Here is a 72,089-nt window from a genome sequence, read left to right as displayed (position 1 = left end):
TTAGAAATGAAAACGAAATAAAAAAAGTCATCGGAGAAGCACCTGGAATAAACCGGGAACTACACAAAACCTCCAGTGGAGCATGACATAACCTCCTGACCACTTTAGGCGACCATTTCGTGATGCTCCAGGGACGTCCTAACGATAAATTGTTGTTTGCAAGGAACCAATCCAAACATCTAACAGCAGAATATAATTTTTCACACCAATTCTGAATACTGTATAAAACCAGAATGGTTCTAAACAGGAGCGTTGGGGAACACAATATTTAATTGGTGAATTATAAAGATCAGATACCTAATATTACATAAAACATTCTCAGTGACAATACATGATGAACTTTATGCAATTTTTTAACTTTATGCCATCTTTGGGCTACAGAGAAATTATGCCAAAATGCCACATATTTGTATTGTCAATTATTCCAACTTAAAAAACACAAAACACATAATTCAATTTTACAAAAATAAACAATCATGTTATGTTTTAGGGTTAAAGCCTAGTTCCCTTTTACAAGCCTGCCTGGTTTTAATGATCCTAAAGCCATACATAATAGGATTGAAAAGTGGTGGACATATTAGAAAATAAACAAATAAAAAGTGTGAGGTATAGGTGGACGATGTGCAGTATCATGTCTACCTTGTAGAATCACAAATAAACAGCCAAAGGAGAAGTTCAGCAAAGAGGCTATATGTGGTGTACAGGTGTTAAACACATTCTGTTTCATCTCTTTTGAAGACTTTAAACATATTTCTAGAATTCTTACATATGAGTATATGTTAGGAAATATAGTACAAGCCAAAGAAAGCACAATTACAACAAGACCCCATGTAATATTTTCATATAATATTTGAACAGAAAAGCTTGACTACCAAGTAGTTGTCACAATACACTCTATAACATTACCACAAAATTGCAGTCGCAAACTCAGGGAGATAAGGATGACATCCATGAAAAATGAATACAACCAGGACATCAGAATTAAGCCACAAATTATTTTAGGTTTCATAATATTGTTATACAGAAGAGCGGTGGTTCCCCAACCTTTTCACCCGGGCCTCCCTTCATCATTGGGGAACATGTCTTATGAGTGACTCAAACATCCTCTCTACATTTTCTTCATCTGTTTCTGCTGCTAAGGCCACTTTCTACCACTCTAAATTCCAAGCATCTGCCTCTAACCCTAGGAAGCTCTTTGCCACATTCTCCTCACTGCTGAATCCTCCCCCCCCTCCTCCCTCTCTGTAGATGACTTCGTCAACCACTTTGAAAAGAAGGTTGACGACATCCAATCCTCGTTTGTTAAGTCTAATGACACTGCTGGTCCTGCTCACACTGCCCTACCCTATGCTTTGACTTCTTTCTCCCCTCTCTCTCCAGATAAAATCTTGCGACTAGTGACTGCAGGCCGCCCAACAACCTGCCCGCTTGACCCCATCCCCTCCTCTCTTCTCCAGACCATCTCCGGTGACCTTCTCCCCTACCTCACCTCGCTGATCAACTCATCCTTGACCGCTGGCTATGTCCCTTCCGTCTTCAAGAGAGCGAGAGTTGCACCCCTTCTCAAAAAACCAACACTCGATCCCACTGATGTCAACAACTACAGACCAGTATCCCATCTTTCTTTTCTTTCCAAAACTATTGAGCGTGCCGTCTTTAGCCAACTCTCTTGCTATCTCTCTCAGAATGACCTTCTTGATCCAAACCAGTCAGGTTTCAGGACTGGTCATTCAACTGAGACTGCTCTTCTCTGTGTCACGGAGGCTCTCCGCACTGCTAAAGCTAACTCTCTCTCCTCTGCTCTTGTCCTTCTAGACCTGTCTGCTGCCTTTGATACTGTGAACCATCAGATCCTCCTCTCCACCCTCTCCGAGCTGGGCATCTCCGGCGCGGCTCACTCCTGGATTGCGTCCTACCTGACCGGTCGCTCCTACCAAGTGGCGTGGCGAGAAGCTGTCTCCGCACCACGTGCTCTCACCACTGGTGTCCCCCAGGGCTCAGTTCTAGGCCCTCTCCTTTTCTCCCTATACACCAAGTCACTTGGCTCTGTCATATCCTCACATGGCCTCTCCTATCATTGCTACGCTGACGATACACAACTAATCTTCTCCTTTCCCCCTTCTGATAACCAGGTGGCGAATCGCATCTCTGCATGTCTGGCAGACATATCAGTATGGATGACGGATCACCACCTCAAGCTGAACCCTGGCAAGACGGAGCTGCTCTTCCTCCCGGGGAAGGACTGCCCGTTCCATGATCTCGCCATCACGGTTGACAACTCCGTTGTGTCCTCCTCCCAGAGTGCGAAGAGCCTTGGCGTGACCCTGGACAACACCCTGTCGTTCTCCGCTAACATCAAGGCGGTGACCCGATCCTGCAGGTTCATGCTCTACAACATTCGGAGAGTACGACCCTGCCTTACACAGGAAGCGGCACAGGTCCTAATCCAGGCACTTATCATCTCCCGTCTGGATTACTGCAACTCGCTGTTGGCTGGGCTCCCTGCCTGTGCCATTAAACCCCTACAACTCATCCAGAATGCCGCAGCCCGTCTGGTGTTCAACCTTCCCAAGTTCTCTCACGTCACCACCCTCCTCCGCACACTCCACTGGCTTCCAGTTGAAGCTCGCATCCGTTACAAGACCATGGTGCTTGCCTATGGAGCAGTGAGGGGAACGGCACCTCCGTACCTTCAGGCTCTGATCAGTCCCTACACCCAAACGAGGGCATTGCGTTAATCCACCTCTGGCCTGCTGGCTCCCCTTCCTCTGCGGAAGCATAGTTCCCGCTCAGCCCAGTCAAAACTGTTCGCTGCTCTGGCACCCCAATGGTGGAACAAGCTCCCTCACGACGCCAGGACAGTGGAGTCACTCACCACCTTCCGGAGACGTTTGAAACCCCACCTCTTTAAGGAATACCTGGGATAGGATAAAGTAATCCTTCTACACCCCCCCCCCCCCCAATTTAAAAAAAAAAAAAATATTTTTGTAAAGTGGTTATCCCACTGGCTATAGGGTGAATGCACCAATTTGTAAGTCGCTCTGGATAAGAGCGTCTGCTAAATGACGTAAATGTGCCCTTGAGCAAGGCACTTAACCCTAATTGCTCCTGTAAGTCGCTCTGGATAAGAGCGTCTGCTAAATGACTAAAATGTAAATGTAATAACAAAATCAAAAAACCTAGCTCAAAAACGTTAGCTGGACATTTCTAAATCAAATCAAATCCCCCCAAATATTTCACATGTGCTGAATACGCCAGGTGTAGATCTTAGAGTGAAATGTTTACAAGCCCTTAAATAACAATGCAGTTTTAAGAAAAATAAGTGTAATGTAAAAAATAGATAAGTAAAAAAGAAAAATAAATAAAAAAGATTTAAAGAGCAGCAGTAAAATAACAGTAGCGAGGCTATATGCAGGGGATATCGGTACAGAGTCAATGTGCGGGGGCACCGGTTTGTCGAGGTAATTGAGGTAATATGTACATGTAGGTAGAGTTAAAGTGACTATGTGTTGATAATAAACAGAGAGTGGCAGCAGCGTAAAAGAGGGGGTGGGTGGGGAAGACAATGCAAATAGTCCAGGTAACTATTTGATTAGCTGTTCAGGATTCTTATGGCTTGGGGGTAGAAGCTGTTAAAAAGCCTTTTGGACCTAGACTTGGTGCTCCGGTATCGCTTGCCTTGCGGTAGCAGAGAGTACAGTCTATGACTAGGGTGTCTGCAGTCGTTGACAATTTTTAGGGCCTTCCTCTGACACCGCTTGGTTTAGAAGTCCTGAATGGCAGGAAGCTTGGCCCCAATGATGTACTGTGCTGTACGCACTACCCTCTGTAGTGCCTTGCGGTCGGAGGCCGAGCAGTTGCCATACCAGGCATTGATCCATCCTGTCAGGATACTCTCGATGGTGCAGCTGTAGTACTTTTTGACGACCCATGCAAAAACATTTCAGTCTCCTTAAGCTTTGTCGTGCCCTCTTCACAACTGTCTTGGTGTGTTTGGACCATGATAGTTTGTTGGTGATGTGGACACCAAGGAACTTGAAGCTCTCAACCTGCTCCTCTACAGCCCCATCGATGAGAATGGGGGCATGCTCGGTCCTCCTTTTCCTGTAGTCCACAATCATCTCCTTTGTCTTGATCACATTGAGGGAGAGGCTGTTATCCTGGCACCACACAGCCAGGTCTCTGACCTCCTCCCTATAGGCTGTCTCATCATTGTCAGTGATCAGGCCTACCACTGTTGTATCGTCGGCAAACTTAATGATGGTGTTGGAGTCATGCCTGGCCATATAGTCATTGGTGAACGAGGAGTACAGGAGGGGACTGAGCACGCACCCCTGAGGGACCCCCATGTTGAGGATCAGTGTGGCCTACCCTTACCACATGGTGGGCGGCCCGTCAGGAAGTCCAGGATCCACTTTCGGATGGAGGTGTTTAGTCCCAGGGTCCTTAGCTTAGTGATGAGGTTTGAGGGCACTATGGTGTTGAATGCTGAGCTGTAGTCAATGAATAGCATTCTCACGTAGGTGTTCCTTTTGTCCAGGTGGGAAAGGGCAGTGTGGAGTGCAATAGAGATTGCATCATCTGTGGATCTCTTGGGGCGGTATGCAAATTGGAGTGGGTCTAGGGTTTCTGGGATAATGGTGTTGATGTGAGCCATGACCAGCCTTTCAAAGCACTTCATGGCTACAGACGTGAGTGCTACGGGTCTGTAGTATTTTGGCAGGTTACCTTAGTGTTCTTGGGCACAGGGACTATGGTGGTCTGCTTGAAACATGTTGGTATTACAGACTAAGTCAGGGACAGGTTGAAAATGTCAGTGAAGACACTTGCCAGTGTCCCGTTGGTAGGATATCTGTGATTGTAGTTATTCTATTTTGTTATCCAATGATTGTACGTTGGCTAATAGGACTGATGGTAGAGGCAGATTACCCACTCGCCGTTGAATCCATACAAGGCACCCCGACTTACATCCCCGATGTCTCTGTTACTTTCTCATGCGAATGACGGGGATTTGGGTCGGGTGTCTGAAGAAAATCCTTCGCGTCCGACTCGTTAAAGAAAAAATCTTCATCCAGTAAGAGGTGAGTAATCGCTGTCCTGATATCCAGAAGCTCTTTTCGGTCATAAAAGATGGTGGCAGAAACATTATGTACAAAATAAGTTACAAATAACGCGAAAAAACACACTCAATAGCGCAATTGGTTAGGAGCCCTTAAAACGGCAGCCATCTGCTCCGGCGACATTTCTGACAAGTTACAGTATAAAAAGCTCTCTAAGGTCTGCGATGACTGCCAAGGAAAACTGCTGATGCACTAGCCAATTTCGAAATTGCACCTTGTGCATTCTACTATTAAAACTTTCAAGAGGAACCTGAAAGCCTGACTGAGTTCCTTAAAATATGACTTATTACATTCACAGGCAAAATTATAAATTGATTACATGTAAAGTACACTAAATCCAAAATGTAGACAGGCCATTTCGGTTGTCGATGTGTTCAGAGAGTCCCTGGTTAAAGCCCAGGTTTGTGCAAGGTGAGGGACAGATGCAACACTGTTACACATGGCCAGAGTGAGATTCCTAAATAAAAATAGTAGTTTGGTAGGATAGTACAGCACATCAGAGGATTACACATCCTTAATGTTATGTTATTGAACAGGCTGTGTTAGTGGCCTATGATCCTTTTAAAACAATGTATGTGTGGGGACCCTCTAGCCTTGCACTCTACACTGTAGAAGAAGTATGTGACAACACCAATGGGCTGGGCAGGCAACGCTATCAGATCTATCATTAACGTTTTGGCAGCAGTTTGTGTGCTATGTATATCACGTTTCAGGAGTAGACCCAGATGCAGACAGTGTCCTGGAAACAGGAGACAAAGGGCTGTGAGACAGGGGTTCGATACTAGATACATGAACAGTGGGATGTATATGGAGGGTACTGGGCAACAGAAGACGAACAGCAGAGGAGCTAATAATCATGGAGATGGGGAAAGGGCTGATAAACCGGAGGGAAAGTTTGCGGGACTCCACCCGGAGGGGCAGATCTCGAGTGGACAGCCATACCTTCTGCCCGAGACGATACCAGGGAGCCGGGGTCCGGTGGCGGTCAGCTTGTCGTCGATACCTGGAGGTGGTCTTGAGAAGATCCAACTGGGCGCTCCTCCAGGTACGACGACAGCGGTGGACAAACATCTGGGCCGAGGGTAAGCCGACCTCTTCGTCTTGCTCCGGGAAGAGCAGGGGCTGATAACCCAGAGAACACTCAAAGGGCGAAAGACCCGTGGCAGAGCAGGGATGGGTTTTGTGGGCGTGTTCGACCCACACTGGTTGCTGGCTCCAGGTGGTGGGGTTGGTGGAGACCAGGCAGCGCAGAGTCGTCTCCAGGTCTTGGTTGGCTCACTGTGACTGGTCGTTGGACTGAAGGTGGATCCGGAGGACAGGCTGGCCGACGACTCAATGAGTGTGCAGAACGCCTTCCAGAACCGGAACGAGAACTGAGGACCGTGGTCGGACACCATGTCCACTGGGAGTCCATGGATCCAGAAGACTTGCTGCACCATGAGCTGGGCTGTCTCTTTGGCGGAGGGTAGCTTGGGGAGAGGAATGAAGTGGGCGGCTTTGGAAAACCGGTCCACAATTGTCAGGATGGCAGTGCAATCAGACGGGGGAAGACCTTGACAAAGTCCAGGGATATGTGAGACCAGGGACGGTGAGGAACAGGCAGAGGTTGGAGGAGACCAGCCCAGGCTAGAGCCCTCCCGGACAACAGCGTGATGAGGTACGCTATCTTAGAGCGGTCTGAGGGGAAGGAGGAGGGCTGCAGCTCGATGATGAGTGAACACTGAGCGAGAAATGCCCGACAGGTTCTCGACTCTCCAGCGAAGCGTTCCGGGGGAGGTAAGCGGGGTTCTCGGGAAACCGGGTGGCCGGGAGGCCACGCTGCTAACACCTGGGTTACTGAGGGGCTGGGAGGTTACCGTCGCGGTAGGCTGCCTAACAGACAACCCGCGGAATTGCTCCAGCAATGTGTTAAACGCTCGGTCGTGGCGTTCGGCCAAGGTCTGGAACCCTTCCATGAGACCATGAAGCAACTCCTCGTGCCTTCCAATGGTGGCTCCATGGGAGGAGATGTCATTGCAGAGCTGGTCCGGGTCTGCTGGCTCAGTCATGGCCAGTTCGTACTATCACGTTTCAGGAGAAGACCAAGATGCAGACAGTGTCGAAGTAACAAAAGTTTAATTACAAAAACGGGGCAGGCAAACAACAGATCAGGGTGTGACAATGTATTGTGCACCATGTACATTAAATAAATGGTTCAGTGAAACCAATCCAAAGCCTCTGACAAAGGAACAGTTTCCTGGACCATATGACCTAACCAGGGTAAACAGAGAATAACTCTGGACCCTAAGTCCAAGCTATAGTCTAAAGCATAGGCCCAAAGCTATTCCTGCTCAGGTAAAAGTGAAGACCCTTATTGTCACTTTAGGATATCCTAGGCCTACAGTACACTTTCAGGTCCTACACTCCCAGAGGCGATGACAGAAGGTGTGCGTCCCAAATGGCACTCTATTCCCTAAATAGTGCACCGCCTTTGACCAGAGGGCTCTGGTCAATATAGGGAATAGGGTACCATTTGGTATGCAGTAAAGACCAGCCATGCCCCTCAGGTCTCTACAGGTTAATAGCTGCATGACTAAAATGTAAATATGGGTATCTGGTCATCCGATTTCTCAATTAAAACGAAATACAGTATATGCAGTATATTTGTTATTATCAAGGAATTATCTGGAATTTGTTAGGACAGAATAAAGTATCCAAAATAGGCAACAGGTTTCTCTTGTGTCCCAGGTAGTTGCCTTTCTGAGGAATACCAAAGCTAGTCATCTGACAGATAGCTGGCACACAGATATCATGTTACATAGAACAGTTTTTTTCTGCTAAGGGGACAGGACAACTTCACCGCATCAAAGGGACGATGTACCGTCAAATCTTGGGTGAGAACCTCCTTCCCTCAGCCAGGGCATTGAAAATGGGTCGTGGATGGGTATTCCAGCATGACAATGACCCAAAACACACGACCAAGGCAACAAAGGAGTGGCTCAAGAAGAAGCACATTAAGGTCCTGGAGTGGCCTTGCTAGTCTCCAGACCTTAATCCCATAGAAAATCTGTGGAGGGAGCTGAAGGTTGGAGTTGCCAAACGTCAGCCTCGAAACCTTAATGACTGAATCTGCAAAGAGGAGTGGGACAAAATCCCTCCTGAGATGTGTGCAAACCTGGTGGCCAACTACAAGAAACGTCTAACCTCTGTGAAGGGTTTTGCCACCAAGTACTAAGTCATGTCAAACACTTATCTCCCTCATTAAAATGCAAATCAATTTAAAACTTTTTTTACATGCGTTTTTCTGGATTTGTTATTGTTATTCTGTCTCTCACTGTTCAAATTAACCTACCATTACAATTATAGACTGATCATTTCTTTGTCAGTGGCAAACGTACAAAATCAGCAGGGGATCAAATACTTTTTTCCCTCACTGTATGTATTTGTTCCTCTGTAATCTGTGTATTAATGGTATCTATGGCGCTTCAGCTTTTTACCCAAAGATACTTTATGACCTTTTATTTTACTCTCATGTGATAACGTACATTGGGTGCATGACCTAGATATTTGTCATTTACTCCTATGCTTTCTGTGAATTCACCAGCTTGACAGTGATGGCATATGAAAAGTATGTTGCCATCTGCAAGCCGTTACAATACCACTCTATCATGACTACTCAAAAAGTGTGGACTGCCTCTTGTAACATGGCTTTTCTAATGGCTAGAAAGTAGCATTGGGATGGGACTAACAGCTAGGTTACCCCTCTGTGGCGTCGAAATCGATAATCTCTACTGCTCAAACTCAGCGGTCATGAAGCTCTCATGTGTGGATACCACTCTGACCAACCTCTGTGGCTTCATTGTCACGTTTTCTCATGTCTCTCAAACAATACTCATCCTGATTTCCTATGTGAACATCATCAAAGCGTCTTTGCGTTCCCGGGCAGAGAGGAGGAATTTCATGCAGACCTCATCTGATCACGCTGACTAACTTCACCATATCCATCACCTTCGATGTGATGTATGCTCACTACGGCAGCTACCCCAGCCTGCTGGCCCTGAGGAATATCATGGCGGTAGAGCCTCCTCTGGTGAACCCTATCATAGCTCCAAGATGGCGTAGGAGTGCGGTCGTGTTCTTCTATTTTTCATACATATTTCCCTATCACACTTTTCATCCTGCTACTAAATATACTCTCCTGAAACCCGCCTCACTCAATGTGGAACGGATTCTATTATTTACTCACCTTTACCTAGAATCTCCAGTTGAAACTAGCTAGCCAGCTAACTAGCTACTTGCTATTAGCCACCGTTAGCTGTTTTCACCCAGAACATTGGATTTTCTGCCAGAATAACTAAATCACTGGACCCTAACACCGGATCGCAACTAGCTATCTACAACCAAATGGACGTTGCTTTAGGCCAGGGTTCTTCAATTCCGGTCCTGGAGGGCCAAAACACCTCTGTTTTTCATCCTCTCCTTCTAATCAGGGGCTAATTCAGACCTGGGACACCAGGTGAGTGCAATTAACTACCAGGTAGAAATAAAAAACAGAAGTGTTTCGGCCCTCCAGGACTGGAATTGAAGAACCCTGCTGTAGGCTAATCACCACTGCCCCTGAAGCAAGCACCAGTTAGCCTTGAGCCAGGCCCATATCCCGGCTCTCTACCTCTTTGTCTACCGGACGGGAGTAGCCAGCTAACTAGCTACTTGCTATTAGCCACCGTTAGCGTTTTTTTACCATTGTCCGTGGCCTGCACTACCTACCAGCCAGCTCTAGCCTGGACTATTATCAGCCAGTCTGCACTGTCTGCACAGCGCGTTATCGACCCAGAACATAACGGATTTTCTGCCGGAATCACTAAATCACTGGACCTTTAACACCTGATCATCGCAACTAGCTAGCTGCAACCAAATGGATGTTGTTGTTGGCTAATCAGCCTTGAGCTAGCCTCGAGTCCGGCACATCTCCCGGCTGTCTACCGGACAGGCCCATCTAGAGTCGACACGGAGCCCCGCCGATCCATCACGACTGGTCTGCCGACGTAATCGTCTGTGGTTTCAACAGGCTTCCTGTTGCGACGACCACGAAGATCCATCTGCTAGCCCCGGCCCGCTAGCACACGGAAACAACAGCCGTACTTCCTGCTCGCTGTGCTTTAGCACCAATTCAAACTGCTCTAGGACTCACATATTGCTGTTCACTTGACCTTATGATCACTCAGCTGCACAGCTGATGCCTGCTGGACTGTTCCTTTACACGGTACCCTGTCCTGTTTATCTGTTTAGCCTCAGCCCAAACTTTCATCGTCATTACCAGTTGTTGTCTTAGCTCTCTTTAATAACACCTGTGATTGCTTTATGCCTCTCTCCCATGTCAATATGCCTTGCCTATTGCTGTTCCAGTTAGTTCTTATTATACAATTTGAATATAGAACCCCAAGTCATTCTCAAACTGTCTCAAATAGCTCCTTTGTTCCACCCCCCATACACGCTGAGACCAGCTCAATCGGTGCCTCCAGTGATGCTATCTCTTTCATTGTTACCCAACGCTTAGGTTTACCTCCACTATACTCATATCCTTCCATATCCTTGTCTGTACATAATGCCCTGAATCTATTCTACAACGCCCGGAAATCTGCCCCCTTTATTCTCTGTACCCAACGCACTAGAAGACCAGTTCTTAAAGCCTTTAGCCATATCCTTATTCTAGTCCTCCTCTGTTCCTCTGGTGATGTAGAGGCTAACCCAGGCCCTGCAGCCCCCAGTATCACTCTTACTCCCCAGGAGTTATCATTTGTTGACTTCTATAACCGTAAAAGCCTTGGTTTTCTGCACGTTAACATCAGAAGCCTCCTTCCTAAGTTTGTGTTATTCACTGCGTTAGCACACTCCGCCAACCCTGATATTCTAGCAGTGTCTGAATCCTGGCTTAGGCCACCAAAAATTCAGAAATTTCCATCCCCAACTACAACATTTTCCGTCTAGATAGAACTGCCAAAGGGGGTGGAGTTGCAATCTACTGTAGAGATAGCCTGCAGAGCTCTATCATACTATTCAGGTCTGTGCCCAAACAGTTTGAGCTCCTACTTCTAAAAATCCACCTTTCCAGAAATAAGTCTCTCACTGTTGCCGCTTGCTACAGACCCCCCTCAGACCCCAGCTATGCCCTGGACACCATATGTGAATTGATTGCCCCCCATCTATCCTCAGAGTTCGTACTGCTTTGTGACCTAAACTGGGATATGCTTAATACCCCGGCCATCCTACAATCCAAACTAGATGCCCTCAATCTCACACAAATTATCAATGAACCTACCAGGTTCAACCCTAAATCTGTAAACATGGGCACCCTCATAGATATCATCCTGACTAACTTACCCTCGAAATACACCTCCGCTGTCTTCAACCAGGATCTCAGCGATCACTGCCTTACTGCCTGTGTTCATAACGGGTCCGCGGTCAAACGACTACCCCTCATCACTGTCAAACGCTCCCTAAAACACTTTAGCGAGCAGGCCTTCCTAATTGACCTGGCTCAGGTATCCTGGATGGATATCGATCTCATTCCGTCAGTAGAGGATGCCTGGTTGTTCTTTAAAAGTGCCTTCCTCTCAATCTTAAATTAGCATGCCCCATTCAAAAAATTCAGAACTAAGAACAGATATAGCCCCTGGTTCTCCTCAGACTTGACTGCCCTTGACCAGCACAAAAACATCCTGTGGCGTACTGCATTAGCATCGAATAGTCCCCGCGATATGCAACTTTTCAGGGAAGTCAGAAACCAATATACACAAGCAGTTAGGATAGCAAAGGCTAGCTTTTTCAAACAGAAATTTGCATCCTGTAGCACTAACTCCAAAAAGTTTTGGGACACTGTAAAGTCCATGGAGAATAAGAGCACCTCCTCCCAGCTGCCCACTGCACTGAGGCTAGGAAACACTATCACCACCGATAAATCTACAATAACCGAGAATTTCAACAAGCATTTTGCTACGGCTGGCCATGCATTCCACCTGGCTACCACTACCCCGGCCACCAGCTCTGCACCCTCCGCTGCAACTTGCCCATGCCCCCCCCACTTCTCCTTCACACAAATTCAGACAGCTGATGTTCTGAAAGAACATTTGTAATACAAAAAAGTATTATATTTGTGGTAAAAGTTGATTGTGATATAATTAAGGTTAAAAAAAGATATGCTATGAGGGTGTGGTGCCTGGCCTTAGTTGCTACATCCATTTTTGGATTCATAGATTAATGATATAAACTCAATGATTCTTGAAGAATATAACTTATAAATGCCTCATGAGCTTAGTTCAACTGTCTTACCCCATCAGATGGGTATACTACAAAGCAAGATTAATGACAGCTAACTTTGATAAGCAATCAGAAACTATTTATTTTCTGGTTCATTAACAAAGCTAAACTTAGATATGTATTCTTGTTTGTTTAATATATTAGACCAAGCACATTTCAAGCGTATTTTTCACAAAAATTCAAAGTTATGAGAATATTTAGGCACGTTAGCTGGATAACGGCTTTGTAGTATAACCCTCTGAACCCAAAATGTATGCTTTTTTTACTCCAATGTTTGTAAACGACGTGAACATATAGACAACCGTCACCCACGAGGCATCGTTACCTGTCACTCCACAAAAGCCGCGGCCCTTGCAGAGGAAGGGAAACAACTACTTAGAGCGAGTGACATCACTAATTGTACGCTAGCGCACACCGCCAACTAGCTAGCCATTTCACATCCGCTAGACATGCCATGTTTAATGTACTATTTTCTATGAATGATTGTATTTCTATAGAATTTAAGCAAGGCTTTGAACACCCCAGATAGGCCTGTGTTTCAAAATGGTATCTGTTTTTCTCTATATGGTTTCCTTGACTCTGAGAATATCTTTAATTTCCCCCAGTGTAGCGATGGGATGGATGGAGATTAAATTAAATTGAAATTCAGAATGTAATATTTCTGTTCATTATTCTTGTTTATTCATTTTATATTACTCTAAATGTGTAGCCTACATTCAACCATACTTTCTAGTTACATGCATATTATGATTATTGCATTAATGAAATAATGAATTGCCTTCAAAAGCTGTCGTGATGATCCATTTATTTTGAGAAATACACAGAGGAAGAGGCCTGGTTAAGAACATAAATAGTGCGTTATCACAACTATAAATAAAAATGATTTTACAGCATTGTCCCCACAAGCATTATTGACATAATTTATTTTCGGAGAATATTAAGAATAAAGCACACTTGACAGAGTAGCTTTGCATATTGTTGTTCAAATAGCATATATGGTAGGTTACCCAGTGGCTCACCAGGAGGAGGATTGGCCATTCTTGTTATAACATTTGGAAGATGAACGAGATAAGTCACAGTGACACAAATGAGAGATCTCACACTGACCATTTTAGTCACCCTAGCAGAGCTGGTTAGACTTGTTTTCAAGTTATCTAGAGAGGTGAGTGACTATAACGCAGGTTAGCGTTTTTCATCATGAATCTTGATCTGGAGGCAGCCACAAAGCCACTAGCTGGCACAGCCACAAAGTCAAAATCTGATTTTAAACCTAACCTTAACCACACTGCTAACCCTAATGCCCAGTGGCAACCCATCATTCAGGGCAGGTGGGGCTGAACACCACATTTTTAGCTTGCCTGTTTTGCATGTTATTTTAGCATTAATATGTGTCACATATCAGTTTGCAAACAATATAAAAAAACGAAAACAATCATGAGTCAATAAAGCTGCATACAAACATGGTCTCTTTTTTGCTTTCTTGAGTAAGGCAGCTCCAAAATGCAGGTGTTTCAGCCTAGCTCAGTGCTTTCTGTGATGGTGGGGCAGCCAGCGGAAAATACGGAGCATAGGGGTTGGTAATGTTCTCTAGTTGCGCCATGATTGGCTCAGTGTTCTGTCACTCATGGGGACACTACGTCACCGCCAAGTCTAAGGGTAGAACTAGAAAATTCATGCCCCTTGGGTGCTGCTATACAGTTACATTAGAAGTGCCCTTCCAAGAAGGCTCAAGGTCATTGGTCATAGATAAAATGATGTCAAATCACGTTATATCTACAGTAGCTTTGATTGGACTGATCATGTCAACATCGTACTTTCTAAATCTTAGCTAGCAGTCATCATCATGAATCAAGTCGACAATCTACTGGCAAATCATTTTTAATCCTTGTCATATGAAGAGAAATTATGAAGAGAAATTATAGATAAAATGTATCAGTGCTCATCCGCCATTGGACATAAACATTACACAACAAGTTGGAAATCGCAAATTCATCAATGAGTGGTTTGGAAGGAATCAGTGGCTAACTTCAAGCATTGCAAAGCAATCACTAGCATCCTATTCAGTGGAGTGGCTGTGTGGTCCCAAGTCTGGGATTAAGGGAATCTTTTCCAAGCTTAAAATGATAAACATTCAACATTGGCCAGGCTGTCAATAAAGCATGATTTGTTCCGCTCTCAAAACAATTGTTATCTCGGAACTGCGAAATCTGACTTCAGTGAATTCAAGACAACTGGGAACTCGGGAAAAAACGAGCTCCGACTGGGAAAATAAGTTTTGAACGGTCATCCAACTCAGAATAGTAAATCTGGAACTCGGGCCTCTTTCTAGATCTATGACCTGAAGATCACTGATGTCATCATGATTCAACCCTGTTTTTTTCAGAGTTCCCAGTTGTCTTGAAAGCACCATAAATCCAGAGAATGCCAGACTTTGATGAGAAAGTTTGATGACAAAATGTGTTGGGACTCTACTGTTGGGACAGCTTTATGTAGGCCCTAACAGTTTGTCGGCACCGTTTGTCACCGTTATACTGCAATTCATGTATTGTTTAGTGTTGTGTTGTGTAGTGGCTTTGTGGCATGCATCCCACATTTTTGTTTTGTTTGCCCACCAATATTTACATGCTAAAATCACCACTGCTAATGCCTAACCCTAACCTTAAATGAAGACCAAAAAGCAAATGTTTGTTTTTTGTGAATTATCACAATAAAGCCAATTTTGACTTTGCAGCTGGCCTATCTAAGGGGAAATCGCTCAGTTCTGCCTCCAGGACGAGACTCAGACAATAAATGTCAACCTGCGACTATAACTGTGATACTGTTTTGCATGTAAAAACGCTTCCCACTTGCAAAGACATACAAGAAACACCCACATCAAAGCACGCCTCCAAGACCCAAATATCATTAGCTGTTAACAAATATGTTGTTTGACGTTCACAATGAACTTTGTGGTTGAACTTGGTGAACTTGCATGGCAGGTGAGCATTCTACAAATAGAATGAAGTCTTTGTTGGAGGATCTATCTGAGGGAAACAATTATTTGATCCCCTGCTGATTTTGTACGTTTGCCCACTGACAAAGAAATGATCAGTCTATAATTTTAATGGTAGGTTTATTTGAACAGTGAGAGATAGAATAACAACAAAAAAAGAAAAGCGCATGTAAAAAATGTTATAAATTGACTTGCATTTTAATGAGGGAATTAAGTATTTGACCCCCTCTCAATCAGAAAGATTTCTGGCTCCCAGGTGTCTTTTATATAGGTAACGAGCTGAGATTAGGAGCACACTCTTAAAGGGAGTGCTCCTAATTTCAGCTTGTTACCTGTATAAAAGACACCTGTCCAAAATCTCCACCATGGCCAAGACCAAAGAGCTCTCCAAGGATGTCAGGGACAAGATCGTAGACCTAAACAAGGCTGTAATGGGCTACAAGACCATCGCCAAGCAGCTTGGTGAGAAGGTGACAACAGTTGGTGCGATTATTCGCAAATGGAAGAAACACAAAATAACTGTCAATCTCCCTCGGCCTGGGGCTCCATGCAAGATCTCACCTCGTGGAGTTGCAATGATCATGAGAACGGTGAGGAATCAGCCCATAACTACATGGGAGGATCTTGTCAATGATCTCAAGGCAGCTGGGACCATAGTCACCAAGAAAACAATTGGTAACACACTACGCCATGAAGGACTGAAATCCTGCAGTGCCCGCAAGGTCCCCCTGTTCAAGAAAGCACATATACAGGCCCGTCTGAAGATTGCCAATGAACACCTGAATGATTCAGAGGAGAACTGGGTGAAAGTGTTGTGGTCAGATGAGACCAAAATCGAGCTCTTTGGCATCAACTCAACTGCCGTGTTTGGAGGAGGAAGAATGCTGCCTATGACCCCAAGAACACCATCCCCACCGTCAAACATGGAGGTGGAAACATTATGCTTTGGGGTTGTTTTTCTGCTAAGGGGACAGGACAACTTCACCGCATCAATGGGACAATGGACGGGGCGATGGACGGGGCCATGTACCATCAAATCTTGGGTGAGAACCTCTTTCCCTCAGCCAGGGCATTGAAAATGGGTCGTGGATGGGTATTCCAGCATGACAATGACCCAAAACACACGGCCATGGCAACAAAGGAGTGGCTCAAGAAGAAGCACATTAAGGTCCTGGAGTGGCCTAGCTAGTCTCCAGACCTTAATCCCATAGAAAACCTGTGGAGGAAGCTGAAGGTTCGAGTTGCCAAACGTCAGCCTCTAAACCTTAATGACTTGGAGAAGATCTGCAAAGAGGAGTGGGACAAAATCGCTCCTGAGATGTGTGCAAACCTGGTGGCCAACTACAAGAAACGTCTGACCTCTGTGATTGCCAACAAGGGTTTTGCCACCAAGTACTAAGTCATGTTTTGCAGAGGGGTCAAATACTTATTTCCCTCATTAAAATGCAAATAAATTTCTAACATTTTTGACATGCGTTTTATTTTTTTTATTTTTTTTTTATTCTGTAACTCACTGTTCAAATAAACCTACCATTAAAAGTATAGACTGATCATGTCTTTGTCAGTGGGCAAACGTACAAAATCAGCAGGGGACAAAATACTTTTTTTCCTCACTGTATGTGCTCTTCTATTGTTGCAAAACAAAAATAGCTCCCCCTGGCACTGAAATGTGTGGCTGTTACTGAAATGTGCACTTCAGTTGAATCAATCAATCAATCAATTTTATTTTATATAGCCCTTCGTACATCAGCTAATATCTCGAAGTGCTGTACAGAAACCCAGCCTAAAACCCCAAACAGCTAGTAATGCAGGTGTAGAAGCACGGTGGCTAGGAAAAACTCCCTAGAAAGGCCAAAACCTAGGAAGAAACCTAGAGAGGAACCAGGCTATGAGGGGTGGCCAGTCCTCTTCTGGCTGTGCCGGGTGGAGGTTATAACAGAACCATGCCAAGATGTTCAAAAATGTTCATAAGTGACAAGCATGGTCAAATAATAATCAGGAATAAATCTCAGTTGGCTTTTCATAGCCGATCATTAAGAGTTGAAAACAGCAGGTCTGGGACAGGTAGGGGTTCCATAACCGCAGGCAGAACAGTTGAAACTGGAATAGCAGCAAGGCCAGGCGGACTGGGGACAGCAAGGAGTCACCACGGCCGGTAGTCCCGACGTATGGTCCTAGGGCTCAGGTCTCTCAGTTGGCTTTTCATAGCCGATCATTAAGAGTTGAAAACAGCAGGTCTGGGACAGGTAGGGGTTTCGTAACCGCAGGCAGAACAGTTGAAACTGGAATAGCAGCAAGGCCAGGCGGACTGGGGACAGCAAGGTGTCAGCATGCCCGGTAGTCCTGACGTATGGTCCTAGGGCTCAGGTTCTCAGAGAGAAAGAGAGAACGAGAGAATTAGAGAGAGCATACTTAAATTCACACAGGACACTGGATAAGACAGGAGAAGTACTCCAGGTATAACCAACTAACCCCAGCCCCTCGACACATAAACTACTGCAGCATAAATACTGGAGGCTGAGACAGGAGCGGTCCGGAGACACTGTGGCCCCATCCGAAGAAACCCCCGGACAGGGCCAAACAGGAAGGATATAACCCCACCCACTCTGCCAAAGCACAGCCCCCGCACCACTAGAGGGATATCCTCAACCACCAACTTACAATCCTGAGACAAGGCCGAGTATAGCCCACAGAGGTCTCCACCACAGCACAAACCAAGGGGGGGCGCCAACCCAGACAGGAAGATCACGTCAGTAACTCAACCCACTCAAGTGACGCACCCCTCCTAGGGACGGCATGAAAGAGCACCAGCAAGCCAGTGACTCAGCCCCTGTAACAGGGTTAGAGGCAGAGAACCCCAGTGGAGAGAGGGGAACCGGCCTGGCAGAGACAGCAAGGGCTGTTCGTTGCTCCAGAGCCTTTCCGTTCACCATCACACTCCTGGGCCAGACTACACTCAATCCTACTGAAGAGATAAGTCTTCAGTAAAGACTTAAAGGTTGAGACCGAGTCTGCGTCTCTCACATGGGTAGGCAGACTGTTCCATAAAAATGGAGATCTATAGGAGAAAGCCCTGCCTCCCGCTGTTTGCTTAGAAATTCTAGGGACAATTAGGAGGCCTGCGTCTTGTGACCGTAGCGTACGTATTGGTATGTACGGCAGGACCAACTCGGAAAGATAGGTAGGAGCAAGCCCATGTAACGCTTTATAGGTTAACAGTAAAACCTTGAAATCAGCCCTTGCCTTAACAGGAAGCCAGTGTAGGGAAGCTAGCACTGGAGTAATATGATCAAATTTCTTGGTTCTAGTCAGGATTCTAGCAGCCGTATTTAGCACTAACTGAAGTTTATTTAGTGCTTTATCCGGGTAGCCGGAAAGTAGAGCATTGCAGTAATCTAACCTAGAAGTAACAAATGCATGGATTAATTTTTCTGCATCATTTTTGGACAGAAAATTTCTGATTTTTGCAATGTTACGTAGATGGAAAAAAGCTGTCCTTGAAACAGTCTTGATATGTTCGTCAAAAGAGAGATCAGGGTCAAGAGTAACGCCGAGGTCCTTCACAGTTTTATTTGAGACGACTTTACAACCATCAAGATGAATTGTCAGATTTAACAGAAGATCTCTTTGTTTCTTGGGACCTAGAACAAGCATCTCTGTTTTGTCCGAGTTTAAAAGTAGAAAGTTTTCAGCCATCTACTTCCTTATGTCTGAAACACAGGCTTCTAGCGAGGGCAATTTTGGGGCTTCACCATGTTTCATTGAAATGTACAGCTGTGTGTCATCCGCATAGCAGTGAAAGTTAACATTATGTTTTCGAATAACATCCCCAAGAGGTAAAATATATAGTGAAAACAATAGTGGTCCTAAAACGGAACCTTGAGGAACACCGAAATGTACAGTTGATTTGTCGGAGGACAGACCATTCACAGAGACAAACTGATATCTTTCCGACAGGTAAGATCTAAACCAGGCCAGAACTTGTCCGTGTAGACCAATTTGGGTTTCCAGTCTCTCCAAAAGAATGTGGTGATCGATGGTGTCAAAGGCAGCACTAAGGTCTAGTAGCACGAGGACAGATGCAGAGCCTCGGTCTGACGCCATTAAAAGGTCATTTACCACCTTCACAAGTGCAGTCTCAGTGCTATGATGGGGTCTAAAACCAGACTGAAGCATTTCGTATACATTGTTTGTCTTCAGAAAGGCAGTGAGTTGCTGCGCAACAGCTTTTTCAAAAATTTTTGAGAGGAATGGAAGATTCGATATAGGCCGATAGTTTTTTATATTTTCCGGGTCAAGGTTTGGCTTTTTCAAGAGAGGCTTTATCACTGCCACTTTTAGTGAGTTTGGTACACATCCGGTGGATAGAGAGCTGTTTATTATGTTCAACATAGGAGGGCCAAGCACAGGAAGCAGCTCCTTCAGCAGTTTAGTAGGAATAGGATCCAGTATGCAGCTTGAAGGTTTAGAGGCCATGATTATTTTCATCATTGTGTCAAGAGATATAGTACTAAAACACTTAAGTGTCTCTCCCGATCCCAGGCCCTCGCAGAGCTGTGCAGATCCAGGACAGCTAAGCCCTGGAGGAATACGCAGATTCAAAGAGGAGTCCGTAATTTGCTTTCTAATGGTCATGATCTTTTCCTCAAAGAAGTTCATGAATTTATTACTGCTGAAGTGAAAGCCATCCTCTCTTGGGGAATGCTGCTTTTTAGTTAGCTTTGCAACAGTATCAAAAAGAAATTTTGGATTGTTCTTATTTTCCTCGATTAAGTTGGAAAAGTAGGATGATCGAGCAGCAGTGAGGGCTCTTCGGTACTGCACGGTACTGTCTTTCCAAGCTAGTCGGAAGACTTCCAGTTTGGTGTGGCGCCATTTCCGTTCCAATTTCCTGGAAGCTTGCTTCAAAGCTCGGGTATTTTCTGTATACCAGGGAGCTAGTTTCTTATGATAAAATGTTTTTCGTTTTTAGGGGTGCAACTGCATCTAGGGTATTGCGCAAGGTTAAATTGAGTTCCTCAGTTAAGTGGTTAACTGATTTTTGTCCTCTGACGTCCTTGGGTAGGCAGAAGGAGTCTGGAAGGGCATCAAGGAATTTTTGTGTTGTCTGAGAATTTATAGCACGACTTTTGATGCTCCTTGGTTGGGGTCTGAGCAGATTATTTGTTGCGATTGCAAACGTAATAAAATGGTGGTCCGATAGTCCAGGATTTTGTGGAAAAACATTAAGATCTACAACATTTATTCCATGGGACAAAACTAGGTCCAGAGTATGACTGTGGCAGTGAGTAGGTCCAGAGACATGTTGGACAAAACCCACTGAGTCGATGATGGCTCCGAAAGACTTTTGGAGTGGGTCTGTGGACTTCTCCATGTGAATATTAAAATCACCAAAAATTAGAATATGATCTGCTATGACTACAAGGTCTGATAGGAATTCAGGAAACTCAGAGAGGAACGCTGTATATGGCCCAGGAGGCCTGTAAACAGTAGCTATAAAAAGTGATTGAGTAGGCTGCATAGATTTCATGACTAGAAGCTCAAAAGACGAAAACGCCATTTTTTTTTTTGTAAATTGAAATTTGCTATCGTAAATGTTAGCAACACCTCCGCCTTTGCGGGATGCACGGGGAATATGGTCACTAGTGTAACCAGGAGGTGAGGCCTCATTTACCACAGCAAATTCATCAGGCTTAAGCCATGTTTCAGTCAGGCCAATCACATCAAGATTATGATCAGTGATTAGTTCATTGACTATAAACTGCCTTTGAAGTGAGGGATCTAACATTAAGTAACCCTATTTTGAGATGTGAGGTATCACGATCTCTTTCAATAATGGCAGGAATGGAGGAGGTCTTTATCCTAATAAGATTGCTAAGGCGAACACCGCCATGTTTAGTTTTGCCCAACCTAGGTCGAGGCACAGACACAGTCTCAATGGGTATGGCTGAGCTGACTACACTGACTATGCTATTGGCAGACTCCACTAAGCTGGCAGGTTGGCTAACAGCCTGCTGCCTGGCCTGCACCCTATTTCACTGTGGGGCTAGAGGAGTTAGAGCCCTATCTATGTTGGTAGATAAGATGAGAGCACCCCTCCAGCTAGGATGGAGTCCGTCACTCCTCAGCAGGTCAGGCTTGGTCCTGTTTGTTGGTGAGTCCCAGAAAGAGGGCCAATTATCTACAAATTCTATCTTTTGGGAGGGGCAGAAAACAGTTTTCAACCAGCGATTGAGTGCTGAGACTCTGCTGTAGAGCTCGTCACTCCCCCTAACTGGGAGGGGGCCAGAGACAATTACTCGATGCCGACACATCTTTCTAGCTGATTTACACGCTGAAGCTATGTTGCACTTGGTGACCTCTGACTGTTTCATCCTAACATCGTTGGTGCCGACGTGGATAACAATATCTCTATACTCTCTACACTCGCCAGTTTTAGCTTTAGCCAGCACCATCTTTAGATTAGCCTTAACGTCGGTAGCCCTGCCCCCTGGTAAACAGTGTATGATCGCTGGGTGATTCGTTTTAAGTCTAATACTGCGGGTAATGGAGTCGCCAATGACTAGGGTTTTCAATTTGTCAGAGCTAATGGTGGGAGCCTTCGGCGTCTCAGACCCCGTAACGGGAGGAGTAGAGACAAGAGAAGACTCAGACTCAGACTCCGACTCGCTACATAATGGGGAAAACCGGTTGAAAGTTTCTGTCGGCTGAATGAGCGACACCGGTTGAGCATTCCGACAGTATTTCCCTCCAGAAGCCATGAGAAAGTTGTCCGGCTGCGGGGACTGTGCGGGGGGATTTATACTAACGTTACTATCTGTACTTACTGGTGGCACAGACGCTGTTTCTTCCTTTCCTACACTGAAATTACCCTTGCCTAACGATTGCGTCTGAAGCTGGGCTTGTAGCACAGCTATTCTCGCCGTAAGGCGATCGTTCTCCTGTATATTATGAGTACAGCGACTGCAATTAGAAGACATCATGTTAATGTTACTACTTAGCTTCGGCTGTTGAAGATGTTGACGAACCATGTCCAGATAAAGCGTCCGGAGTGAAAAAGTTGAATGAGGGAAAAAAGTTGCGATGGAAAAAAGAAAAATAAAGTAAAGTTGGCAGCAAAAACGCACAGGAAAATGACTCTTCTGTCTCGGGACATTCACTCCTTGAACCCGATACTGCAACAATATAGCTCTGTATAGTAGGCTATTTTCCATCCTGTTATGCTAATAGAAAAAATCATAACACTACCACTATATCAGAGAGGGAAGGGCCAACAAAGCTACAATCAATGGTTGGCTAGTCAGTATGTCAATCCAGCTCAAGATGCAAGGTTTGTCCAATGACAAGTGTAAATCATTTGATTTACTGCCTGAAGCTATACATACCCTACTTTGTGCCATTGCTAAAACAATCATTCATACCACCATAAGACAGTAAAAATACATAATTTATAAATGTGTAGCCTACATTCAACCATACTTTCTAGTTACATGCATATTATTTTTATTGCATCAATGAAACAATGAATTTTCTTCCAAAGTGGTCGTGAATATCCATTTATTTTGAGATACACTGAGGAGGCCTGGTTATAAGCACATAGTTGCTTTATCACAACTTAATAACCTAAAAAATATTTTTTTTTTGGGATTCGTGCATGAAATGGAACCAGAGGCCAAACGATTGAAGTCCGATATTGTGACGTTTTTTGACAGCGCAATGTGAGTTTTTATTAGAGTCAGTATAGCAATGTAACGATACTGATCTGTCAGTTTCCCTATATAATTCCCTACATTTCCCACTGACACGGTATAAACAGCTCTGCAGGCTTCACTGTCATGGTGCACAGTCAGTACACAACACTATGCTCATCATGTCTTAGCAGGATCAGATGGTGATGGGTGTAGCAAACACTGGACAAGCCAGAAGCTTCAAAGATTGAAACTACAGTGGGGGAAAAAAGTATTTAGTCAGCCACCAATTGTGCAAGTTCTCCCACTTAAAAAGATGAGAGAGGCCTGTAATTGTCATCATAGGTACACGTCAACTATGACAGACAAAATGAGAAAAAATAATCCAGAAAATCACATTGTAGGATTTTTAATGAATTTATGTGCAAATTATGGTGGAAAATAAGTATCTGGTCAATAACAAAAGTTTCTCAGTACTTTGTTATATACCCTTTGTTGGCAATGACACAGCTCAAACGTTTTCTGTAAGTCTTCACAAGGTTTTCACACACTTGCTGGTATTTTGGCCCATTCCTCCATGCAGATCTCCTCTAGAGCAGTGATGTTTTGGGGCTGTCGCTGGGCAAGACGGACTTTCAACTCCCTCCAAAGATTTTCTATGGGGTTGAGATCTGGAGACTGGCTAGGCCACTCCAGGACCTTGAAATGCTTCTTACGAAGCCACTCCTTCGTTGCCCGGGCGGTGTGTTTGGGATCATTGTCATGCTGAAAGACCCAGCCACGTTTCATCTTCAATGCCCTTGCTGATGGAAGGAGGTTTTCACTCAAAATCTCACGATACATGGCCCCATTCATTCTTTCCTTTGCAGAGCGTCTGCCTTACCGTTCTGGGACCCTGGGATGTAAGTGATCTTAAAAACGAACCGGGTCAGGAACATGTTCCACCTAGCCTGACGAGGGTTCAATCTCCTCGCTGCCCGGATGTACTCCAGGTTGCGATGGTCAGTCAGAATGAGAAAAGGGTGTTGAGCCCCCTCAAGCCAATGCCTCCACACCTTAAGGCTTGAACCACGGCTAACAGCTCCCTGTCCCCTACGTCATAATTACGCTCCGCCGGGCTGAGCTTCTTAGAATAAAACGCGCAGGGACGGAGCTTAGGAGGCGTGCCGGAGCGTTGCGATAGTACTGCCCCAATACCGGCCTCTGACGCGTCCACCTCTACCTGGAACGCTAAAGTGGGGTCCGGGTGCGCCAGCACCGGAGCCGAAGTGAACAGGTCCTTCAGTTTACGAAACGCCCTGTCCGCTTCAGCCGACCACTGCAAATGCTGCTGCACCTCTTTAACAGTGGTTGGGGTTTGCCAGTTACGCACGGCTGACACCCGGTCAATCTCCATCTTCAACCCTGACGCGGACAACCGATGACCCAAGAAGGAGATGGACTCCTGGAAAAACAGACATTTCTCTGCCTTGACATACAAGTCATGCTCCAACAGCCTACCCAACACTCAGCGCACCAGGGCTACATGCTCGGCTCGTGTAGCAGAGTACACTAGGATGTCGTCAATGTACACTACCACTCCCTGCCCATGCAGGTCCCGGAAGATCTCGTCCACAAATGATTGGAAGACTGAAGGAGCATTCATTAACCCGTATGGCATGACAAGATACTCATAATGACCTGAGGTGGTACTAAATGCCGTCTTCCATTCATCCCCCTCCCTAATGCGCACCAAGTTATAAGCGCTCCTGATTTGTGAAGAAACGCCCTCCGCGTAATGATTCAGTCATACTCGCAATCAGAGGTAGAGGTTAACTGTATTTCACAGTAATCTGATTGAGACTACGATAATCAATACACGGGCGCAAACCTCCGTCCTTCTTCTTCACAAAAAAGAAACTCGAGGACGCAGGGGAAGTGGAGGGCCGTATGTATCCTTGTCTCAGGGACTCCGCTATGTCTGTTTCCATAGCCGCCGTCTCCTCTTGAGACAGAGGATACACATGGCTCCGCGGAAGTGCCGCACCTGTCTGGAGGTTTATCGCACAATCTCCCTGTCTATGAGGTGGCAATCGCGTCGCCCTCGTCTTGCTGAACACGAGTGCCAAATCCTCATACTCAGGGGGAATGTGCATTGCGGACACTTGGTTCGGACTCTCCACCGTGGTCGCCCCAACGGAAACACCTAAACATCATCCAACACACTGGCCAGACCATTCCTTGAGAGCCCTCTGTTGCCACGAAATTGTGGGGTCATGGGTGATTAACCAAGGAAGCCCCAGCACCACGGGATACGCAGGAGAGTCAATGAGGTACAACTGAATAATCTCCTCATGACCCCCCTGCGTCTTCATCTTTAGTGGCGCTCTGACCTCCCTAATCAACCCAGATCCCAACGGGCGGCTATCTAGGGCATGGACAGGAAAGGGTGCATCAACGGGCAGGAGGGGAATCCCCAACTTAGAACAACATTTCCGATCAATAAAGTTCCCAGCTGCGCCTGAATCGACTAGCGCCTTATGCTGGGAATGAGATGCAACCTGAGGAAATACCACAGGTATACACAAGGGAACAACAGAGAGCTCTGGGTGAGTGGGGTGTCTACTCACCTGAAATGACTCCCCAGTGCGCAACCTGTTGCCTCGATTCCTCGGAGACCCTCCCCAGCACCTAGCCGCAGTGTGTCCTCCACGGCCACAGCTGGTGCAGGGGACGGCCCCCCTCGGGTTCTCTGTCCTACTCTCTCTTGCGCCAGCACCCCCGAGCTCTATCGGGCTCGGCTCGGAGGTGCTGGGGGATGGAATGGACGGCCCCATCTCGGGATGTCCGCGGGTGGCCAGCAGGGTATCCAGACGGATGGACATGTCCACTAGCTGGTCAAAGGACAGATTGGTGTCCCTGCAGGCCAGCTCTCGACGAACGTCCTCACGCAGGCTACACCGATAGTGATCGATGAGGGCCCTCTCATTCCACCCCGCATCTGCCGCTAGTGTCCGGAAATCCAGGGCGAACTCCTGTGCGCTCCTCTTCCCCTGTCGGAGGTGGAACAGACGCTCCCCCGCCGCTTTACCCTCAGGAGGGTGATCGAAAACTGCCCTGAAGCGGCGGGAGAACTCCGCGTAGCTGATGGTTGCGCCGTCTATTCCCCTCCATTTGGCGTTGGCCCACTCCAACGCCTTGCCGGAGAGACAGGAGATGAGGGCGGAAACGCTCTCGTATCACGAGGGCGCCGGGTGTATGGTGGCCAGGTAGAGTTCCACCTGAAGGAGGAACCCCTGACACCCGGCTGCGGTGCCATCATACGCCCTCGGGAGCGAGAGCCGAATCCCACTGGATTCCGGAGCTGATCTGGTGGGGCTGGCGATGGTGGTGGTAATGTAGGAGGAGGTGTGGGCACGCCTCACCTCTCCCATCGGCGCAGGGTGTTCATTACCTCCTGCATGGCGGAGCCGAGTTGCTGGATCATGGCGTCCTGGCAGCTGACCCGATCCTCCAGCGACTCGGTCGCCGCCGCTGCTCCTGCTGACTCCATGTATGGAGTGTCGTTCTGTCAAAAGGCTGATGTGGATGCGGTGTTGGAGTCAGGCGCAGGACACAGAAGCTTAGTCGATCCGACTTTAATAGTCACAGGAGCAAAATACAACTCCAACGGGCCTCATGAACAGGAGGCGAGCGAATAAGCAAAACAGTGCGTAAAGTGCGAACAGCACTAACAATAAGAAAACAAAATACCTACACCAACAGACAGGCGTACAACGACACACATCTACAAACAAAACCAAAGGAAACTTATAGGTGACATAATCAATAAGTGATATGGAACAGGTGCACTAATCAGACAAAACCAAACAAACATAGATAACATCAAACGGTGACAGCTAGTACTCCGGGGACGACGAACGCCGAAGCCTGCCAGAACAAGGAGGAGGAGCAGCCTCGGCAGAATTCGTGACAGGGACCAACACTTTACATGTTGCGTTTATATTTTTGTTCAGTGTATTTTGATGTCCATTAGGGAACATTATGAAAAGGTTCCTATTTGTGTCGGACGTTATCCATGAGACATTCAATGAAAGGAAATGTCTCTTGATGGTCAAAGGAATGTCACATGATGGTACTTTTTAGGATGTTCTCAGGACTTCAATTTACTAGTCTTCAGGACGTCACAAGATGGCCCCAAGGGAACGTTCTCTGGGGAACCTTTGTCTAGTTCCCTGTAAGTTACTAGGACGTCACGAGGACCATTACATTTACATTACACTAATTTAGCAGACACTCTTATCCAGAGCGACTTACAGGAGCAATTAGGGTTAAGTGCCTTGCTCAAGGACACATTGACAGATTTTTCACCTAGTCGGCTCGGGGATTAGAACCAGAGACCTTTCGGTTACTGGCACAACGCTCTTTACCACTAAGCTACCTGCCACCCCATGTCAAGACATTCTCAATACTTTTATTTTTCTAGTCATTAGGACATTACGGGAAGGTCCCAAGGAAATGTTTTCTGGGGAACCTTTGCCTAGTTCCCTGTAAGGACATCACCGAGGACCATGTCAGGACCTTTTTAGAACATTCTCAATACTTTTATTTTACTAGTCATTAGGACATTACAGGAAGGTCCCAAGGGAATGTTTTCTGGGGCACCTTTGCCTAGTTCCCTGTAAATTACTAGGACGTCACCGAGGACCATGTCAGGACCTTTTTAGGACGTTCTCAATATTTAGTTACCTTTTTTTTTTCTTTTTTTTTTGTCATGTAGCAGACACTCTTATCCAGAGCGACTTACAGGAGCAATTAGGGTTAAGTGCCTTGCTCAAGGACACATCGACACATTTTTCACCTAGTCAGCTCAGGGATTAGAACCAGCGACCTTTCGGTTACTGGCACAACGCTCTTAACCACTAAGCTAGCTACCTACCTGCCATCAAGTGACATCCCCGGGAAAGACCGGGAACTAGACAAAAGATCCAGGGGACTATGACACAATGTCCCAAAAATGTAAAAAAAACGCAGTGGCGAACCGTTACTATTGAACCTAGGCCTTCAGAAATCTTTTAATAGCTTATGTTGTATCAAACCAAAAAATCTAGAAAAATAACAGACAACATAGCATCACTTAATGCGCTGAAATCCGAAGGGGCTGGCCAGCAGAGATAGGTGGGATAGGATGAGGGAAACCGAGGGTTGGAATCTGGAACTGGAGATGAGTGAGAGTGAAGATGCTGAGTGAGGGGTAAAATGATGGTTAAAAAAATACAAAAACAATGACACTAAAAAGGAAGGTTGTTACATCCAATGCCTGGGCTTTTTGCTCCTGTAGGTCACTCTGGATGGGCGCATCTGCTAGATGACTAAAATGTAATGTAAATGTTGAGAAGCTTCACTCCAGGTGGATTGTACGTTTAAAAGTCAATAAAAACGATTGAAAAAATTATAATTGCAACATCATCCACCTTGAAGTTGATAACAATTGCTGCTGCAGTTGTCATCACCATCGTCACAGTATTAAAACACCTGCTAGCTACTATTGTGGGAAGATTACCGCTTGCTATTGCCACTTGTTTTTTTTGTTCTGTTTCCACCCATTGCAAGTCAAAATGTTGTTGGTTCAGTCCACTCTCACTCCACAATTCTGCTCTAATACAGTTGAATGGCAGGGAAAGGGGATACCTAGTCAGTTGCACAACTGAACGCATTCAACCAAATTGTGTCTTCCCATTTAACTCAACCCCTCTTAATCTACGTCATAAAAATTATTGAAAAGATTAATTAGAAATGAAAACGAAATAAAAAAAGTCATCGGAGAAGCACCCGGAATAAACCGGGAACTACACAAAACCTCCAGGGGAGCATGACACAACGTCCTGACCACTTTAGGCGACCATTTCGTGATGCTCCAGGGACGTCCTAACGATAAATTGTTGTTTGCAAGGAACCAATCCAAACATCTAACAGCAGAATATAATTTTTCACACCAATTCTGAATACTGTATAAAACCAGAATGGTTCTAAAACAGAGCGTTGGGGAACACCATATTTAATTGGTGAATTATAAAGATCAGATACCTAATATTACATAAAACATTCTCAGTGAGAATACATGATGAACTTTATGCAATTTTTTTTTATGATCTTTGGGCTACAGAGAAACTATGCCAAAATGCCACATATTTGTATTGTCAATTATTCCAACTTAAAAAACAAAACACATAATTATATTTTACAAAAATAAACAATCATGTTATGTTTTAGGGTCAAGGCCTAGTTCCCTTTTACAAGCCTGCCTGGTTTTAATGATCCTAAAGCCATACATAATAGGATTGAAAAGTGGTGGACATATTAGAAAATAAACAAATAAAAAGTGTGACGTATAGATGGACGATGTGCAGTATCATGTCTACCTTGTAGAATCGCAAATAAACAGCCAAAGGAGAAGTTCAGCAAAGAGGCTATATGTGGTGTACAGGTGTTAAACGCTTTCTGTTTCATCTCTTTTGAAGACTTTAAACATATTTCTAGAATTCTTACATATGAGTATATGTTAGGAAATATAGTACAAGTCAAAGAAAGCACAATTACAACGAAACCCCATGTAATATTTTCGTATAATATTTGAACAAAAAAGCTTGACTACCAAGTAGTTGTCACAATACACTCTGTCTATAACATTACCACAAAATTGCAGTCGCAAACTCAGGGATATAAGGATGACATCCATAAAAAAATAATACAACCAGGACATCAGAATGAAGCCACTAATTATTTTAGGTTTCATAATATTGTTATACAGTAGAGCGGTGCTTCCCCAACCTTTTCAACCAGGCCTCCCTTCATCATTGGGGAACATGTCTTATGAGTGACTCAAACATTACAACAAAATCAAAAAACCTAGCTCAAAAACGTTAGCTGGACATTTCCAAATCAAATCCCCCCAAATATTTCACGTGCCGAAATCACCAGGTGTAGATCTTAGAGTGAAATGTTTACAACCCCTGAAACAACAATGCAGTTTTAAGAAAAATAAGTGTAATGTAAAAAATAGATAAGTAAAAAATAAAAATAAATAAAAAAGATTTAAAGAGCAGCAGTAAAATAACAGTAGCGAGGCTATATGCAGGGGGTACCGGTACAGAGTCAATGTGCGGGGGCACCGGTTAGTCGAGGCAATTGAGGTAATATGTACATGTAGGTAGAGTTAAAGTGACTATGTGTTGATAATAAACAGAGAGTGGCAGCAGCGTAAAAGAGGGGGTGGGTGGGGAAGACAATGCAAACAGTCCAGGTAAGTATTTGATTAGCTGTTCAGGATTCTTATGGCTTGGGGGTAGAAGCTGTTAAAAAGCCTTTTGGACTTAGACTTGGCGCTCCGGTATCGCTTGCCTTGCGGTAGCGGAGAGAACAGTCTATGACTAGGGTGTCTGCAGTCGTTGACAATTTTTACGGCCTTCCTCTGACACCGCTTGGTTTAGAGGTCCTGGATGGCAGGAAGCTTGGCCCCAATGATGTACTGTGCTGTACACACTACCCTCTGTAGTGCCTTGCGGTCGGAGGCCGAGCAGTTGCCATACCAGGCAGTGATGTGGACTCCAAGGAACTTGAAGCTCTCAACCTGCTCCACTACAGCCCCATCGATGAGAATGGGGGCGTGCTCGGTCCTCCTTTTCCTGTAGTCCACAATCATCTCCTTTGTCTTGATCACGTTAAGGGAGAGGTTGTTATCCTGGCACCACATGGCCAGGTCTCTGACCTCCTCCCTATAGGCTGTCTCATCATTGTCGGTGATCAGGCCTACCACTGTTGTGTCGTCGGCAAACTTAATGATGGTGTTGGAGTCATGCCTGGCCATATAGTCATTGGTGAACAAGGAGTACAGGAGGGGACTGAGCACGCACCCCTGAGGGACCCCCATGTTGAGGATCAGTGTGGCATATGTGTTGTTACCTACCCTTACCACCTGGAGGGCGGCCCGTCAGGAAGTCCAGGATCCACTTTCGGAGGGAGATGTTTAGTCCCAGGGTCCTTAGCCTAGTGATGAGGTTTGAGGGCACTATGGTGTTGAATGCTGAGCTAAAGTCAATGAATAGCATTCTCACGTAGGTGTTCCTTTTGTCCAGGTGGGAAAGGGCAGTGTGGATCTCTTGGGGCGGATCTGTGGATCTCTTGGGGCGGTATGCAAATTAGAGTGGGTCTAGGGTTTCTGGGATAATGGTGTTGATGTGAGCCATGACCAGCCTTTCAAAGCACTTCATGGCTACAGACGTGAGTGCTACGGGTCTGTAGTCATTTAGGTAGGTTACCTTAGTGTTCTTGGGCACAGGGACTATGGTGGTCTGCTTTAAACATGTTGGTATTACAGACTAAGTCAGGGACAGGTTGAAAATGTCAGTGAAGACACTTGCCAGTGTCCCGTTGGTAGGATATCCGTGATTGTAGTTATTCTATTTTGTTATCCAATGATTGTACGTTGGCTAATAGGACTGATGGTAGAGGCAGATTACCCACTCGCCGTTGAATCCATACAAGGCACGCCGACCTACATCCCCGATATCTCTGTTACTTTCTCATGCGAATGACAGGGATTTGGTCCTTGTCGGGTGTCTGAAGAAAATCCTTCGCGTCCGACTCGTTAAAGAAAAAATATGTATCCAGTAAAAGGTGGGTAATCGCTGTCCTGATATCCAGAAGCTCTTTTCGGTCATAAGAGACGGTGGCAAAAACATTATGTACAAAATAAGTTACAAATAACGCCAAAAAAAAACACACAATAGCACAATTGGTTAGGAGCCCTTAAAACGGCAGCCATCTCCTCCGGCGACATTTCTGACAAGTTACACTATAAATAGCTCTCTAAGGTCTGCAATGACTGCCAAGGAAAACTGCTGATGCACTAGCCAATTTCGAAATTGCACCTTGTGCATTCTACTATTAAAACTTTCAAGAGGAAGCTGAAAGCCTGACTGAGTTCCTTAAAATATGACTTATTACATTCACAGGCAAAATTATAAATTGATTACATGTAAAGTACACTAAATCCAAAATTTAGACAGGCCATTTCGGTTGTCGATGTGTTCAGAGAGTCCCTGGTTAAAGCCCAGGTTTGTGCAAGGTAAGGGACAGATGCAACACTGTTACACATGGCCAGAGTGAGATTCCTAAATAAAAATAGTAGTTTGGTAGGATAGTACAGCACATCAGAGGATTACACATCCTTAATGTTATGTTATTGAACAGGCTGTGTTAGTGGCCTATGATCCTTTTAAAACAATGTATGTGTGGGGACCCTCTAGCCTTGCACTCTACACTGTAGAAGAAGTATGTGACAACACCAATGGGCTGGGCATGCAACGCTATCAGATCTATCATTAACGTTTTGGCAGGCGTTTGTGTGCTATGAATATCACGTTTCAGGAGTAGACCCAGATGCAGACAGTGTCCTGGAAACAGGAGACAAAGGGCTGTGAGACAGGGGTTTGATCCTAGATACATGAAAAGTGGGATGTATACGGAGGGTACTGGTTAACAGAAGACAAACAGCAGAGGGGCTAATGATCATGGAGATGGGGAAAGGGCCAATAAACCGGAGGGAAAGTTTGCGGGACTCCACCCGGAGGGGCAGATCTTGAATGGACAGCCATACATTCTGCCCGAGATGATACCAGGGAGCCGGGGTCCAGTGGCGGTCCGCTTGTCGTCGATACCAGGAGGTGGTCTTGAGAAGAGCCAACCGGGCACTCCTCCAGGTACGACGACAGCGGTGGACAAACATCTGGGCCGAGGGTATGCCGACCTCTTCGTCTTGCTCCGGGAAGAGCGGGGGCTGATAACCCAGAGAACACTCAAAGGGCGAAAGACCCGTGGCAGAGCAGGGAAGGGTTTTGTGGGCGTGTTCGACCCACACTAGTTGCTGGCTCCAGGTGGTGGGGTTGGTGGAGACCAGGCAGTGCAGAGTCGTCTCCAGGTCTTGGTTGGCTCACTGTGACTGGCTGTTGGACTGAAGGTGGAACCGGTGGACAGGCTGGTCGACGACTCAATGAGTGTGCAGAACGCCTTCCAGAACCGGAACGAGAACTGAGGACCCTGGTCGGAGACCATGTCCACTGGGAGTCCATGGATCCAGAAGACTAGCTGCACCATGAGCTGGGCCTTCTCTTTGGCGGAGGGTAGCTTGGGGAGAGGAATTAAGTGGGCGGCTTTGGAAAACCGGTCCACAATTATCAGGATGGCAGTGTTGCCAACAGACGGGGGAAGATCTTGACAAAGTCCAGGGATATGTGAGACCAGGGACGGTGAGGAACAGGCAGAGGTTGTAGGAGACCAGCCGGTGCTTGCCGAGGGGGGTCAGGGTGCCAGGGGGGGTCAGGGTGCTCTAACCCCAGATAATGCAGAGATAAAAGTTAGCGAATCCCAGGAAACGTTGCAGCTGCACTCTGGACGTAGGCTGGGGCCAATCCACCACCGATCTCACCTTCCTGAGTTACATCTGTACACTCCCTGCTGCGATGATGTAGCCAAGGAAGGGGATGGTGGAGCGATGGAATTTGCATTTCTCTGCTTTCACAAAAAGCTGGTTCTCCAGGAGGCGTTGGAGGACCTGTCGGACATGGAACACGTGTTCTTGGGCAGAGCAGGAGAAGACGAGGTTGTCGTCGAGGTAGACAAAGACGAACCGGTTCATCATGTCGCGGAGAATATCATTAAACAGGGCCTGGAACACAGCCGGAGAGATTTTGACTGGTTCCGCCACGTAAGGGGAGAGGAAAAGTTATTCGTATGGCCCACCCGAGTACTCGCTCCTACCGGTGAGCCTGGTCTTTCAGTGGACAGGTAGACAAAAAATGACCAGTAGTCCCGCAATACAGGCAACTCTTCGTGTGAAGCCTGTATTGCCGTTCGGCTGGAGACAGCCTAGCTCTGCCTAGTTGCATCGGCTCGGGAAGAGGTGGATCGGCAGACTTCGGAGACTCTCGGGGGAACGCGAGTAGCCTCATGTTCTCTCTGCAACGGAGCCATCGGGGACTTCCGGGATGCCTCGGAGGCGAGGTGGAATCGGACTTCCTCTCCTTCATATGTTCCCATAGTCGCCCATCGATCAATGGTCAAGGCAATGAGCGAGTCGAGATCCGTCGGTAGTTCCCGGGCTGCAAGCTCGTCCTTTACATCCTCCGATGCTCTGTTCAGGAACGTGTCAAACAGCGCTTCCGGGTTCCAGACACACTCAGCTGCCAACGCTGGAGTAACTTCCGGGCAGCCTCTCTCCTGGACAATGGGAGCGTCAAAAACCTTCCTTAGCTCCTGCATGAACTCCTCCAGACTGAAGCGTACGGCCGACTGTTGTTCCCAAACTGCCGTAGCCCAGGCGAGAGCCCTCCCGGACAACAGCGTGATGAGGTACGCCATCTTAGAGCGGTCCGAGGGGAAGGAGGAGGGCTGCAGCTCGATGATGAGCGAACACTGAGCGAGAAATGTCAGACAGGTTCTCGACTCTCCAGCAAAGCGTTCCGTGGGAGGTAAGCGGGGTTCTCGGGAAACCGGGTGGCTGGGGAGGCCGCGCTGCTAACAGCCGGGTTACTGAGGGGCTGGGAGGTTACCGTCGTGGTAGGATGCCTAACAGACAACCCGCGGAATTGCTCCAGGAATGTGTTAAACGCTCGGTCATGGCGTTCGGCCAAGGTCTGGAACCCTTCCATGAGACCATGAAGCAACTCCTCGTGCCTTCCAATGGTGGCTCCATGGGAGGAGATGGCATTGCGGAGCTGGTCCAAGTCTGCTGGGTCAGTCATGGCCAATTCGTACTATCACGTTTCAGGAGAAGACCCAGATGCAGACAGTGTCGAAGTAACAAAAGTTTAATTACAAAAACGGGGCAGGCAAACAACAGATCAGGGTGTGACAATGTATTGTGCACCATGTACATGAAATAAATGGTTCAGTGAAACCAATCCAAAGCCTCTGACAAAGGAACGGTTTCCTGGACCATATGACCTAACCAGGGAAAACAGAGAATAACTCAGGACCCTAAGTCCTAGCTATAGTCTAAAACCTAGGCCCAGAGCTATTCCTGCTCAAGTAAAAGTGAAGACCCTTATTGTCACTCTAGGATATCCTAGGCCTACAGTACACTTTCAGGTCCTACACTCCCAGAGGCAATGACAGAAGGTGTGCGTCCCAAATGGCACTATATTCCCTAAATAGTGCACCACCTTTGACCAGAGGGCTCTGGTCAATATAGGGAATAGGGTACCATTTGGTATGCAGTCAAGACCAGCCGTGCCCCTCAGGTCTCTTCAGGTTAATAGCTGCATGACTAAAATGTAAATGTAAAAATGGGTATCTGGTCATCCGATTTCTCAATTAAAACGAAATACAGTATATGCAGTATATTTGTTATTATCAAGGAATTATCTGGAATTTGTTAGGACAGAATAAGCTATCCAAAATAGGCAACAGGTTTCTCTTGTGTCCCAGGTAGTTGCATTTCTGAGGAATACGAAAGCTAGTCATCTGACAGATAGCTGACACAGATATCATGTTACATAGAACGGTTGTTCCTCAGAAAACATGACATGCATCTGCATTTCAGACAGAATATAGTTTGTTTTCATGCTACAGTATTTCCCTAGATTTCTCTCTCAAAATGTCAAACAATCCCCAAGCTTGTATGTACTGTACAGGGCTTTATTTTCCATTAGTGATGGATGTAATGGTGCCAGGTGGGCTTACCTTTTACACATTTACATCAGCTTGTCAACTGTTGTCAATCGATCCAGACAGTTTTGCATTTCTAGATTTGTTACATACTTAGATACAGCAACCTCTGGCAAAACTATCAATTTAAGTAAGGAATTCAAAGTAATGAACTTCTGTTTTTTTAAATTTAAATAATGAAAATAATTTATTACCTTTGTAAAGTGTTTTTCATTATAAAATTATAATCTCAAATTGCATAAAATAAAAAACGAACTAAAAAAAGAGTACAAAATATATATATATAACCAAATCATGAAAGCAACAATCAAAGTCTAGGAGGATGGGAAGGCTTATAGAGCTGAGTCTTAAGGCCTGCTTTAAAGGCCTCAACAGTCTGAACAGCCCTGAGATTGTCAGGAAGGGAGTTCCAAAGGCGTGGTGCGTGGGAGCAAAAGAAACGGCCCTCCATTGTGTGTATCCAGGTCCTGCCGGCATTCAGCAGCTTGACGTGGTTTAAACTTAGGGTGCGTGGAGGTTCATAGGGGGAGAGTAGGTCTGACAGGTAGGCTGGTCCAATTCAATTTAGGGCTTTGTAGACAAGGAAGTTAATTTTAAAGTACATTCTTTGAGGGACAGATAGTCAATAGAGATCAGCAAGTGAATAAAAGGTAAATGACAATACTATACATATCAGCAAATGTTTTACGTCTGATTTTCACCATCCTCACCCCCATTCATTATTGCACCTATAAGTAACAAAACACACAAGTCAACATCACAAAAATCGAACAATCAGGACAGAAAAGGTCACACTAATGTTTAGCTTATGTTTTAGGGTACAGACCTACAGGTAGTATGTGTTTACAAGCCTGTCTGATTTTAGCCATCCTAACTCCATACACAATAGGATTTAAAAGTGGCTGGCACATCAGAAAGTACACTGATAAAATAGTGAGAAGTACAGTTGGAACATTTCTCATAGGCCTATCAAATCTACTCTGGAGCACATTTAAAAAACAGCCGAATGAGAAGTTGAGCAGCGAAGCCAGATGAGGAGTACAGGTGCTGAAAGCTTTCTGTCTGGTCTCGATGGAAGATTACAAACAAATAGTCAGAATCTTAATATAAGAGGACACAATAGTAATTAAAGGGACAGCGACAGTCAAAACAATACCACAGAGTTCATAGATGTTATTAACTGTCGTGTCTGATGTTGAACAGCTGAGTTTTACTACCAGGTAGTTGTCACAATACACTTTGTCTATAACATTCCCACACAATTGCAAACAAATAGTTAAAGACAGTGTTATGATGCTTCTTGCAAAAGAGTACAACCATATTACACAAATAAAATACACACCCTGTTGGGTGTAATGATGTTGTTATACTGTAGTGGATAACATATAGCAAGGTACCTGTCATAGGACATGGCTGCTAAATTGCTGAATTCAATAGTTCCATATGTGTACATGCAAAAGATCTGTAGGTAACAGTACACAGCGGAAACTGCATGGTCATCTGAAACCAAATGAGTCATGAGAGCAGGAAACAAACCAGCAATATAATACAAGTCATTCACAAACAAACTGCACAGAAACAGATACATGGGTTCATGAAGGCTTCTCTCCATACAAATAACTACAATAAGCACTGTGTTGAGACGTATAAGACAGTTATTATAATGAAATACAAGTACTTTAAATGTCCACTGTCACTATATCCAGCTAGTATAAATGACATGAATTGTGTTGAGTTCTCCATTTTCTTAATAGTACCTATAGAAGTATATAAAAATAAAAACAGGATTTAAGTCTAGATCACCTGTTATATTTCTCCAGGCTTCCGTTATGTGGACATACAGTGAGGGGAAAAAAGTATTTGATCCCCTGCTGATTTTGTACGTTTGCCCACTGACAAAGAAATTATCAGTCTATAATTTTAATGGTAGATTTATTTGAACAGTGAGAGACAGAATAACAACAAAAAAATCCAGAAAAACGCATGTCAAAAAAGTTATGAATTGATTTGCATTTTAATGAGGGAAATAAGTATTTGACCCCTCTGCAAAACATGACTTAGTACTTGGTGGCAAAACCCTTGTCAGCAATACCAGAGGTCAGACGTTTATTGTAGTTGGCCACCAGGTTTGCACACATTTCAGGAGGAATTTTGTCCCACTCCTCTTTGCATATCTTCTCCAAGTCATTAAGGTTTCGAGGCTGACATTTGGCAACTCGAACCTTCAGCTCCCTCCACAGATTTTCTATGGGATTAAGGTCTGGAGACTGGCTAGGCCACTCCAGGACCTTAATGTGCTTCTTCTTGAGCCACTCCTTTGTTGCCTTGGCCGTGTATTTTGGGTCAATGTAATGCTGGAATACCCATCCACGACCCATTTTCAATGCCCTGGCTGAGGGAAGGAGGTTCTCACCCAAGATTTGACGGTACATGGCCCCGTCCATCGTCCATCGATGCGGTGAAGTTGTCCTGTCCCCTGAGCAGAAAAAGACCCACAAAGCATAATGTTTCCACCTCCATGTTTGACTGTGGGGATGGTGTTCTTGGGGTCATAGGCAGCATTCCTCCTCCTCCAAACACTGCGAGTTGAGTTGAGGCCAAAGAGCTCGATTTTGGTCTCATCTGACCACAACACTTTCACCCAGTTCTCCTCTGAATCATTCAGATGTTCATTGGCAAACTTCAGACGGGCATGTATATTTGCTTTCTTGAGCAGGGGGATCTTGCGGGCGCTGCAGGATTTCAGTCCTTCATGGTGTAGTGTGTTATCAATTGTTTTCTTGGTGACTATGGTCCCAGCTGCCTTGAGATCATTGACTAGATCCTCCTGTGTAGTTATGGGCTGATTCCTCACCGTTCTCATGATCATTGCAACTCCACGAGGTGAGATCTTGCATGGAGCCCCAGGCCGAGGGAGATTGACAGGTCTTTTGTGTTTTTTCCATTTGAGAATAATCACACCAACTGTTGTCACCTTCTCACCAAACTTCTTGGCGATGGTCTTGTAGCCCATTCCAGCCTTGTGTAGGTCTACAATCTTGTCCCTGACAACCTTGGAGAGCTCTTTGGTCTTGGCCATGGTGGAGAGTTTGGAATCTGATTGATTGATTGCTTCTGTGGACAGGTGTCTTTTATACAGGTAACAAGCTGAGATTAGAAGCACTCCCTTTAAGAGTGTGCTCCTAATCTCAGCTCGTTACCTGTATAAAAGACACCTGGAAGCCAGAAATCTTTCTGATTGAGAGGGGGTCAAATACTTATTTCCCTCATTAAAATGCAAATCAATTTATAACATTTTTGACATGCGTTTTTCTGGATTTTTGTTGTTGTTATTCTGTCTCTCACTGTTCAAATATACCTACCATTAAAATTATAGACTGATAGTTTCTTTGTCAGTGGGCAAACGTACAAAATCAGCAGGGGATCAAACACTTTTTTCCCTCACTGTAGGTGTTCCTTTTGTCCAGGTGGGAAAGGGCAATGTGGAGTGCAATTGAGATTGCGTCATCTGTGGATCTGTTGGGGCAGTATGCGAATTGGAGTGGGTCTAGGGTTTCCGGGATGATGGTGTTGATGTGAGCCATGACCAGCCTTTCAAAGCACTTCATTGCTACCGACGTGAGTGCTATGGAGCAGTAGTCATTTAGGCAGGTTACCTTCGCTTTCTTGGGCACAGGGACTATGGTGCTCTGCTTGAAACATGTAGGTACAGTGGGGAAAAAAAGTATTTAGTCAGCCACCAATTGTGCATGTTCTCCCACTTAAAAAGATGAGAGGCCTGCAATTTTCATCATAGGTACACGTCAACTATGACAGACAAATTGAGAAAAAAAATTCTCCAGAAAATCACATTGTAGGATTTTTAATGAATTTATTTGCAAATGATGGTGGAAAATAAGTATTTGGTCACCTACAAACAAGCAAGATTTCTGGCTCTCACAGACCTGTAACTTCTTCTTTAAGAGTCTCCTCTGTCCTCCACTCGTTACCTGTATTAATGGCACCTGTTTGAACTTGTTATCAGTATAAAAGACACCTGTCCACAACCTCAAACAGTCACACTCCAAACTCCACTATGGCCAAGACCAAAGAGCTGTCAAAGGACACCAGAAACAAAATTGTAGACCTGCACTAGGCTGGGAAGACTGAATCTGCAATAGGTAAGCAGCTTGGTTTGAAGAAATCAACTTTGGGAGCAATTATTAGGAAATGGAAGACATACAAGACCACTGATAATCTCCCTCGATCTGGAGCTCCACGCAAGATCTCACCCCGTGGGGTCAAAATGATCACAAGAACGGTGAGCAAAAATCCCAGAACCACACAGGGGGACCTAGTGAATGACCTGCAGAGAGCTGGGACAAAAGTAACAAAGCCTACCATCAGTAACACACTACGCCGCCAGGGACTCAAATCCTGCAGTGCAAGACGTGTCCCCCTGCTTAAGCCAGTACATGTCCAGGCCCGTCTGAAGTTTGCTAGAGTGCATTTGGATGATCCAGAAGAGGATTGGGAGAATGTCATATGGTCAGATGAAACCAAAATAGAACTTTTTGGTAAAAACTCAACTCGTCTTGTTTGGAGGACAAAGAATGCTGAGTTGCATCCAAAGAACACCATACCTACTGTGAAGCATGGGGGTGGAAACATCATGCTTTGGGAATGTTTTTCTGCAAAGGGACCAGGACGACTGATCCGTGTAAAGGAAAGAATGAATGGGGCCATGTATCGTGAGATTTTGAGTAAAAACCTCCTTCCATCAGCAAGGGCATTGAAGATGAAATGTGGCTGGGTCTTTCAGCATGACAATGATCCCAAGCACACCGCCCGGGCAACGAAGGAGTGGCTTCGTAAGAAGCATTTCAAGGTCCTGGAGTGGCCTAGCCAGTCTCCAGATCTCAACCCCATAGAAAATCTTTGGAGGGAGTTGAAAGTCCGTGTTGCCCAGCGACAGCCCCAAAACATCACTGCTCTAGAGGAGATCTGCATGGAGGAATGGGCCAAAATACCAGCAACAGTGTGTGAAAACCTTGTGAAGACTTACAGAAAACGTTTGACCTGTGTCATTGCCAACAAAGGGTATATAACAAAGTATTGAGAAACTTTTGTTATTGACCAAATACTTATTTTCCACCATAATTTGCAAATAAATTCATAAAAAATCCTACAATGTGATTTTCTGGAATTCTTTTTCTCATTTTGTCTGTCATAGTTGACGTGTACCTATGATGAAAATTACAGGCCTCTCTCATTTTTTTAAGTGGGAGAACTTGCACAATTGGTGGCTGACTAAATACTTTTTTTCCCCACTGTATTACAGTCTCGGTCAGGGAGAGTTTGAAAATGTCAGTGAAGACACTTGCCAGCTGATCCGCACATGCTCTGAGTACAGGTACTGGTAATCCGTCTGGCCCCTCAGCCTTGTGAATGTTGACCTGTTTAAAGGTCTTGCTCTCATCGGCTGCGTATTACCAGTAGGATTCAATCTTAGTCCTGTAGTGACGCTTTGCTTGTTTGATTGTTCATCTGAGGGCATTTGTGGGATTTCTTATAAGCGTCCGGATTAGTGTCCCGCTCCTTGAATGCGGAAGCTCTAGCCTTTAGCTCAATGAGGATGTTGCATGTAGTCCATGGCTTCTGGTTGGGTTATGTACGTACGGTCATTGTTGGGACGACGTCGTCGATGCACTTATTGATGAAGCCGGTGACTGAGGTGGTATACTCCTCAATGCCATTGGATGAATCCCGGAACATATTCTAGTCTGTGCTAGCAAAACAGTCCTGTAGCGTAGCGTCCGCGTCATCTGATAACTTCCATATTGAGCGAGTCACTGGTACTTCTTGCTTTAGTTTTGCTTGTAAGCAGGAATCAGGAGGATAGAACTATGGTCAGATTTGTCAAATGGAGGGCGAGGGAGAGCTTTGTACGTGTCTCTGTGTGTGGAGTAAAGGTGGTCTAGAGTTATTTTTTTCTCTGGTTGCACATGTGGTTGCACATTAGATAAAACTGATTTAAGTTTGCCTGCATTAAAGTCCCCGGCCACTAGGAGTGCCGCTTCTGGATGAGCATTTTTTTGATTGCTTATAGCCTTATACAGCTCGTTGAGTGCGGTCTTAGTGCCATCGTCGGTTTTTGATGGTAAATAGACGGCTACGAAAAATATAGATGAAAACTCTCTTGGTAGATGAGGTACTCTACCTCATGTGCGCAATATATCGAGATTACCTTACTTTTAGTTATCGCGTACAAGCTGTTATTGACAAATAGACACACACCCCCACCCTTTGTCTTACCAGACGTAGCTGTTCTGTCCTGCCGATGAACGGAAAACCCAGCCAACTGTGTATTACCCACGTCGTCGTTCAGCCACGACTCGGTGAAACATATGATATTAAGGTTTTTACTGTCCCGTTGGTAGGATAGTCTCGAACGGAGCTCATTAAGTTTATTCTCCAGTGATTGCACGTTGGCTAGTAGAACGGATGGTAGAGGCGGGTAACCCACTCGCAGACGAATTCTCACAAGGCACCATAATCTCCGCCCAATGTATTTCCTTAATGCGAATGACGGGGATTTGGGCCTTGACTGGGAGCAACATTATATCAAAGCACACCTCCAAGACACAAATATCATTAGCTGTTAACAAATAATAACACTACCACTACATCAGAGAGGGAAGGGCCAACGAAGCTACAATATGTCAATCCAACTCAAGATGCAAGGTTTGTCCAATGACAAGTGTAAATCATTTGATTTACTGCCTGAGGTTATACATACCCTACTTTGTGCCATTGCTAAAACAATAATTAATACTACCATAAGACAGTAAAAATACACAATTTTGAATTGTCCGAATGTGAATATAGACTATTATTTTGTCAGAATATGAATATATAATATATGTTAAACTTGGATCAAAAAAATGTAGTGATTAATTTAAATAGAAATTCAGAATATGATATTTCTCTTCAGTATTCTTGTATCTTGTTTATGCACGTTATATCAGTCTAAATGTGTAGACTACATTTAACCATACTTTCTAGTTACATGCATATTATTGTTATTGCATCAATGAAACAAATAATTTTCTTCCAAAGTGGTCGTGACTATCCATTTACTTTGAGATACATTGAGGAGGCCTGGTTATAAGCACATAGATGTGTTATCACAACTAAAATAAAATAACCTAAAAAATACTTTATTTTTGGATTCGTGTATGTGGAACCAGCGGCCAAATGATTGAAGACCGATATTCTGACGTTTTTTGACATCGCAATGTGAGTTTTTATTAGAGTCAGTATAGCAATGTAACGTTATTGATCTGTCAGTTTTCCTATATAATTCCCTACTTTTCCCACTGACACGGTATAAACAGCTCTGCAGGCTTCACTGTTATGGTACACAGTCAGTACACAACACTATGCTCATCATGTCTTAGCAGGATCAGATGGTGACAGGTGTCCCAGCAGGGTCAGACAGCCAGGGAAGACCAGTCTACAGAGCTGAGGTGAATTTAGCAGTATATTATAACAATCAGTGAATGGATACAAAGTTCCATCTTGAGTTGATGGGTAGGCTACTGTCTGAGATCTGGGAATAATGGTCATTTCAATTATTGAACCATTGATTCTATTATATAATGTATAAATTTACACCAAGGCAATTCTTTGTCATGCCTCTTCTGAGTAGGCTCAGATGGTGACGGGGGTCTCAGCAGGGTCAAGCAGCCAGGGAAGACCAGTATGTGACCGCTGAGGTGAACTTTTTCAGATGCAACACTTTCTTCTCTCGGTGCAGCAAGCACTGGACAAGCCAGAAGCTTCAAAGATTGAAACCATTTTAAGGCAGTCTGACAAACCTCTAAAGTTGATTTCCTAACTGTTTCAAGGGTTGATAGAGGCTTTTCCTGATGACACAAAACTGTGAGGAAGACCTGGGAGACGCTTTTGATGATGATGAATGGATACAGATATGTTTGAATGCCTTCATGTTCATATAATCTCAGACCTAAATTATTGCAGTTTAAGACCATCCATAGAACATACTATATGACAGTTAAACTGAATATCATGCACAGAAATGTAATTCCTCCGCTGGAGTTGTAAAACACAACAGGGGACATATTTGCATATGTTATGATCTTGTGAAGGCTGGCTGATTTCTGGCAAAGACTATGTTCTTTTGTCTCTGCATGTCTACAGATTCTCACTTTCCCTGTTTTTGTTTGCTTGGAAATGTTGATACTGGAGGCTGTTATAAGAAGAAACTGTGTAACCGTAGCATTTATAGTAGCTAAGAAATGCATTGCCATAAAATTGGAAGGTTGGTTATCCTACAACAATGTCACAATGGATGGCAGAAATGTCAAATCATGTTTCACTAGATTTGATTTATTACTAGATTAAGGGTATACTCTGCAACTTTGATAAGGTCTGGGTGCCTTATGGAATACTGTATGACAAAAGGTGTCTGTAATGAAAACATTAGATTTTCTTTAGTCAAGCAGTCACAAATATACCTTTTTTTTATGGCACACGAGACACCTATCTGATTTGCGCCTGTCTCAGTGGACTAATCCATTGAGGAGGCCACAGGGATGCCACGGTCCAAGAATATGGGGATTGTGGCTCAGACGCATAAGGCACGTCTCTCTCCAGAATGCGCTCTCTCCTGCCATTTAGTGGGTATTCAGTGTTTCATAACTTGATTGTGTGCATTGTTTGCTATGTCTATCAATACCCCATTACAAATAGCACCAGTAGTAGCCTACATTTAACATTAATTCCCATCATTTCTAATCTGCAAGGTTTATTTCTGTTAATGCATTATATATTATTATTAAGGTCATTTACCATTCTCAATGTCAGAGTGGACATGTGTTTTGCAGAACTCACAACCTATACTACACTTGTGAGAAACCAGTTATTGTTTATTTTATTCCTTTTAACGAGTCTTGTCAATTTATTCATCATTTTTTGTTTGAAACTGTCCTGTCAATGTTGAGTAAGGACTCGCACCTGATTAACCATATAGAAGTAGGACTAGTCTACCTAGCCTGCGTGCAAATGTAGGCCTATAAATGTGCCCATTTGGGGATGTCTGATAGTATATCTGATTGTCTTAACTCACCACCACTAATGAGCTGTGGAGCTTCTCAAAGTAAATTTTCTTCACCTCAAACAGCAAGTAAATAAAGTATGTTTTTAGAATCAAATGAGAATGACAATAGTTCCTCAAAGTATTTGAACAATATTTCCATCTCTCTCCCTTTCGATAACCACTCGGCATGAAAGGGAAAGATATAATGACCTGATCCAGTGGAAACATAATAAAATACCTGACCCAGTTGATAGTTGATACAATGTCTTGAGTTTGTTGCATACAGGTCATGCGTAGACAACATGATTCATAGGATATGTATTTTTATCAGGATATTTTCTGCCTGCAGGCTGCAATGTTTTTACGTGTTGGCTTTTTGTAGGCTATTTTTATATAGTTGGCAATGGCAATAAAAGTTACTTTTTTTTATTTGTATAATTTTCATTTAGATTAAGATTGTAGATTAACCACAGACAATGATTTTGAGATACAAAGACTATTATAAATTAAAAGATTTTCCACGATAATGTGCATATGAAAATTATAACTGGTATGCAGACTGGTAGAAATGGTAAGAAAAATTCACATGTTTAGAAATGTTGACAAATCGATTGGTCGAAAGAAAAGACTACTCTTGGTTGACCAAGATTATTTTTGGTCGGGTAAGCACTAGCAGAAATGCAGGAAATTAGCATTAGATGCCCCCCAAAAATTTGGGAGGACACCAAGACCCCCTGCCAGGTGTTGTTATTTTTGTTGACTTCTGATATCAGGAAGTCTCCCTGCTATGTAAGATTATGTAACTAACGTTTCACATCAATGATTTTATGTGCTTTACATTTTCTAAAAACTGCCCTTCGGATCTGCTGGAGGTTAAGTCCATATATGACAGGGTTTAAGACAGGTGGTACAACAAGGAATTGTACAGCCATTGCATTACGCATATTTACTGTAATATTGACATTACTATACCACCCTTGCAGAGTGTCAAACAGGGTCACTGTGATGTAAATAACCATTGTTATTAAATGTGGCACACATGTCTGTGTGAACTTAATCCTTCCCTTAGCTGACTTTACACAAGTCCTTACAATCTGACAGTAAGAAAATACAATTAAAAATAACTGTAAAACATGAACACATATTATACATTTGTTCAGAATCTGATTGATGGTAATGTCATAACATGCATGTTTCAGTATAGATGGAACGTCACAGAATATTTTATCAATGCGAGATCCACACAAAGGAATTCTGACGGCTAAACTAAGTGATATGAGTCCTATAAATAAAGGATAACACCAAGAAAATAAAAGTAACTTTCTAACAGTTAAAGATGTCACAATGTTATGGTATAGTAGTGGTCTGCATATTGCCACATACCTGTCGTAAGACATCACTGTTAGAGTAGAAATTTCACACAGGAGAGATGTGTATATTACATAGGCTTGAGTAAAACATCCACCATAAGATATCACCTGAACATCTGACTGAAGGTCGAGTAAGAACTTGGGGTAGAAACCAGCAGTTCCATACAATCCATTGACACATAGACTACACAGAAATATATACATAGGCTCATGGAGGCCTTTCTCCTGAATGATTGTTATGATCAGAGTCAAATTCACAGTGATGATGAGAAGGTATGTGATAAGAGACAAGATAAAATAGACCGATTTGTTGTTAAATGTCTCTTGTAAGCCAAAGAGATAAAATAACTTGACTTGGGTTGAGTTCCCCATATCTTTTGTTAATTTTCTTCCTTTGGTCAATGCAGCAATTCTTAGTCCTTACAAGGCTTGAGTGTGTATGGATGTGAATGAATTCAAGTGTGAATCATTTGATTCTGTTTAGGCTCAGACTAAACACAATAGTTTTAACAAAACAAATTCACATCCTCCCTCAAACTCTTATTCCAAAAAAATTAAGATCCCGATAATGTCCGTACATTATCAGACTTCTGAGGTGTGAAAGAATTGAAGAGACTTGTGTCCATGAAATGTATTGCTTGACAGAGGGATAGTGCTCCAATTACTTGTCCTGCTAGCCTCTAAATATATCATAGTGTATGCTCACATGGGATTGTAGTTTCAGTGTCAACATGTATCCAATCCATAGAGATGGATCTATATTTAGTTTATAACAAGCAACTCATTTGATTCTATTTACTCTATTGATGTATTAACCCAGCAAACAGGGGACGTCCCAGGCCCGGCGCCACGAGGGTGCAAAAGTGGGCAATGACCCCTTAGTTTGAATATTGTGCCCCCTCAGTTTTGTATCCCTATTCTGTCCCACAATCTGCCCCCTCCGTCATGCCCAACCAATTTGTTGTGTATGCTTCATTCATGCATCTCCCTTGCAAGAATCACACGTACATCATACACGTTTTACCAGTTGAAGAAAAACAAATTTTGATTGGCCTTCACAGTAGAAGGCTGGGGTCAATTTACTTTCAGGTTTACTTTCAAAGTTATGTAGTAAGAAGAAAAAATAAATAATTCACCTTGCAGCTGGATGGAATTTAGCTAATGTTAACAGTTAGGTAGGTAGCTGATAGCATGATGGATATTAGAAAGTGGCTTCGCCAGGGCACAACGGCAGCATCGGATCAAAGTGTAGGGGAGGGGGAGAAGCCTGCCAGAGAGGCCAAGCAGACGCTAATCACAGAGGCCAAGGCTGCCGAGCCAGCAGCAAAGGCACCTACGCAACCGTCTTGCAGCCTGGTGACATAGGAGGTAACCAACCCGAGGAGGGGCCTGCAGCCGCCAAAACCGAATCTAGCAGCAGCACCGCCAGGATATTACAAGCACCGACACCTCCGTTAGTGCCTGACGACCTCGGTGATGAGGAGCCAGCGCAGGTTTGTCTGGGGAAATACCCAACCAGCCTTTACTGTGGGAGAAAACGTGCATTTTGTAGCACGTGGTTCAAAGGCAGAGAGTGGCTGGAATATTCCTGCCAGTCAAATGCAGCTTTCTGCTATCCTTGTCGAAAATGTAACATCGGCTCCAATGCTAACGCCGATAAGGCATTCATCCGAACTGGATATAATAACTGGCGACATGCCATTGATAGCAACAAGGGACTGGGGAGGCACGCATCAAACAAAGAACATTTGAAATGCATGGTACTTTGGACAGAAAGACACGCAAGGAATGCGCTGGGAGCGGAAATTTCAACACTTGTGAATTCTGCTCAGCTTGCAAGAAATCGTATGTATTTGTCATTGATTGTGGACATTGTGGAATTTCTTGCTGTCAACAAGCTTCCTCTCAGGGGAACTTTGGATGCGATGGATGCAAGAGGGGAGGGGGCGTTGGAATATTCCTGGCGATATTAGATTATACGCTCAGGAAAGACAAGGAACTTGCTAGTGCCTTAAGCACAATTCCCCGCAATGCCACATACACATCTCATGACATCCAGAACGAAATAATTGGGCTCATGAGTGAGGTAGTCACAGAGGAAATTGTAAAAGAAGTAGGTGATTCATGGTACACACTTAAAGTGGATGGGACTAAAGACCCAACCGGGTGTGAGAACATTTCAATTGTATTCCATTACGTGGACGAAAACAATCGTGTTTCTGAGCGGCTACTCTCAATGGCAATGAGTATGTGATGCTTTATCGCTGACTAACATGGTCCTGTCAGAGCTAACAAATCTTGGCCTTAGCACCGAGAAGATTATTAGTCAATGTTATGATGAGGGCCAGTGTGATGTTTGGTAAACATGGGGGCATGCAAAGGATAGTGCAGGACAAGCTGAATCGGGAAGTGCCGTATGTGCATTGCTTTAACCACCAGCTGCATTGAGTCATAGTGCACGCTATGTCCTCTGAGGGTGCATTGGATGACTTTTTTAATGTGTGTAATTCCCTTTACAAGTTTCTCAGGAAACCAACTGTGGCTGCGCAAAATACGGGAGAGAAACTGAAACGGCTGTTTGAGCAGCGATGGACTGGTCATCTAGCCACGGTGAGTGTCATTATAAAATCTCTGGACAGCATCATCCACCTGCTCAGAGAAATCGAGAGTACCCACACCTATGGTACAGAAGTGCGACTTGAGGCTGTGGGCCTATTGAAATGTCACGCCCTGGCTCTGGGGACTCTTAAATGTTGAGCCAGGGTGTGGAGTCTCTATGTTATAGTTTTTTATGTTTTGTTCTAGATCGTTTAGATCTATGTTGGCCAGGGTGGTTCCCAATCAGAGGCAGCTGTATCTCGTTGTCTCTGATTGGGGACAATACTTAGGCAGTCTGTTTGGCACTAGTCAGTGTGGGATCTTGTTCTGTAAGGTTTGTTTTGTGTTAACCTAGGACTTCACGTATCGTTGGTTTGTTGTTTTTGTTTGTGTGTCAGTACAAATAAAATGTACGCTTATCACGCTGCGCCTTGGTCCGTGTCTTCTGTATACGAGCGTGACAGAAGATCCCACCGACCCTGGATCAAGCAGCGTGACGAGGAGAGAGGATGGACGTGGGAGGAGATGAGAGAGAGTCTGGCTAGAGGGATGGAGGCCATGAGCACAGGGGAGAGACAAGCCCAAACATTTTTTAGGGGGGGGGGGGGGGGGGCTCACGCCGTGGACGACGAGGCAGCAGGAGGCCGCGATAGAGCGGTTCAGCCGGTTAGCAGAGGAGGCCGCCAGATTAAGGGGGTCATTGGTGCAGAGGGAGCAGAAGGAAGGTGTAGATGCACGCCGAGAGGAGCTGGTTAGGCAGCAATCAAGTGGTGCGTGTCGCCAGTCCGGTCCGGCCCGTTCCTGATTCCCGCACTAAGCTAGTGGTGGGTGTTCCCAGCCCAGTCCGGCCCATTCGTGCTCCCCGCACCAAGCCAGTGGTGCGCGTCGTCAGCCCAGTCCGGCCCGTTCCTGCTCCCCGCACCAAGCCAGTGGTGCGTGTTCCCAGTCCAGCCCGGCCTGTTCCTGCCCCTCGCACCAAGCCAGTGGTGCGCGTGGCCAGCCCGGTCCGGCCTGTTCCTGTCCCTCGCACCAAGCCAGTGGTGCGCGTCGCCAGTCCGGTACGGCCCGTTCCTGCTCCCCGCACCAAGCCAGTGGTGCGCGTCGTCCGATTTCTCAATTAAAACGAAATACAGTATATGCAGTATATTTGTTATTATCAAGGAATTATCTGGAATTTGTTAGGACAGAATAAGCTATCCAAAATAGGCAACAGGTTTCTCTTGTGTCCCAGGTAGTTGCCTTTCTGAGGAATAAGAAAGCTAGTCATCTGACAGATAGCTGGCACACAGATATCATGTTACATAGAACGGTTGTTCCTCAGAAAACATGACATGCATCTGCATTTCAGACAGAATATAGTTTGTTTTCATGCTACAGTATTTCCTTAGATTTCTCTCTCAAAATGTCAAACAATCCCCAAGCTTGTATGTACTGTACAGGGCTTTATTTTCCATTAGTGATGGATGTAATGGTGCCAGGTGGGCTTACCTTTTACACATTTACATCAGCTTGTCCACTGTTGTCAATCGATCCAGACAGTTTTGCATTTCTAGATTTGTTACAGACTTAGATACAGCAACCTCTGGCAAAACTATCAATTTAAGTAAGGAATTCAAAGTAATGAACTTCTGTTTTTTTAAATTTAAATAATGAAAATAATTTATTACCTTTGTAAAGTGTTTTTCATTATAAAATTATAATCTCAAATTGCATAAAATAAAAAACGAACTAAAAAAAGAGTACAAAATATATATAACCAAATCATGAAAGCAACAATCAAAGTCTAGGAGGATTGGAAGGCTTATAGAGCTGAGTCTTAAGGCCTGCTTTAAAGGCCCCAACAGTCTGAACAGCCCTGAGATTGTCAGGAAGGGAGTTCCAAAGGCGTGGTGCGTGGGAGCAAAATAAACGGCCCTCCATTGTATGTATCCAGGTCCTGCCGGCATTCAGCAGCTTGACGTGGTTTAAACTTAGGGTGCGTGGAGGTTCATAGGTCTGACAGGTAGGCTGATCCAATTCAATTTAGGGCTTTGTAGACAAGGAAGTTAATTTTAAAGTACATTCTTTGAGGGACAGATAGTCAATAGAGATCAGCAAGTGAATAAAAGGTAAATGACAATACTATACATATCAGCAAATGTTTTACAAGTCTGATTTTCACCATCCTCACCCCCATTCATTATTGCACCTATAAGTAACAAAACACACAAGTCAACATCACAAAAATCGAACAATCAGGACAGAAAAGGTCACACTAATGTTTAGCTTATGTTTTAGGGTACAGACCTACAGGTAGTATGTGTTTACAAGCCTGTCTGATTTTAGCCATCCTAACTCCATACACAATAGGATTTAAAAGTGGCTGGCACATCAGAAAGTACACTGATAAAATAGTGAGAAGTACAGTTGGAACATTTCTCATAGGCCTATCAAATCTACTCTGGAGCAGATTTAAGAAACAGCCGAATGAGAAGTTGAGCAGCGAAGCCAGATGAGGAGTACAGGTGCTGAAAGCTTTCTGTCTGGTCTCGATGGAAGATTTCAAACAAATAGTCAGAATCTTAATATAAGAGAACACAATAGTAATTAATGGGACAGCGACAGTCAAAACAATACCACAGAGTCCATAGATGTTATTAACTGTCGTGTCTGATGTTGAACAGCTGAGTTTTACTACCAGGTAGTTGTCAAAATACACTTTGTCTATAACATTCCCACACAATTGCAAACAAATAGTTAAAGACAGTGTTATGATGCTTCTTGCAAAAGAGTACAACCATATTACACAAATAAAATACACACCCTGTTGGGTGTAATGATGTTGTTGTACTGTAGTGGATAACATATAGCAAGGTACCTGTCATAGGACATGGCTGCTAAATTGCTGAATTCAATAGATCCATATGTGTACATGCAAAAGATCTGTAGGTAACAGTACACAGCGGAAACTGCATGGTCATCTGAAACCAAATGAGTCATGAGAGCAGGAAACAAACCAGCAATATAATACAAGTCATTCACAAACAAACTGCACAGAAACAGATACATGGGTTCATGAAGGCTTCTCTCCATACAAATAACTACAATAAGCACTGTGTTGAGACGTATAAGACAGTTATTATAATGAAATACAAGTACTTTAAATGTCCACTGTCACTATATCCAGCTAGTATAAATGACATGAATTGTGTTGAGTCGTCCATTTTCTTAATAGTACCTATAGAAGTATATAAAAATAAAAACAGGATCTAAGTCTAGATCACCTGTTATATTTCTCCAGGCTGCCGTTATGTGGACATACAGTGAGGGGAAAAAAGTATTTGATCCCCTGCTGATTTTGTACGTTTGCCCACTGACAAAGAAATTATCAGTCTATAATTTTAATGGTAGATTTATTCGAACAGTGAGAGACAGAATAACAACAACAAAATCCAGAAAAACGCATGTCAAAAAAGTTATGAATTGATTTGCATTTTAATGAGGGAAATAAGTATTTGACCCCTCTGCAAAACATGACTTAGTACTTGGTGGCAAAACCCTTGTCAGCAATACCAGAGGTCAGACGTTTATTGTAGTTGGCCACCAGGTTTGCACACATTTCAGGAGGAATTTTGTCCCACTCCTCTTTGCATATCTTCTCCAAGTCATTAAGGTTTCGAGGCTGACATTTGGCAACTCGAACCTTCAGCTCCCTCCACAGATTTTCTATGGGATTAAGGTCTGGAGACTGGCTAGGCCACTCCAGGACCTTAATGTGCTTCTTCTTGAGCCACTCCTTTGTTGCCTTGGCCGCGTATTTTGGGTCAATGTAATGCTGGAATACCCATCCACGACCCATTTTCAATGCCCTGGCTGAGGGAAGGAGGTTCTCACCCAAGATTTGACGGTACATGGCCCCGTCCATCGTCCATCGATGCGGTGAAGTTGTCCTGTCCCCTGAGCAGAAAAAGACCCACAAAGCATAATGTTTCCACCTCCATGTTTGACTGTGGGGATGGTGTTCTTGGGGTCATAGGCAGCATTCCTCCTCCTCCAAACACTGCGAGTTGAGTTGAGGCCAAAGAGCTCGATTTTGGTCTCATCTGACCACAACACTTTCACCCAGTTCTCCTCTGAATCATTCAGATGTTCATTGGCAAACTTCAGACGGGCATGTATATTTGCTTTCTTGAGCAGGGGGATCTTGCGGGCGCTGCAGGATTTCAGTCCTTCATGGTGTAGTGTGTTATCAATTGTTTTCTTGGTGACTATGGTCCCAGCTGCCTTGAGATCATTGACTAGATCCTCCTGTGTAGTTATGGGCTGATTCCTCACCGTTCTCATGATCATTGCAACTCCACGAGGTGAGATCTTGCATGGAGCCCCAGGCCGAGGGAGATTGACAGGTCTTTTGTGTTTTTTCCATTTGAGAATAATCACACCAACTGTTGTCACCTTCTCACCAAACTTCTTGGCGATGGTCTTGTAGCCCATTCCAGCCTTGTGTAGGTCTACAATCTTGTCCCTGACAACCTTGGAGAGCTCTTTGGTCTTGGCCATGGTGGAGAGTTTGGAATCTGATTGATTGATTGATTCTGTGGACAGGTGTCTTTTATACAGGTAACAAGCTGAGATTAGAAGCACTCCCTTTAAGAGTGTGCTCCTAATCTCAGCTCGTTACCTGTATAAAAGACACCTGGGGCCTCATGTACAAAGACTTGCGTTGAATTCATACTAAAACATTGCGTACGGACAAAGCCATAAATGTGCGTACGCACCAAAAAAATCTGATGTATGAATCTCTGCGTACGCAGCATTCCACATACATTCTCTTTGTACATCCCAATCAACGCGAAATTGAGCGCACATGCACGAGCACCACACCACACCCTGTCTCCTCCCTCAATTAAATCAATTTAAATATGGTAATTAGTCCAATTTGGCAAAAGAAACCTGCAAGAACATGGCTAAAGCAAGCAAGAAACGAAATTTCACTGAAAACGAATTAGAGGTGCTACTATCAGAGGTAGAAACAAGAAAAAATATTTTATTTGGAAATCTGTCCTCTGGAGTTAATAAGAAAATAAAGAAAAAAGAGTGGGCGAGTTTGTCTGATGCCGTCAACGCGGTGGGATCTGAGAGTCGCACCGTAAATGAACTGAAGAAGAAATGGTCAGACATAAAGGTGGAAGTTAAGCGGAGAACTGCTGCGCACCAACAAAGTGTGGGCAGAACAGGCGGTGGTACAGGGACCGATGAACTTGCACCCTTTGATCAGAGAGTTGCCTCAATTGTAGGAGACACGTTAATCTCTGGAATCGTATCCGCTGATGTAGGAGACTCGGATATACTACAGGACTGCCAGCAAGGTGACTCAGATTTATTTCCTTAACTTTGATATACATAGCCAGCCACCGTTTAATTTTAAAATGCATGCAATATAGCAAAAGGTACACCAGAGATTTCACGTATCCACTGCTTTTATTGCAAATGCGTGTACCCATTAATAAGGAACAGACTCAAATTACTGTTAAGATGTGCCTGTGTTTAATTGGACTTAGGAACCGCAGGAACGTGCACTGGCACGCACTCAGAGTCCGCACCACCTGAGCAGCCAGAGCCCATTCAGTCCAGCGTCTCCCGTGTCTCTAATGTTCCCCCCAGTGCTGAAGCCCGTCCATCTGGCCGTGTCTTGACGCATGCTGTTCTGGAGTCACAACAACAAATTGTTAGGGCCATTGAAGAAATGAACAGTCACCTTAAAAATGTCACTGACGCACTCACAGAAATAAGCCATTCATTAAAAGAATTGGTCAAAAAATGAACTTTGTGTCTGAGTACCATTTATATTGTCGCAATTACACGTTGACGGGCCTGAATGGCTTGTTGATTGTGCTGCACATATACTGGTCCTGGGTCAGGGTCATCTGGCGGTGCCCCCACCTCACCAAGGGGTATGCCATGCCTGTGCGCGACATTGTGCAGCACTCCACAGGCCAGTATGATGCGGCAAACCTTGTCAGGGCGGTATAACAGCATCCCCCCGGTCCTGTCAAGGCAGCGCCACCGACATTTCAGCTGCCCAATCGCCCGCTCCACAACTGACCGAGTGCGGGAATGGGCATCATTGTATCTGCGCTCTCGGTCAGTTTGTGGGTTGGTGAGGGGGGTTAACAGCCACGTCTTTAGTGGATAACCACTGTCTCCTGATGGGCAGTAATAATAATTACAGACACAAACATTTTACTTTTAGATAGAACCATACATTTAAATGCATAACTTACCAAGTAGCCACCCATCGCGCACCCTGCCAGCTTGGAGTCTCATCCCAACCATGCTGTTTGTAAGGATATATGAATCATGGGTTGACCCAGGCCACCTTGCCACAATATTTGTTAGGCGCATTTGTGCATCACATATAATCTGCACATTTATTGAATGGAAATGTTTCCGATTCACATATGCAAATTCGTCTTCAGATGGCGCCTTTATAGCAATATGTGTGCAGTCGATCGCTCCGATTACATTAGGAAAACCGGCTATCGCTGCAAATTGCGCTTTGATGTTTGGCTGGTCACCTGCATCGTATGGGAACGTTATATACCTGGTAGACAAGCGGATGATGCCGTCCCAAACAGGTGGCATTGCACGGCTCAAACACGACTGGCTTATTCCTTAGCGGTCTGCCAGTTCTCTTTGGAAAGAACCGGTTGCTAGGAAACCAAGTGTAGTAAGCACCTGTAAAGGAACGGGTAATGCGTGGCTCCTCACTGTCTCTCTTTCCAAATTCGGACCCAACTCAGCGCAGAGCTCCAAGAGTATAGCCCTTGGAAATCTGAAACGGCTGATGAGCCAGTCATCGTCGTGGGCCAGAAAATCACCGTGGTCCCTAAAAACTCGTTCTCTCCGGATTTGTCCATTGAAAATGTCTTCTAATAAAGCCAAAGCTGCCATTGCTAGACGGGTTGTATCAATTTTCACATCCTTTATATATGTTCTTACTTAATTGCATAATTAATAGAATATTCTAATAAGACTCGTGTGACAATAATATGGCAAATCATTTATCAATTACAAATTATAAGCAATATCTGGCAGGTGCGATAGAACAGTTCGTAGTGTAATGTTTGCCACTTGACTTTATTGCCTCTATGAGTCGCCAACGGACAAACATCACAAAAATGTACGTACGCCAGGCCTGAAGTTTACGTGGAAGAACGCACATTCTTACGTTAATTTCACTGTTAGTACATCTGACCGTGAACGTGAAAGCTGGCGTACGCCGTGTTTTCGTGCGTACGCAAGATTGATACATGAGGCCCCTGGAAGCCAGAAATCTTTCTGATTGAGAGGGGGTCAAATACTTATTTCCCTCATTAAAATGCAAATCAATTTATAACATTTTTGACATGCGTTTTTCTGGATTTTTGTTGTTGTTATTCTGTCTCTCACTGTTCAAATATACCTACCATTAAAATTATAGACTGATCATTTCTTTGTCAGTGGGCAAACGTACAAAATCAGCAGGGGATCAAACACTTTTTTCCCTCACTGTAGGTGTTCCTTTTGTCCAGGTGGGAAAGGGCAATGTGGAGTGCGATTGAGATTGCGTCATCTGTGGATCTGTCTACACCTATAGATTTATTAGATAAAACGGATTTAAGTTTGCCTGCATTAAAGTCCCCGGCCACTAGGAGTGCCGCTTCTGGATGAGCATTTTTTTGATTGCTTATAGCCTTATACAGCTCGTTGAGTGCGGTCTTAGTGCCATCGTCGGTTTTTGATGGTAAATAGACGGCTACGAAAAATATAGATGAAAACTCTCTTGGTAGATGAGGTACTCTACCTCATGTGCGCAATATCTCGAGATTACCTTACTTTTAGTTATCGCGTACAAGCTGTTATTGACATATAGACACACACCCCCACCCTTTGTCTTACCAGACATAGCTGTTCTGTCCTGCCGATGAACGGAAAACCCAGCCAACTGTGTATTACCCACGTCGTCGTTCAGCCACGACTCGGTGAAACATATGATATTAAGGTTTTTACTGTCCCGTTGGTAGGATAGTCTCGAACGGAGCTCATTAAGTTTATTCTCCAGTGATTGCACGTTGGCTAGTAGAACGGATGGTAGAGGCGGGTAACCCACTCGCAGACGAATTCTCACAAGGCACCATAATCTCCGCCCAATGTATTTCCTTAATGCGAATGACGGGGATTTGGGCCTTGACTGGGAGCAACATTATATCAAAGCACACCTCCAAGACACAAATATCATTAGCTGTTAACAAATAATAACACTACCACTACATCAGAGAGGGAAGGGCCAACGAAGCTACAATATGTCAATCCAACTCAAGATGCAAGGTTTGTCCAATGACAAGTGTAAATCATTTGATTTACTGCCTGAGGTTATACATACCCTACTTTGTGCCATTTCTAAAACAATAATTAATACTACCATAAGACAGTAAAAATACACAATTTTGAATTGTCCGAATGTGAATATAGACTATTATTTTGTCAGAATATGAATATATAATATATGTTAAACTTGGATCAAAAAAATGTAGTGATTAATTTAAATAGAAATTCAGAATATGATATTTCTCTTCAGTATTCTTGTATCTTGTTTATGCACGTTATATCAGTCTAAATGTGTAGACTACATTTAACCATACTTTCTAGTTACATGCATATTATTGTTATTGCATCAATGAAACAAATAATTTTCTTCCAAAGTGGTCGTGACTATCCATTTACTTTGAGATACATTGAGGAGGCCTGGTTATAAGCACATAGATGTGTTATCACAACTAAAATAAAATAACCTAAAAAATACTTTATTTTTGGATTCGTGTATGTGGAACCAGCGGCCAAATGATTGAAGACCGATATTCTGACGTTTTTTGACATCGCAATGTGAGTTTTTATTAGAGTCAGTATAGCAATGTAACGTTATTGATCTGTCAGTTTTCCTATATAATTCCCTACTTTTCCCACTGACACGGTATAAACAGCTCTGCAGGCTTCACTGTTATGGTACACAGTCAGTACACAACACTATGCTCATCATGTCTTAGCAGGATCAGATGGTGACAGGTGTCCCAGCAGGGTCAGACAGCCAGGGAAGACCAGTCTACAGAGCTGAGGTGAATTTAGCAGTATATTATAACAATCAGTGAATGGATACAAAGTTCCATCTTGAGTTGATGGGTAGGCTACTGTCTGAGATCTGGGAATAATGGTCATTTCAATTATTGAACCATTGATTCTATTATATAATGTATAAATTTACACCAAGGCAATTCTTTGTCATGCCTCTTCTGAGTAGGCTCAGATGGTGACGGGGGTCTCAGCAGGGTCAAGCAGCCAGGGAAGACCAGTATGTGACCGCTGAGGTGAACTTTTTCAGATGCAACACTTTCTTCTCTCGGTGCAGCAAGCACTGGACAAGCCAGAAGCTTCAAAGATTGAAACCATTTTAAGGCAGTCTGACAAACCTCTAAAGTTGATTTCCTAACTGTTTCAAGGGTTGATAGAGGCTTTTCCTGATGACACAAAACTGTGAGGAAGACCTGGGAGACGCTTTTGATGATGATGAATGGATACAGATATGTTTGAATGCCTTCATGTTCATATAATCTCAGACCTAAATTATTGCAGTTTAAGACCATCCATAGAACATACTATATGACAGTTAAACTGAATATCATGCACAGAAATGTAATTCCTCCGCTGGAGTTGTAAAACACAACAGGGGACATATTTGCATATGTTATGATCTTGTGAAGGCTGGCTGATTTCTGGCAAAGACTATGTTCTTTTGTCTCTGCATGTCTACAGATTCTCACTTTCCCTGTTTTTGTTTGCTTGGAAATGTTGATACTGGAGGCTGTTATAAGAAGAAACTGTGTAACCGTAGCATTTATAGTAGCTAAGAAATGCATTGCCATAAAATTGGAAGGTTGGTTATCCTACAACAATGTCACAATGGATGGCAGAAATGTCAAATCATGTTTCACTAGATTTGATTTATTACTAGATTAAGGGTATACTCTGCAACTTTGATAAGGTCTGGGTGCCTTATGGAATACTGTATGACAAAAGGTGTCTGTAATGAAAACATTAGATTTTCTTTAGTCAAGCAGTCACAAATATACCTTTTTTTTATGGCACACGAGACACCTATCTGATTTGCGCCTGTCTCAGTGGACTAATCCATTGAGGAGGCCACAGGGATGCCACGGTCCAAGAATATGGGGATTGTGGCTCAGACGCATAAGGCACGTCTCTCTCCAGAATGCGCTCTCTCCTGCCATTTAGTGGGTATTCAGTGTTTCATAACTTGATTGTGTGCATTGTTTGCTATGTCTATCAATACCCCATTACAAATAGCACCAGTAGTAGCCTACATTTAACATTAATTCCCATCATTTCTAATCTGCAAGGTTTATTTCTGTTAATGCATTATATATTATTATTAAGGTCATTTACCATTCTCAATGTCAGAGTGGACATGTGTTTTGCAGAACTCACAACCTATACTACACTTGTGAGAAACCAGTTATTGTTTATTTTATTCCTTTTAACGAGTCTTGTCAATTTATTCATCATTTTTTGTTTGAAACTGTCCTGTCAATGTTGAGTAAGGACTCGCACCTGATTAACCATATAGAAGTAGGACTAGTCTACCTAGCCTGCGTGCAAATGTAGGCCTATAAATGTGCCCATTTGGGGATGTCTGATAGTATATCTGATTGTCTTAACTCACCACCACTAATGAGCTGTGGAGCTTCTCAAAGTAAATTTTCTTCACCTCAAACAGCAAGTAAATAAAGTATGTTTTTAGAATCAAATGAGAATGACAATAGTTCCTCAAAGTATTTGAACAATATTTCCATCTCTCTCCCTTCGATAACCACTCGGCATGAAAGGGAAAGATATAATGACCTGATCCAGTGGAAACATAATACAATACCTGACCCAGTTGATAGTTGATACAATGTCTTGAGTTCGTTGCATACAGGTCATGCGTAGACAACATGATTCATAGGATATGTATTTTTATCAGGATATTTTCTGCCTGCAGGCTGCAATGTTTTTACGTGTTGGCTTTTTGTAGGCTATTTTTATATAGTTGGCAATGGCAATAAAAGTTACTTTTTTTTATTTGTATAATTTTCATTTAGATTAAGATTGTAGATTAACCACAGACAATGATTTTGAGATACAAAGACTATTATAAATTAAAAGATTTTCCACGATAATGTGCATATGAAAATTATAACTGGTATGCAGACTGGTAGAAATGGTAAGAAAAATTCACATGTTTAGAAATGTTGACAAATCGATTGGTCGAAAGAAAAGACTACTCTTGGTTGACCAAGATTATTTTTGGTCGGGTAAGCACTAGCAGAAATGCAGGAAATTAGCATTAGATGCCCCCCAAAAATTTGGGAGGACACCAAGACCCCCTGCCAGGTGTTGTTATTTTTGTTGACTTCTGATATCAGGAAGTCTCCCTGCTATGTAAGATTATGTAACTAACGTTTCACATCAATGATTTTATGTGCTTTACATTTTCTAAAAACTGCCCTTCGGATCTGCTGGAGGTTAAGTCCATATATGACAGGGTTTAAGACAGGTGGTACAACAAGGAATTGTACAGCCATTGCATTACGCATATTTACTGTAATATTGACATTACTATACCACCCTTGCAGAGTGTCAAACAGGGTCACTGTGATGTAAATAACCATTGTTATTAAATGTGGCACACATGTCTGTGTGAACTTAATCCTTCCCTTAGCTGACTTTACACAAGTCCTTACAATCTGACAGTAAGAAAATACAATTAAAAATAACTGTAAAACATGAACACATATTATACATTTGTTCAGAATCTGATTGATGGTAATGTCATAACATGCATGTTTCAGTATAGATGGAACGTCACAGAATATTTTATCAATGCGAGATCCACACAAAGGAATTCTGACGGCTAAACTAAGTGATATGAGTCCTATAAATAAAGGATAACACCAAGAAAATAAAAGTAACTTTCTAACAGTTAAAGATGTCACAATGTTATGGTATAGTAGTGGTCTGCATATTGCCACATACCTGTCGTAAGACATCACTGTTAGAGTAGAAATTTCACACAGGAGAGATGTGTATATTACATAGGCTTGAGTAAAACATCCACCATAAGATATCACCTGAACATCTGACTGAAGGTCGAGTAAGAACTTGGGGTAGAAACCAGCAGTTCCATACAATCCATTGACACATAGACTACACAGAAATATATACATAGGCTCATGGAGGCCTTTCTCCTGAATGATTGTTATGATCAGAGTCAAATTCACAGTGATGATGAGAAGGTATGTGATAAGAGACAAGATAAAATAGACCGATTTGTTGTTAAATGTCTCTTGTAAGCCAAAGAGATAAAATAACTTGACTTGGGTTGAGTTCCCCATAGCTTTTGTAAATTTTCTTCCTTTGGTCAATGCAGCAATTCTTAGTCCTTACAAGGCTTGAGTGTGTATGGATGTGAATGAATTCAAGTGTGAATCATTTGATTCTGTTTAGGCTCAGACTAAACACAATAGTTTTAACAAAACAAATTCACATCCTCCCTCAAACTCTTATTCCAAAAAAATTAAGATCCCGATAATGTCCGTACATTATCAGACTTCTGAGGTGTGAAAGAATTGAAGAGACTTGTGTCCATGAAATGTATTGCTTGACAGAGGGATAGTGCTCCAATTACTTGTCCTGCTAGCCTCTAAATATATCATAGTGTATGCTCACATGGGATTGTAGTTTCAGTGTCAACATGTATCCAATCCATAGAGATGGATCTATATTTAGTTTATAACAAGCAACTCATTTGATTCTATTTACTCTATTGATGTATTAACCCAGCAAACAGGGGACGTCCCAGGCCCGGCGCCACGAGGGTGCAAAAGTGGGCAATGACCCCTTAGTTTGAATATTGTGCCCCCTCAGTTTTGTATCCCTATTCTGTCCCACAATCTGCCCCCTCCGTCATGCCCAACCAATTTGTTGTGTATGCTTCATTCATGCATCTCCCTTGCAAGAATCACACGTACATCATACACGTTTTACCAGTTGAAGAAAAACAAATTTTGATTGGCCTTCACAGTAGAAGGCTGGGGTCAATTTACTTTCAGGTTTACTTTCAAAGTTATGTAGTAAGAAGAAAAAATAAATAATTCACCTTGCAGCTGGATGGAATTTAGCTAATGTTAACAGTTAGGTAGGTAGCTGATAGCATGATGGATATTAGAAAGTGGCTTCGCCAGGGCACAACGGCAGCATCGGATCAAAGTGTAGGGGAGGGGGAGAAGCCTGCCAGAGAGGCCAAGCAGACGCTAATCACAGAGGCCAAGGCTGCCGAGCCAGCAGCAAAGGCACCTACGCAACCGTCTTGCAGCCTGGTGACATAGGAGGTAACCAACCCGAGGAGGGGCCTGCAGCCGCCAAAACCGAATCTAGCAGCAGCACCGCCAGGATATTACAAGCACCGACACCTCCGTTAGTGCCTGACGACCTCGGTGATGAGGAGCCAGCGCAGGTTTGTCTGGGGAAATACCCAACCAGCCTTTACTGTGGGAGAAAACGTGCATTTTGTAGCACGTGGTTCAAAGGCAGAGAGTGGCTGGAATATTCCTGCCAGTCAAATGCAGCTTTCTGCTATCCTTGTCGAAAATGTAACATCGGCTCCAATGCTAACGCCGATAAGGCATTCATCCGAACTGGATATAATAACTGGCGACATGCCATTGATAGCAACAAGGGACTGGGGAGGCACGCATCAAACAAAGAACATTTGAAATGCATGGTACTTTGGACAGAAAGACACGCAAGGAATGCGCTGGGAGCGGAAATTTCAACACTTGTGAATTCTGCTCAGCTTGCAAGAAATCGTATGTATTTGTCATTGATTGTGGACATTGTGGAATTTCTTGCTGTCAACAAGCTTCCTCTCAGGGGAACTTTGGATGCGATGGATGCAAGAGGGGAGGGGGCGTTGGAATATTCCTGGCGATATTAGATTATACGCTCAGGAAAGACAAGGAACTTGCTAGTGCCTTAAGCACAATTCCCCGCAATGCCACATACACATCTCATGACATCCAGAACGAAATAATTGGGCTCATGAGTGAGGTAGTCACAGAGGAAATTGTAAAAGAAGTAGGTGATTCATGGTACACACTTAAAGTGGATGGGACTAAAGACCCAACCGGGTGTGAGAACATTTCAATTGTATTCCATTACGTGGACGAAAACAATCGTGTTTCTGAGCGGCTACTCTCAATGGCAATGAGTATGTGATGCTTTATCGCTGACTAACATGGTCCTGTCAGAGCTAACAAATCTTGGCCTTAGCACCGAGAAGATTATTAGTCAATGTTATGATGAGGGCCAGTGTGATGTTTGGTAAACATGGGGGCATGCAAAGGATAGTGCAGGACAAGCTGAATCGGGAAGTGCCGTATGTGCATTGCTTTAACCACCAGCTGCATTGAGTCATAGTGCACGCTATGTCCTCTGAGGGTGCATTGGATGACTTTTTTAATGTGTGTAATTCCCTTTACAAGTTTCTCAGGAAACCAACTGTGGCTGCGCAAAATACGGGAGAGAAACTGAAACGGCTGTTTGAGCAGCGATGGACTGGTCATCTAGCCACGGTGAGTGTCATTATAAAATCTCTGGACAGCATCATCCACCTGCTCAGAGAAATCGAGAGTACCCACACCTATGGTACAGAAGTGCGACTTGAGGCTGTGGGCCTATTGAAATGTCACGCCCTGGCTCTGGGGACTCTTAAATGTTGAGCCAGGGTGTGGAGTCTCTATGTTATAGTTTTTTATGTTTTGTTCTAGATCGTTTAGATCTATGTTGGCCAGGGTGGTTCCCAATCAGAGGCAGCTGTATCTCGTTGTCTCTGATTGGGGACAATACTTAGGCAGTCTGTTTGGCACTAGTCAGTGTGGGATCTTGTTCTGTAAGGTTTGTTTTGTGTTAACCTAGGACTTCACGTATCGTTGGTTTGTTGTTTTTGTTTGTGTGTCAGTACAAATAAAATGTACGCTTATCACGCTGCGCCTTGGTCCGTGTCTTCTGTATACGAGCGTGACAGAAGATCCCACCGACCCTGGATCAAGCAGCGTGACGAGGAGAGAGGATGGACGTGGGAGGAGATGAGAGAGAGTCTGGCTAGAGGGATGGAGGCCATGAGCACAGGGGAGAGACAAGCCCAAACATTTTTTAGGGGGGGGGGGGGGGGGCTCACGCCGTGGACGACGAGGCAGCAGGAGGCCGCGATAGAGCGGTTCAGCCGGTTAGCAGAGGAGGCCGCCAGATTAAGGGGGTCATTGGTGCAGAGGGAGCAGAAGGAAGGTGTAGATGCACGCCGAGAGGAGCTGGTTAGGCAGCAATCAAGTGGTGCGTGTCGCCAGTCCGGTCCGGCCCGTTCCTGATTCCCGCACTAAGCTAGTGGTGGGTGTTCCCAGCCCAGTCCGGCCCATTCGTGCTCCCCGCACCAAGCCAGTGGTGCGCGTCGTCAGCCCAGTCCGGCCCGTTCCTGCTCCCCGCACCAAGCCAGTGGTGCGTGTTCCCAGTCCAGCCCGGCCTGTTCCTGCCCCTCGCACCAAGCCAGTGGTGCGCGTCGCCAGCCCGGTCCGGCCTGTTCCTGTCCCTCGCACCAAGCCAGTGGTGCGCGTCGCCAGTCCGGTACGGCCCGTTCCTGCTCCCCGCACCAAGCCAGTGGTGCGCGTCGTCCGATTTCTCAATTAAAACGAAATACAGTATATGCAGTATATTTGTTATTATCAAGGAATTATCTGGAATTTGTTAGGACAGAATAAGCTATCCAAAATAGGCAACAGGTTTCTCTTGTGTCCCAGGTAGTTGCCTTTCTGAGGAATAAGAAAGCTAGTCATCTGACAGATAGCTGGCACACAGATATCATGTTACATAGAACGGTTGTTCCTCAGAAAACATGACATGCATCTGCATTTCAGACAGAATATAGTTTGTTTTCATGCTACAGTATTTCCTTAGATTTCTCTCTCAAAATGTCAAACAATCCCCAAGCTTGTATGTACTGTACAGGGCTTTATTTTCCATTAGTGATGGATGTAATGGTGCCAGGTGGGCTTACCTTTTACACATTTACATCAGCTTGTCCACTGTTGTCAATCGATCCAGACAGTTTTGCATTTCTAGATTTGTTACAGACTTAGATACAGCAACCTCTGGCAAAACTATCAATTTAAGTAAGGAATTCAAAGTAATGAACTTCTGTTTTTTTAAATTTAAATAATGAAAATAATTTATTACCTTTGTAAAGTGTTTTTCATTATAAAATTATAATCTCAAATTGCATAAAATAAAAAACGAACTAAAAAAAGAGTACAAAATATATATAACCAAATCATGAAAGCAACAATCAAAGTCTAGGAGGATTGGAAGTCTTATAGAGCTGAGTCTTAAGGCCTGCTTTAAAGGCCCCAACAGTCTGAACAGCCCTGAGATTGTCAGGAAGGGAGTTCCAAAGGCGTGGTGCGTGGGAGCAAAATAAACGGCCCTCCATTGTATGTATCCAGGTCCTGCCGGCATTCAGCAGCTTGACGTGGTTTAAACTTAGGGTGCGTGGAGGTTCATAGGTCTGACAGGTAGGCTGATCCAATTCAATTTAGGGCTTTGTAGACAAGGAAGTTAATTTTAAAGTACATTCTTTGAGGGACAGATAGTCAATAGAGATCAGCAAGTGAATAAAAGGTAAATGACAATACTATACATATCAGCAAATGTTTTACAAGTCTGATTTTCACCATCCTCACCCCCATTCATTATTGCACCTATAAGTAACAAAACACACAAGTCAACATCACAAAAATCGAACAATCAGGACAGAAAAGGTCACACTAATGTTTAGCTTATGTTTTAGGGTACAGACCTACAGGTAGTATGTGTTTACAAGCCTGTCTGATTTTAGCCATCCTAACTCCATACACAATAGGATTTAAAAGTGGCTGGCACATCAGAAAGTACACTGATAAAATAGTGAGAAGTACAGTTGGAACATTTCTCATAGGCCTATCAAATCTACTCTGGAGCAGATTTAAGAAACAGCCGAATGAGAAGTTGAGCAGCGAAGCCAGATGAGGAGTACAGGTGCTGAAAGCTTTCTGTCTGGTCTCGATGGAAGATTTCAAACAAATAGTCAGAATCTTAATATAAGAGAACACAATAGTAATTAATGGGACAGCGACAGTCAAAACAATACCACAGAGTCCATAGATGTTATTAACTGTCGTGTCTGATGTTGAACAGCTGAGTTTTACTACCAGGTAGTTGTCAAAATACACTTTGTCTATAACATTCCCACACAATTGCAAACAAATAGTTAAAGACAGTGTTATGATGCTTCTTGCAAAAGAGTACAACCATATTACACAAATAAAATACACACCCTGTTGGGTGTAATGATGTTGTTGTACTGTAGTGGATAACATATAGCAAGGTACCTGTCATAGGACATGGCTGCTAAATTGCTGAATTCAATAGATCCATATGTGTACATGCAAAAGATCTGTAGGTAACAGTACACAGCGGAAACTGCATGGTCATCTGAAACCAAATGAGTCATGAGAGCAGGAAACAAACCAGCAATATAATACAAGTCATTCACAAACAAACTGCACAGAAACAGATACATGGGTTCATGAAGGCTTCTCTCCATACAAATAACTACAATAAGCACTGTGTTGAGACGTATAAGACAGTTATTATAATGAAATACAAGTACTTTAAATGTCCACTGTCACTATATCCAGCTAGTATAAATGACATGAATTGTGTTGAGTCGTCCATTTTCTTAATAGTACCTATAGAAGTATATAAAAATAAAAACAGGATCTAAGTCTAGATCACCTGTTATATTTCTCCAGGCTGCCGTTATGTGGACATACAGTGAGGGGAAAAAAGTATTTGATCCCCTGCTGATTTTGTACGTTTGCCCACTGACAAAGAAATTATCAGTCTATAATTTTAATGGTAGATTTATTCGAACAGTGAGAGACAGAATAACAACAACAAAATCCAGAAAAACGCATGTCAAAAAAGTTATGAATTGATTTGCATTTTAATGAGGGAAATAAGTATTTGACCCCTCTGCAAAACATGACTTAGTACTTGGTGGCAAAACCCTTGTCAGCAATACCAGAGGTCAGACGTTTATTGTAGTTGGCCACCAGGTTTGCACACATTTCAGGAGGAATTTTGTTCCACTCCTCTTTGCATATCTTCTCCAAGTCATTAAGGTTTCGAGGCTGACATTTGGCAACTCGAACCTTCAGCTCCCTCCACAGATTTTCTATGGGATTAAGGTCTGGAGACTGGCTAGGCCACTCCAGGACCTTAATGTGCTTCTTCTTGAGCCACTCCTTTGTTGCCTTGGCCGCGTATTTTGGGTCAATGTAATGCTGGAATACCCATCCACGACCCATTTTCAATGCCCTGGCTGAGGGAAGGAGGTTCTCACCCAAGATTTGACGGTACATGGCCCCGTCCATCGTCCATCGATGCGGTGAAGTTGTCCTGTCCCCTGAGCAGAAAAAGACCCACAAAGCATAATGTTTCCACCTCCATGTTTGACTGTGGGGATGGTGTTCTTGGGGTCATAGGCAGCATTCCTCCTCCTCCAAACACTGCGAGTTGAGTTGAGGCCAAAGAGCTCGATTTTGGTCTCATCTGACCACAACACTTTCACCCAGTTCTCCTCTGAATCATTCAGATGTTCATTGGCAAACTTCAGACGGGCATGTATATTTGCTTTCTTGAGCAGGGGGATCTTGCGGGCGCTGCAGGATTTCAGTCCTTCATGGTGTAGTGTGTTATCAATTGTTTTCTTGGTGACTATGGTCCCAGCTGCCTTGAGATCATTGACTAGATCCTCCTGTGTAGTTATGGGCTGATTCCTCACCGTTCTCATGATCATTGCAACTCCACGAGGTGAGATCTTGCATGGAGCCCCAGGCCGAGGGAGATTGACAGGTCTTTTGTGTTTTTTCCATTTGAGAATAATCACACCAACTGTTGTCACCTTCTCACCAAACTTCTTGGCGATGGTCTTGTAGCCCATTCCAGCCTTGTGTAGGTCTACAATCTTGTCCCTGACAACCTTGGAGAGCTCTTTGGTCTTGGCCATGGTGGAGAGTTTGGAATCTGATTGATTGATTGATTCTGTGGACAGGTGTCTTTTATACAGGTAACAAGCTGAGATTAGAAGCACTCCCTTTAAGAGTGTGCTCCTAATCTCAGCTCGTTACCTGTATAAAAGACACCTGGGGCCTCATGTACAAAGACTTGCGTTGAATTCATACTAAAACATTGCGTACGGACAAAGCCATAAATGTGCGTACGCACCAAAAAAATCTGATGTATGAATCTCTGCGTACGCAGCATTCCACATACATTCTCTTTGTACATCCCAATCAACGCGAAATTGAGCGCACATGCACGAGCACCACACCACACCCTGTCTCCTCCCTCAATTAAATCAATTTAAATATGGTAATTAGTCCAATTTGGCAAAAGAAACCTGCAAGAACATGGCTAAAGCAAGCAAGAAACGAAATTTCACTGAAAACGAATTAGAGGTGCTACTATCAGAGGTAGAAACAAGAAAAAATATTTTATTTGGAAATCTGTCCTCTGGAGTTAATAAGAAAATAAAGAAAAAAGAGTGGGCGAGTTTGTCTGATGCCGTCAACGCGGTGGGATCTGAGAGTCGCACCGTAAATGAACTGAAGAAGAAATGGTCAGACATAAAGGTGGAAGTTAAGCGGAGAACTGCTGCGCACCAACAAAGTGTGGGCAGAACAGGCGGTGGTACAGGGACCGATGAACTTGCACCCTTTGATCAGAGAGTTGCCTCAATTGTAGGAGACACGTTAATCTCTGGAATCGTATCCGCTGATGTAGGAGACTCGGATATACTACAGGACTGCCAGCAAGGTGACTCAGATTTATTTCCTTAACTTTGATATACATAGCCAGCCACCGTTTAATTTTAAAATGCATGCAATATAGCAAAAGGTACACCAGAGATTTCACGTATCCACTGCTTTTATTGCAAATGCGTGTACCCATTAATAAGGAACAGACTCAAATTACTGTTAAGATGTGCCTGTGTTTAATTGGACTTAGGAACCGCAGGAACGTGCACTGGCACGCACTCAGAGTCCGCACCACCTGAGCAGCCAGAGCCCATTCAGTCCAGCGTCTCCCGTGTCTCTAATGTTCCCCCCAGTGCTGAAGCCCGTCCATCTGGCCGTGTCTTGACGCATGCTGTTCTGGAGTCACAACAACAAATTGTTAGGGCCATTGAAGAAATGAACAGTCACCTTAAAAATGTCACTGACGCACTCACAGAAATAAGCCATTCATTAAAAGAATTGGTCAAAAAATGAACTTTGTGTCTGAGTACCATTTATATTGTCGCAATTACACGTTGACGGGCCTGAATGGCTTGTTGATTGTGCTGCACATATACTGGTCCTGGGTCAGGGTCATCTGGCGGTGCCCCCACCTCACCAAGGGGTATGCCATGCCTGTGCGCGACATTGTGCAGCACTCCACAGGCCAGTATGATGCGGCAAACCTTGTCAGGGCGGTATAACAGCATCCCCCCGGTCCTGTCAAGGCAGCGCCACCGACATTTCAGCTGCCCAATCGCCCGCTCCACAACTGACCGAGTGCGGGAATGGGCATCATTGTATCTGCGCTCTCGGTCAGTTTGTGGGTTGGTGAGGGGGGTTAACAGCCACGTCTTTAGTGGATAACCACTGTCTCCTGATGGGCAGTAATAATAATTACAGACACAAACATTTTACTTTTAGATAGAACCATACATTTAAATGCATAACTTACCAAGTAGCCACCCATCGCGCACCCTGCCAGCTTGGAGTCTCATCCCAACCATGCTGTTTGTAAGGATATATGAATCATGGGTTGACCCAGGCCACCTTGCCACAATATTTGTTAGGCGCATTTGTGCATCACATATAATCTGCACATTTATTGAATGGAAATGTTTCCGATTCACATATGCAAATTCGTCTTCAGATGGCGCCTTTATAGCAATATGTGTGCAGTCGATCGCTCCGATTACATTAGGAAAACCGGCTATCGCTGCAAATTGCGCTTTGATGTTTGGCTGGTCACCTGCATCGTATGGGAACGTTATATACCTGGTAGACAAGCGGATGATGCCGTCCCAAACAGGTGGCATTGCACGGCTCAAACACGACTGGCTTATTCCTTAGCGGTCTGCCAGTTCTCTTTGGAAAGAACCGGTTGCTAGGAAACCAAGTGTAGTAAGCACCTGTAAAGGAACGGGTAATGCGTGGCTCCTCACTGTCTCTCTTTCCAAATTCGGACCCAACTCAGCGCAGAGCTCCAAGAGTATAGCCCTTGGAAATCTGAAACGGCTGATGAGCCAGTCATCGTCGTGGGCCAGAAAATCACCGTGGTCCCTAAAAACTCGTTCTCTCCGGATTTGTCCATTGAAAATGTCTTCTAATAAAGCCAAAGCTGCCATTGCTAGACGGGTTGTATCAATTTTCACATCCTTTATATATGTTCTTACTTAATTGCATAATTAATAGAATATTCTAATAAGACTCGTGTGACAATAATATGGCAAATCATTTATCAATTACAAATTATAAGCAATATCTGGCAGGTGCGATAGAACAGTTCGTAGTGTAATGTTTGCCACTTGACTTTATTGCCTCTATGAGTCGCCAACGGACAAACATCACAAAAATGTACGTACGCCAGGCCTGAAGTTTACGTGGAAGAACGCACATTCTTACGTTAATTTCACTGTTAGTACATCTGACCGTGAACGTGAAAGCTGGCGTACGCCGTGTTTTCGTGCGTACGCAAGATTGATACATGAGGCCCCTGGAAGCCAGAAATCTTTCTGATTGAGAGGGGGTCAAATACTTATTTCCCTCATTAAAATGCAAATCAATTTATAACATTTTTGACATGCGTTTTTCTGGATTTTTGTTGTTGTTATTCTGTCTCTCACTGTTCAAATATACCTACCATTAAAATTATAGACTGATCATTTCTTTGTCAGTGGGCAAACGTACAAAATCAGCAGGGGATCAAACACTTTTTTCCCTCACTGTAGGTGTTCCTTTTGTCCAGGTGGGAAAGGGCAATGTGGAGTGCGATTGAGATTGCGTCATCTGTGGATCTGTCTACACCTATAGATTTATTAGATAAAACGGATTTAAGTTTGCCTGCATTAAAGTCCCCGGCCACTAGGAGTGCCGCTTCTGGATGAGCATTTTTTTGATTGCTTATAGCCTTATACAGCTCGTTGAGTGCGGTCTTAGTGCCATCGTCGGTTTTTGATGGTAAATAGACGGCTACGAAAAATATAGATGAAAACTCTCTTGGTAGATGAGGTACTCTACCTCATGTGCGCAATATCTCGAGATTACCTTACTTTTAGTTATCGCGTACAAGCTGTTATTGACATATAGACACACACCCCCACCCTTTGTCTTACCAGACATAGCTGTTCTGTCCTGCCGATGAACGGAAAACCCAGCCAACTGTGTATTACCCACGTCGTCGTTCAGCCACGACTCGGTGAAACATATGATATTAAGGTTTTTACTGTCCCGTTGGTAGGATAGTCTCGAACGGAGCTCATTAAGTTTATTCTCCAGTGATTGCACGTTGGCTAGTAGAACGGATGGTAGAGGCGGGTAACCCACTCGCAGACGAATTCTCACAAGGCACCATAATCTCCGCCCAATGTATTTCCTTAATGCGAATGACGGGGATTTGGGCCTTGACTGGGAGCAACATTATATCAAAGCACACCTCCAAGACACAAATATCATTAGCTGTTAACAAATAATAACACTACCACTACATCAGAGAGGGAAGGGCCAACGAAGCTACAATATGTCAATCCAACTCAAGATGCAAGGTTTGTCCAATGACAAGTGTAAATCATTTGATTTACTGCCTGAGGTTATACATACCCTACTTTGTGCCATTTCTAAAACAATAATTAATACTACCATAAGACAGTAAAAATACACAATTTTGAATTGTCCGAATGTGAATATAGACTATTATTTTGTCAGAATATGAATATATAATATA

At 44.0% G+C, this 72,089-nt stretch overlaps 1 protein-coding gene and 4 pseudogenes across 5 annotated transcripts in view; 1 reads left to right on the top strand and 4 right to left on the bottom strand.

Moving 5' to 3' along the window:
* Nucleotides 1-8,536: 8,536 nt before the first annotated feature.
* LOC311101563 (olfactory receptor 4S2-like) lies at nt 8,537-13,048 on the top strand (annotated as a pseudogene). Its single transcript has 2 exons — nt 8,537-9,189; nt 13,022-13,048. The product of its transcript is annotated as an olfactory receptor 4S2-like (transcript).
* A 19,945-nt stretch (nt 13,049-32,993) lies between these two features.
* LOC311101562 lies at nt 32,994-46,643 on the bottom strand (annotated as a pseudogene). The gene is made up of 5 exons: nt 45,869-46,643; nt 36,781-37,301; nt 33,583-33,827; nt 33,382-33,462; nt 32,994-33,143 (listed from the first exon to the last, which is right to left on the bottom strand). The product of its transcript is annotated as an uncharacterized misc_RNA (transcript).
* A 2,269-nt stretch (nt 46,644-48,912) lies between these two features.
* Nucleotides 48,913-51,848, bottom strand: LOC311101561 (olfactory receptor 2A14-like; annotated as a pseudogene). Its single transcript has 2 exons — nt 51,309-51,848; nt 48,913-48,920 (listed from the first exon to the last, which is right to left on the bottom strand). The product of its transcript is annotated as an olfactory receptor 2A14-like (transcript).
* A 2,590-nt stretch (nt 51,849-54,438) lies between these two features.
* On the bottom strand, nt 54,439-61,336 carry LOC311101560 (olfactory receptor 6N1-like; the record flags this gene model as incomplete). The annotated part of the gene is made up of 2 exons (XM_084142692.1): nt 54,439-54,555; nt 60,596-61,336. The coding sequence occupies 2 exons, from the start codon at nt 61,334-61,336 to the stop codon at nt 54,439-54,441; spliced, it is 858 nt and encodes a 285-aa protein (XP_083998818.1).
* Nucleotides 61,337-63,565: 2,229 nt separating this feature from the next.
* The window catches only part of LOC311101559 (olfactory receptor 2G3-like), a 12,442-nt pseudogene continuing 3,918 nt past the window's right edge, over nt 63,566-72,089 (bottom strand). The window contains exons 2-3 of the transcript in view: nt 65,966-66,653; nt 63,566-63,613 (exon numbers count right to left, since the gene is read on the bottom strand). The product of the transcript in view is annotated as an olfactory receptor 2G3-like (transcript). The remainder of the gene's footprint in view (nt 63,614-65,965; nt 66,654-72,089) is intronic.

The sequence above is a fragment of the Coregonus lavaretus genome (assembly GCF_964263955.1).
Source record: "Coregonus lavaretus genome assembly, chromosome: 26".
Classification (NCBI taxonomy): domain Eukaryota; kingdom Metazoa; phylum Chordata; class Actinopteri; order Salmoniformes; family Salmonidae; genus Coregonus; species Coregonus lavaretus.
The sequence above is the reverse complement of the archived record's forward strand: the minus strand, read 5'-3'. Positions and strand labels throughout refer to the sequence as shown.